At 43.2% G+C, this 72089-nt stretch overlaps 1 protein-coding gene across 1 annotated transcript; it reads left to right on the forward strand.

The window, feature by feature from the left end:
- Positions 1 to 1620: 1620 nt before the first annotated feature.
- On the forward strand, positions 1621 to 58098 carry T265_11784 (hypothetical protein; the record flags this gene model as incomplete). The annotated part of the gene is made up of 6 exons (XM_009178544.1): positions 1621 to 2925; positions 24820 to 25302; positions 36436 to 36890; positions 40393 to 40797; positions 43149 to 43368; positions 57325 to 58098. 6 exons carry the CDS (start codon positions 1701 to 1703, stop codon positions 57702 to 57704), a joined length of 3168 nt encoding a protein of 1055 aa, XP_009176808.1.
- Positions 58099 to 72089: the final 13991 nt, after the last annotated feature.

Consider the following 72089-nt stretch of genomic DNA (forward strand, 5'->3'; position numbering starts at 1 on the left):
AAACGAATTTGTCTACTACCTCAATCGGTTCATCCGCAAGCATGAGACTAGGGTTCGAGCCCATCCAGTCTTGCAGTAGCACTTTACACTTTGCAGGTGTGAAGCGCATACCAAACCGGGAGGCAGAATTATTTAGATAATTTAGTATTGTTTGCAATCCCACGGGGTCAGATCCCAGAAGAGCTATGTCGTCTGCGTACTCGATATCTGTGAGCGGAGGCCCAAGGAGCACTTTGACTTCATAGGCATTAGAGGCTGGTAGTGAGTCTTCCATGATCGTATCAATGACGAAGTTAAAGAGGAAAGGTGAAAGAGGACAGCCCTGTCGGACACCACATGATGTGGTGAACTCAGGAGAAAGCTTCCCGTAGACCTTCACACGGCCGCGGCAGTTGGCGTACAGCGCCTTAATGAGGTTCATGAATTTATGGGGGACACCTTTGCTCCACAGACACTGCCATAGTGCTTGGCGGTAGGTAGGTAACACCAACGAGCAACCAAGAGCCTTGGACAGGAAAGAGTAACCTGATTTAACGCCGCTCTGATTGATGTTGACTCATCTTTGTACCCCCGAATTCCGGTTTCGTTTGAATTCACGAATGTTTTTGCCACGCCCCTGTCTTCTCACCTGTGCCGCCCGACCTGTGTGAATGTGTGCCGCGTGGATTCAGTAATACAAATCTTTATATATGCACATTTCAGAACCTACGTATGCCGTCGCTTCATCCTCTCGAACGTTGAATACCGCTGGCTTCCTGACGCCCTACGCTACAATCGTTTTTCATCCCGTGTCGACCGACAACCCCAGCGCCCTAGTAACTGCCTGGCTCCTAACATAAGTCTGCTTGTGTCATTAGACACGTCCATTTTTATTATATCCATCAGATACTGAAAATTCCGCCGCAATAACTCCTTCAAAGAACTGGAAAAAGCCGATGACCTCACTTCGCGCTATGCACTTTTGGCCACCAAAAGTGTCGAACACCAGCCAATCCAGTTCTGCCGCAGTGCATATCGAGTGAGCATGCACCATTGTAAACGTGCCCAACGCCCATTTCAGCACGCTTGGAAGGCCTCATAACTATCGTCAGAAACTCTGAGGACGGAGAGTAAGCTGGAAGCTAGAGAATCGGTGAAAATTTTAGATGAAAGCCACCGAAGGTGAAAACCCTTAAGAGAGATCACAAAATCACAAATCACTGAGAAAATGAAGAGCAGCGGTGCATCCTTTTTTCACTTGTGCCTTTCAGGTGAACCGCAGATGCTGAACGATAAGAACAAAATCGACCAGGGAAACTTGGGAAAAAGCCTCAATCCTGTGTGTCAATCTGTGAATCGGTGAATCCGTGAATAGCTATAAAGGCACTTCACTCTTCGATAAATGTCATATCCATGCCGTAAAACTCTCACTTAGATTCTGACGATCGTGTCCAATATCGATCTACAGAAGGATCAACTCCTGTTACAGAATCCCTACTGGGTCTGACATGAAATCACCCGGTTTCCACCAAAACGTGAACTTGAACTTGGGCCTTGTTTAACTATTTGAAAGGTGCACCCACTCACGGAAATAGGTAACGCCGCCCAATTGTTTTTGTGCTGTTTGCACAATTTCAGCATCGGAAAATGGTTTCGTGAATACGAATTGATTTCCTAGTTTTTTCGACACCTTTCTTACAGGAAATAATTGCTGTTTGAAAATGGAACGGACTTATGATTCGCGAAAAACGCAAAACGGAGATTCAGGTGGCCCAACTCCATCAGACAACACCAAACAACTCCTGTGTTTGTGTAACGACAACAATCATTGTGTACGCAACCCTCTCCCGTCGGATATAGTTCGAACAGGTGGATTGAAGAAAGGGATTGACGTGGACAGACATTTGGGTCATTGCGTTACATCGGTTGAAGGCGGCTGTTACACTGTCAAGGATATTGACTTAAATGCTTTGCGTGATTTCAACTTTAACAGTAAAGATCTTGCTATTAGTGGTTCATCATCATCTTTACTATCAGAAGAAGAAGTAAATCAACCAGCGGAAACTCTGCTGCACCCACAAGAAGATGGATTGCTTGTGACTAAACCACCAGAATTCAACGTGGAACGTTTTATACACGTGCGTTATGGATGTTTGTCGTCACATTCAAAACTTACCCTTTCTTGTAAGGGGCATTTAGTCAGACATCTTGTGCCAAAAGCAATATCTTGTTGTAATAACTCCAACTTTTGCAACGCCGAACTCGCTCCAGAATTCATGCATCATTCTTCAAACTTTGAAGCTTACAAGGCCGCCTTGGTGAATCATAAACTGTTCGATTCCAACCCGAATGTTGTTCGTCGTCCGAGAATTAACACGGAGTTGAACATTGGTCCAAATCTACTAAGTGGTGGAAAGTTGCTCTATGATTCACCAACATCAAAAAGTGCGGTTAACTCTGAGAATAAATTTTCAGACAAGACACATGCAATTAATTTGGTCCTTATAGTTGCATTTAGCATTGTTGTAGCTTTCCTCACCCTTACAATGTTGGGTGTTTATTACTGCTATAAGCATCGTCTCCAAAAGCGAAAGCTAAGAGTTTTGGAATCCGTATTGTGGTACCCTTCACCCCATAGTCATTATGTGGCTGCAAAGTGCAGTCAGTCATCCTCCATGAATACTGGTTTCGTCGGACACAACAAATATACACGAACGACTAAGAATTTTGGTAAAGTACACAAAGCAGTTGACCACAGCGGACCTGGAGGTTGTAGTTTACACACGGCCACGACGAGTTTGACGAGGACGGTCGTCGGTTCTGACGAACTTCAAGGTCCACAGTCCTCAAAAACAAACCGCTTCTGTGCTACACAGTACACTGTGAGCAAGCAAATATACTTGGAAAAGTTTATTGGCCGTGGCAGGTTTTCAGACGTTTGGTTGGGTGAGTTTTCAGTTGTTATAAAATGACTGGTTTCTGACGTTCAGCAGTCGAAGTGACGCATAGTAAATTCCAACACTTTTTATGTTTCACGCAGTTTTACTAGCCTACTGCGGTCTAACGTAAACCACTACAGATTATTTTACCACCTTTTTGCATAGATTTGACCTTTGTTCATTGTTCTTGACCTGCGTATACCTGTGCGATGCATATTTAACAAATTATCTGTAGCAAAATCATCCACTGGTTCATTAAAAATTAGCTCCAGGTTTAGTTAGTCCACCTTTATGTATGGTGCTCTTAACCCCTTGATTCTTCTTCATAACGAATTGGGAATTAGATGTTCCTCCGTGGATCAAATAATGACATTCAGCTTTTAGACCAGACTGAATAAAAGCCTTAATTTCTTTTACCTTTTTGGTGTCCAGTCTTCATGCTAACAAAGGCGCAAGAGTCAAAGTATTGTCGGGCTGACCAAACTTAGAATAATTTGCACTGGAGTGTTCAGCTTGAAGCACAAATATTCTCTTCATTGAGTGTGTATCTCAAGCACAAAACTAGATGGAAGCATGATGACTTTAAAGGAGTTACAAGTAGATCACGTATTCTTTTAGATCGCAATGGAAGCAGGAGCTAGAATAAAAATGGATTTTTATACTAAATAGCACATTAGTTCCAATACATCTAACTACTTTAGAATCTTGTACGTTTTGTAGCATTCCACACTCCAAGTTTCTAATTTCAAAAGCAAATAAAAAACACTTAATTATAATGTGTCTTTAAAATGTAAATAGTCACTTGATTTGAGTATTATTATCGCACTACACGTAGTCTGCAGCCCATAGGTGGAGAAATACTCCTGGTGTGCTAATGAGTCACTCTCACAAGTTCTATTTTGTGGGGAACGAGCGTACAGGTAAACCGTATCAAAAGGTTTACACCGTGGCAAAGGCATAACAATCTTCCAAGAGGTCACTCTTTAAAAGTTGCATTCTTAAACGCTCAGATGGTCAACTGCGACAAGAAGTTAGGTTTTACAGCACCACTACTGTTTCACCTACAGTCCACCTACAGTGCTGTATCTGCGCACTAATTTATCAGCTCCCGCCTTCAGTGCGCAGCTGCCTACCCCAACTCTCCGAATCATTGGTGAACGAAACTGTGGCAGCACTGTACGACAATTACGCGGTTATTACAGCTGACAATGATGACGACGATGACTACCGTTTTATACAACCAAAGCTTACAGATATTGGTGCAAATGTCTGGAAAAAGTGTATATATGGTAAGGTGACCAGCAAAAAATAATCTGAGCTTCTTTTCGACTTTGGTTGTCAGTCAGGTGCTTTATTAATCAGCTCGAACTTTTCAATTAGTATCCATCATTACGCACATCTTACTTTGTAATCGCACTGTCACATTTCAGTTACCAGTCACTCAGTAGAGATAGCGAAGGGTTTTCTAGTGGAGGTTGAGTTACATCTCGCTATCACAGGGTAAAGCTTTTCTGCACGGAGTATTAGACTCTGGATGAAAACAGCTGGAATGCACAAATAACAGGATTCGTTGGTTCTTGGGGCCAGAAACGTCTATGGGTGCGAGACATGGCCTCTGGAGACATGATGTGAGGGGTCTTCAGGTAGTTGATCACTGATTCTTCAGAAGCGTGGCAAGTTTTGGATGGCGTCAGCGTTTTAGTAGCGAAGTGATTAAGAAACAGGTATCACGTTGTGCTTCAGGTACTTCAATCGGGGAAAACATTCGACTACGGTGGCTCGGTCATGTGCTACCCATGCTGAAACACCGTCTACCGAGACGAGTGTTGTTCTCCGTGCCTCCTCCAGAATAGCGCAAACCGCGAAATGGACAGCGCATGATTTGGCAGACAGGCGTGAAAGAGACCACGAAGATATCGGGTATTTTTCGTGTTGTACGCTTTCCAGGATGGGGTCCCCGTAACCCCACCCGTGCTTGACTGGAGGCGTTGCAAGAAATGCCGCTAGTCGATGTCAGTGGCGTTCGTGCTGTCAGTTTCTTACCAGCTGATTGAGCCCCACTCCTTTTCTCTTCTTTTCACTCTAGGGCTTTTAATGTATATATAATATAATGTATATATATATATATATATAAACTAGACCAACACCTATGGTTGTATGGCAGTGAAGCATCTGTGCCAACAATGATGTTACTGTCTTTGATGATGATGAAATGTCCAATATAACTTAACGTTTGTCTTTGTGCTTGCACTTGTAAACCCATCTAACAAACTGTTTCATCCATTAAGAACTCTTGTCTATAGTATGATTAACGGCCCAGACATGGTCTTGTGGTATTTTATAGCTTTAGCCGTTACTCATCTGTAGAAGATTAACCAACTTTAGAAAGCTCTCAAACTTTCTCAAAGTTTATCTTGCCGTATTCTCTCAGCGTAAAGCAGGTCAACTCTTTGCCTTCCGTAGGCCAGGGCCTATAACATCATTCCCCGAAGTCTTTCAGTCTACGGAAGTTCTCTGAAATTTACATCCTATTTCACTTAACAGAACAATACTACCACGGAACAGTAACTAAGCGACTTAATTTTCCTTTTACCTATCGCTACAGGAGAATATCCTACTCAGAGAGCCAAATGTGTATTAGAATTTTATTTAGAGTTTCTGGAGTGAGGACGGTTATCCTTACGCTAATTCATACAAACGTTAAAGTTTGGGTATGCACATTCTTCGCTAAATTTTAAAATTACATGTATATATGGTGTGCCAATTTACTGTGAACTTAGATAATGAACGCTTGTTTTATGTTTTGTCTGCATTACTGCAGTGATGTCTGAGAAACGTCCGGTTTTGCGGTATCAACCACATTATTAACTACACAAGTTTAGACAACAACTGAAATGTGGTTGAAAATTAATTTTCCTGGAGTAGCACCGAGTTATGAGATTCCCAGAATAAACTTTTCTTGGAAAAAGACTGAGAACAAGATCTTGCTTTATAAGGCAAATCAGGACAGGTTTGGCATACTTGTTTGAGAAACCAAAAGTCTCCGTACGCGCTCATGAACGTGGATTCCAGCTGAGTCATCTTGTTCAGCTAGTGCTTCTACTATATTACAAACCTTGCCACTTGCTTTCGTCTAGTTTTCACAGTAAAACCGCAAGGTTTTCAATTTTTATTATAAAAGCTTCACTTGTACCCGGCACACCAAAGCTTGCTGATGCATTTGGCTTATATATTTTGATTACAGCAAACCTTTGGCGAAAAATTGAAACTTTAACCCTGTTTTTCTACCTGGCGGATGATAAATTATAACACTTTCACACCTTCTAAAGTGTTGTGGTAGCGCCAGGTGAACAAATTGCCCATAAAATTGGCGTTTCTTAACTTCAGGGATGTGGTTAATTCTGTACGGTGCTTCTAGCGGCACCTGTTCAGCAAGAAAGGTCCCAAATTTTTTGAACAAATTCCTATCTTAATATTTGCATACTTTCAGATGTGTATACGGAAGTCTCCTTGAAGGCTTTTCTGTAAAGAGTAGCTCTAGGTAGGAACATCTTCCTCCTCTGCTTCTGTTCAGTTTTGTCGTTGATGAAATATTAAGACCGATGCTGGAGGATCTTGAAGACCCCAGTGCTTACATTTTTGCTGGTGAGAACCTTGTTTGTCTGCTTTACTCAGACGACATCTTGATCTCCAAAGGAGAGATATAAGTGCTGTTGAACAAACTTGCCACATCATCTTTCGGCGTTTTTGAAGTCACCCTTTAGGACGTTGAGTCCATAGACGTGTCCTTTGGGGAAAAGTTTCCTTACCTAGGCACTTGTATTAGTACTGACGTAATTGTGCCTCTTGAGATGGGTTCACAAAGCCCGAAAGCACGAATCACGTTTAATAATGGGCATCCAAATGGTGCCGTGTACCAGGCCAGAGTACAATTTTTGTTGCGTGTTTGTGACCAAAAGACATGGCCGCTGTGCGAAGATGATCTGGGGTATCTTTAAGTTGTTGATGAACAATATCTCAGTTGTTACAATGGTTTTGGATGCTGTTGACGAATCCATAATAATGTAATCAGCTCTATGGCAGGCACATCACTCGCCTGAAAAAATTCAGACCAGAAACTACGGTAATTTATCTATATTTCGCGCATGCTAAATCACAGTATACCAAGACAAGGGTTCTTAGTATCTCATTTAGAATGGCGAAAACCACGGGATGAATAGCGTGATGGAGTAACGGTGACGTTTGCTTTACGTGACCAGCGACGCTCAGAGAGGTGACGACCACCTGACATCAATTGACTTTTTTACTGTTAGCTTGTTCAGGATTGTCCGATTGAGCATTTAAAGCTGCAGGCTGCCTGCGGTAATCTAGCATCTGACCCCTCCTCATGCAGGCTCTTATCCCTCTTATTTGTGAGCTTTTGATGCAAGTGAACAGTTTTTATGGCCGTGCTGCATTGAGATGACAGTGAAAACATTGATAACGCTGTCTCTTTGGATGACTATGCACAAATGAGAATACGCGCGCTAAAGGTATGCGACCAAAGCAACTTGTACTGGCACTTAGGTAGACAAAACAATCACGTGACTTCATCCATACAGTGCAAAGGCCGCTTCATCTTGCTTTTTAAATTCGGTTGATTTTCACCTGCAATTCCAAGGGAAAGACATCGTATACCTGATGAACGGTGCTCTAGATTGGCCGCTTCTGGCCGAATCTGTGAGCAATTTCCATAGGCCGGTGTTACTGTAAACTCCGTTGCCTAATGAAGGCACGGTGTGTATGGTATATCGAATTGTTTTAGTTCAGTGAACGTCGTAGGTGTGGTTGATCTTCCACGTTGTACAATGAGAAATGCCCCTGACGAGAAGTAATAAAACTCCGGACTTTTAATGAGTTTTGTTGATCTCTAAGTAGCTCTTAATCGGATCATGTACAGTAACAGTTAATGCAAACAATGCATGGTGGTTGTGACCCGTATTTGTGGGCACTCTCTGGCTCAGTATACAGTGGCTGATTGGTCAACACACCCCATATTATGACAGAAATTACTGTGTATTGGCATAAAGATGCCGGATAACGCACAATCTGTAGAGCATTTTGAAATCTATGCCAGTCAAACGGATTTCCTTTAGTTCACGCTTATTATCGTCGTAACTTGTCAAAGGGTTTGGGCTGAAAATGACTGTTATGCCAGAAAAGGTAATATGCAACGAATAAATGAGTCCCTAACCTCGCCGTTAAAGAATCCCATTCAGGATGCTACTTTCCCTCCTTTTCCCCGCCCCAAATTCATATTTATATGATGGTTTCCAGATCATGCATTGCAACATGCTAAGATCTAGGCTATTCATGGTAATCGAGGAGGGGAGGTTGGAGTGATGTCTAGTGCAGCTGACCTTGACCTTTTTCCAGTTTTTGATGGTCGGTCTCATTATAGACGGAAATTTTTGTCTGCTGAACGTTTCCTGGGACAACACTAACCATATGAAACTTGTTACTAACCTCTATGACATTTCTGTGGANTGATGGTCGGTCTCATTATAGACGGAAATTTTTGTCTGCTGAACGTTTCCTGGGACAACACTAACCATATGAAACTTGTTACTAACCTCTATGACATTTTCTGTGGAACTTGAGTCGCACGCTCTTCCGAGTTAGTCAGTGATTATAGGAAACTAAGAATAACAGTGGTTGGTATTTGTCTGAAACCCCAAGAAAAGCAGTGTATATATTTTCTAGGTTATCCCGCTATTGATGTGTAGAAAAAGATTAAACGAGGCGCGATATTCAGCGCAATTTTTTCCATAACAATATTTTAGTGGAAAAGTTGGCCTTAGAAAGAAGTCACTCCACAGGAATCAGTATACATTTTGGCTATTGAGCCGTTTTCTTGGAGCGCGGAAAAAATCGAATGCACTCGTTACTTGTTGGTCAATACAGATGTCATTTCTGTGAATCTGGTATCGATAAATAACAAAGCAGGTGTTCGATGTGTATTTTTCAGCTGGTTGCGGCTTACCGCACTGCTCCTGTGAAAACCAAAAGGACGTACGCACAACTATCCCATTATTTCATAGAAGGAAAACAATATAGACACCTTTATTTATCAGCTGACAGCGGCAGCACGCTTCATAAGCGACCGAAATGATAGATTTTTAGATGAGAATTCCATGCACCGTAATTCAAGAAGGTTTGCTTATCAGTGCAATCGATTTCAATTTTGGGCAAACCATAACTTCCAAATTTTGCCGAAACTTAACCACATCGTATTTGTTGACCCTGTTTTGTCACCCCAGCCACTGGTCCCGCATGTAACAGTGAGAACGATATCAAATGAGAAAGACGGCCCAGTGACCGTTGATGAAAATCACCAAAGTTATGGATGCTATGGAGCTTCCAGCATTCTTTCATCTTTATGCGCGTCAGTGTATCTATGCACAATATTCCGAGCAGCGAGGTTTCATATTTTTTTAACACCTTCGGTAGGTTTGTGTGCAACCTGACAGCATTTAAGACGAGCCTGTGTGCTTTCGGTAGACTAATAAATCATTTACCGAAACATGACCATCAATGAGTTATGATCATCGATAAGCTCGTAAACAGCTTATGGGTTCTCACAGTTGTCGAAATTGAATAAACCACGCCCTGCTGACACCGTGGTAAGAAACCATTTGCTACATGGTAACCTTTTCAAGTCGAACCACCACATGTTACGACTAACCAGCTGCTGCTACCCAGTTATCACGAGCAGGGGTCTTTACAAAAGACTTCTAGTATTCAGATATTTCAATGTACGACTACTAACGATGTCTAAAAAATGTCATATGGTGCAACAAGTTTTTTCAGACGACTTCAGTGACTGTAATGACCCTTTCATTCACACCTTCACTGGCCGGGCAAACGATAGTCACCCAAGCTGACTGGACAGTTATGGCTCAAATTGAAAATGGTGAGCCAGGATGCCTAACAGTCATGATTTTCGTCAGACAACATACTCAGTCCTCTTTAGTGAAGTTGGGAAACCGTATATGACCCGACCTATCACTTCCCACCTACGTAATTAAGATGATCTAAGTCAGATACCTGGGTGGCACTTATACGTGCGATCAGACGTTATTTCAGACGCGGTGTTAGCAGCTGTGCCTGATTTTGGTTCGCTAATCGAAGTCAAACCCCCAAAATGCTAGTCTTTTGGTATAGTGGCAGGCATACGAAGTGTATCACAAGTGAGGTGCAAGCTCTGTTTTTACCAGCCATGATGGTGTATGTCGATTCTCAAATCCGATCACGTAAGTTCAGTTTTTGAATATATGGCGTAATATCAAGCTAATTCACGATCTTCAAGTATCGTTTAGCTGTAGCATCTTTTCAGTGCCTAACTACCATGCCAACAGAACGAAGCCAGGTCGCCCAAGCATAGACAGGGGTCTTCAATTACATTCAAGCTTAGTCCACCAGCGTCATACTTTGCGAAACTCTAAAGAAGAAAGAAAGACAGCATCATTCTAACACAAGAGAAACTTACTTTCCTTGAGTAGTTACTGACTTACCTTCACTATAGTAATCTGAAGACTCCAGTGATGCACGAATCATGTAGCCATTTTAGCAAACTAACAACTGAAGCTGCCCTACAGAACTGAGCTGCATATGCTTACGTTGGGCTTATCCTGGTTTATTCAGCCAGCTGTTTCCGTGCCAAAAACGTTGCAATGTGACGCTGCATCCATTTCCTAATTTAAAGTTTGCGATGGAAGCTAATCTTCTGAGTACGTGTTTGTGAAAAGGCTAATAAAGTCTGATAGACCATAGATCAATGAAGCGGCATCTTAGTGGTTTACAAACTACGATTACTCAGTAAGACACTAAAACTGCTCCGTCAATTGGCGCAGTTATTGCTTACAATGATGATGGCTTACAATACGTCTGCAATAAACCACTTATCTCAGAAGAAGAATCGCGAGCAACCTGTGCAGCCTGATCCCTACGCTTTCGTTTGATAAATTCCAAAGCACTCAACTCTTATCGTCCTCAACGTTGTTAACTATTCGTATTTTTACCACATACCCTATGCAGGCGCCTCCAAACACATGGATAAAAATTGAACCCCACTGTTTGTAAATGAATAATTCAAGGAGAATTCGTCGCTCTTAGACATTGTTCACCAAAATATACATAGTCAAACCAGCTACCAATTTACTTAGACTCTTTTGAAAGCGCTAGTACGTGAGTTTTTGCCTTTGTGGAACACAGGTTAGGTTTCCAGCTAATTTACTGACAGTGCCTGAATGGTTCTATGCATTAGAGTCAGAAGCTTAAACGTAAATGACGACGCACTGCATTGATGTTCAAAGTTCCCCAGCTGTTTGTAGAACAACCTACAGACAGAAAACGCATGAGGGTTGCTTTTACTGGGCTGAATTACACATGGTGAACATCACTCTTTCCATATTCCAACTGCTTATACAAGTGTGTTGTCCACTGAGTAAGCAAAATAACAAGTGATTAGGTACTTGAGTTTCCAAAAAATAAAGTAGTCTTACTTAGTATCTCCTGAAACGCCATCGGTTGGTTTGTCAGCATCGTGTTAATTAATAAAATAATAACAAGTTCCCGCTTTTTGGAGAGAAGACCCATAAGCATAGATCACGGAATTCAGCTAAGTATACAATCCTATGCACAGCCGACATCCGTACAAGAAAGCGATGAAGACAGTACTGTGTATAAGTCACTGTTGAACAGTTAAACTCACCTATTTATCACCAGAATTAGCTTCTTTCGTCAAATATAAAGCAGAATAAAACAGTGACAAGCTTACTGGTGTTTCATGCGGACAAAAATGGTTTAGTTTCCAAAAAGTAGTCCTCTCAAATGCGAAGGAAAAATTTCGGTAACCCAGTGAATCTAGATTTCAATGGTCTTGGCTGGATTCTTACCTGGAGCCCTGTAAATGGTTGTCATCCCATGTTCTGAAATGTAGTTTTTCACCAATAACGACAGCCAATTTTATTATCCTTTTCTTCTGCCCTCTTTTGGGTGCTTACACAAACTATTAGGCCGAACTGTTAACTGTTGGACTCGCGACAGCTTATGCATTTAGGTAGTGACCTTGTTGCAAGGTTATGTCTAACAATTCAGTGGATGTGAGTTTTAAGGTACAAGTTTGGAAAGTTTGCTCAGTTTTACGGCGCAAATGACAGATTATTTAAAAAAAGCGAAAAAAGCAAAAAAGCGATGAAGACGACTTCTCCGTATTGATTACTTACTCCATCGCTTTGCAGGCCCATAGCGATGGACAAGGGTGCTGTATTGATATATGATTGCTTCTGGGTAGAACATCTTTAGCCATGACCGTACACACTTTAGTCAGTCTCCAAGGAATGAGATTTCATTTTTTGAAACGAAAACAGGTAAGGGAATGCTTTAAAGTATTCGCTACTCCTAGGAAACCAGTTTTTGTTTGTGACGTTGACCGCCCACTTAGATGTTTTGCATGCATTTAAAAGTGAGAATATATCTCCTCGTTTTCCCGAATTTTTGCCACTATTCAAACAAGGATTGACATGTTTAACGTCATACATAAATTACCAGATCGTTCACTTTCGCTACTATTCTGGTAGTTAACTTACAAGTATCAGGTTTACAGTGTTTTTGGAATTCAAACTACAGATCTTAAAATGGGGCTTTACCTAACATTTACACTTTGTCCAGTTATCCTCGAAAAAACTAGTTATTACGCTCATATGAAATAGTTGTATACTGAAGTATTCATATTTCCCAGCGTCGTCTAATAGTCGCTCAATAGGAAGACCTTTTCTTGTTAGCTGAACACAAAGCCTTGAAGTAAATTCACTAAAATATGTCGAATTCACGGGTCGAAAAGACCACTGTATCTTTCGGGGCAGCACAGGAAGAACAGCAAGCAGGCAAACTAACCAAACCAACACAGACATGCGTTTGCCATCAGTTCACCCACGCACGCACTTGGTGTGCATACAGCCTCGGATCGATAATTTGCAGCGGAATGGCTAGTCACGATGTTTGAAGAATTGGTCACTGCCCACCCCAAAATGCCTTCTGAATTCCTAATGGGGTATCTCTGCAGTTCGCATTTATTGACAAGATGGCCAACCGGTGAATACCTGTGATGGAGTGACGAAGGTCATACAATACTTTCAAAGGAGCCGTGTATCCGAATATTCTTCCTAATTACCGTTACTAGCTTGCTTTTGTTACGATTATGCATGCCTGATTCAGTTGGCAGTTGAAGAATGTAGTACGTTTCGTTCGAATTTACACTCCCTCTGGTGCTCACTGTCTGTTGTGAACATCCTCGGGTTACAGGGAGGCTTTCCCGTCAGTATTGTCCGTGAAAATCGGTTAGGGATTTCCTTATTACATCCAAGATAAAAATGCGCGGGGCGATGGTGATATTATGAACGTCAGTGTTGACCTGTGTTTCTTTCATAGCAGTTGATGGCTTGGAAAGCGGTGTGACAGAATTTGCAGGATTCTTCCCATCGCGAACGTTCAGCACTCCGGACCCCTCACAAATAGTGAAAGCGTTTTAAGAAGTGGTGACCAGTAAATCGCCACCAGTTTTCTCTGAATTCGACACACATCAGTCGCAGGAAATTGAGTTTTCAAATGAATTTTGTTAGAAGGATATATCTTCAGCTTTCTCCTAAATCTTTCTATAACCTTGCGTTACACGGAATTTCTTTCTGAAAGAAGCTGAGTCGTTTACACATTCGAATAACTCTTTGATTTAGGAAGTAGCATGCTTTCTATCTAGCTGCAGGCGGGAGCCACGAATAGGTTACTCACAGTCTCGTGTCGTGCGACATCGGGCAAATTTATGAAGTGTCGCTCAATAGTGGGGGACGTAGTAACGAATGGATAAATTGGAATAAAAATGGCGAACAAAGGACCTTCTGATAGGATTGAGTGTGGTCGTATTACCTCATGAGATTCCATTTCGTTGTCTACTGTCATTAGATTAAACATGAAGAAACTCTGAAAAAAATCAAATCAAGTGGGTAGAAGGAAGGTCTAAAAACAGAAATTTCCATTTTCATAGAGGAAACTACTCCCGAAGTTGCTCAAAACACTTCGAAAACTCACGATCGATTTGGCCCTCCTTGAAGCCCATAAGATAGGCGCATTTCCCGGGTTTCCGTCAACCCAATGTTCCAGTTGAAACCAATTTGGACAGATTTTTTGCAAATAAACTTATTTATATATCAGTTTGGTTTTTACCTCGACTAAACTGAATCCCTCTTTTATGATATTCTTCAACTGAATGCGCTGCACGAAGGCCGCCTTATGTGTCAGTTGGTACGATAATCAAGATATCCCAATATATTTTTATGAAAACAATCGCTCCTCGACAGTTCAGCAACCTTGTGAGCAGTTTCCTTTAACGAAAATGTACTGAGATATCTCGAATACCGTACAAACAGAAACATACGGTGGCCTTTGTGCAGCACATTCATTTGAGGAATATCATAAACGATAGATTCAGTTCTCCCGTGAAAACCAAATTGATATGCTCATGATCATTATCAGCTGTAAAACCGCGTACTTGTTGTACAGTGGTTCTAGCTGTCGTTTTTGGTCAACGATGGTTTGGAGAGGTGGGGTAAGTAACTGTGCATTGGAGACGGGAGCTGGTAAATTAGTGCGTGAATACAGCACTGTTGGTGGACTGTTAATTGGGGGATTGGGAAGAGAGCTATGCATTGAAGGCAGTAGCTTGGACGCTTGAGCGCCACTGAGGGCGCGACTGTGCTGTGCCTGACAATGTCTCTAACCATTGATGTGGCCCGTCTCGTGGTCCCCATCTAGCGAGGCGGCAATGACCAGTGCAACTGAGTTTGCTGGTAATGGGTTTCATACGTCGCTACCAAGTCATTGTTTGACTTCTGTTTCGTCTCCATCATTTGTGCGGTTATGCGGAAAGAACCCTTTGATGAAGTCAGTCGACTGGTATACACAGGACGTGGCCAAGCCAGCGCAACCCATGCAGTTTGATCAGTCATCTACTTTGAGTGAGGTATTTCTTCCGAGAACCATTCGACGTACCTCAGCATCGCTGATCCGGTGTTCTCACCTGAATCGGGCGATGCTCCAAAGACATCGATGGCCAAACGCTGAAAGTCTTTCGACGTCCTCGGCGCGCATCAGCCAGGTTTCCTTATCGGTATGGTAATATGGAGCGGACCACATCATTGTAAACTCAACTATTGACGGGTAAGCTGATGCCTGCCTACGTTACAGATGATGCCAAATCCTGAGAGCTGCTCTGGCCTTCCCAATCCGGATGGAGATATTATATTTCGCTATACCACTAAGGCTGATACAGCTGCCGAGGTAGAAGTCGCTATGGTTTATCGGATAGTGATGTAGAACTCTCATCCCAAGACTAGTTACAAACACTTTAACATAATATTGCATTTTTTGACAGCATGTCGAAGTACCTTGACGATGAATTCCTTCAAAGCAATTCCAGGAAAGCCTTCGGCAACGTCAAACTGCCTCTCTTTCTGGGGTGAACAAACTAGTGAATAAAACTCCTGGTGAATAGAAGTTCGGCTTTTGCTACCAAATTAATTTTTGTCTGCTACCTGAGTGTTTCAAGATTACCCGTCCCTCAACTCAAACCTAGTAATCTGAATCTTTCAGCTGCAGCACCCTTTTGGTGCCTAACTGCCATGACATCCGAAGGAAGCACGAGAGCTCGGATACTGCCAGGTTGCCAAAGCCTAGGCAGTGGAAGTCAAGATGTAGAGTTCGGGTTCGAGACATGGATCTTCTGCTTAGCAAATTTGCGCTACAAGCACTGACTCTTTTCACCGAATAGCTTTTCAGGTATTTTGTGCACACGTTTTAATTGTACCTAATCTTACTGTCACTCAAAGCACTTCCAAACAAGTTGTGTTGTGGAGAACTTAGGTATGTGTATGCATATTTGCAGTCAAAGCGTGGTTTCGAAGAGTTTTTCTATAGCTCTTCGTATTTTAAATAAATCTAATTGAGGCAACCTCCTAAAGAGGGATTTTTAGTTTTAAACAACCAAAACGTTCTATAATTTTTGTTTACATCATGACGAGGTTGAAATTCTAGTCGTTTTTTTCTATTTTATAAGATGGAATTTTGATGAATCTAGTATAATTTTAAGCAATTGCCAAAGCAAACACTACAACTACCCTTAGTTGTTTTCATGGTCCTATCTGTATTTGCTTTCAAAAAGATAATGTTTGTGTGAACTTACAAAAAATAGGGAAACTATTTCATCTGCTTTCACCTGCGTTCACACAAGTTTTATAAATTCGGCTACGATTCGGCTGTTTTCTCTCGAGATTCTTACATCTTTTGCTTGGGCTGCCAGATTGTGTTCAGTAAATTTTCTGGACTTTATATAGTAACAATAATCATGTGTCCACATGCTAGTAAGCTAATCCATAGCACAGAACATAACCACGGTGTTTTTGGTAAGTCATGGAAAACGATTTGTGAACGTTAGCAGCGATGTTCTGGAATGAAGTAATAAGGAATGATGGAAACACTTACCTGATTATTAGGAATAGAAGTCTGAGGAAGAAGGTAACTCACCCCACAGTACAAATGCTTTTAAAATTATGAAGTCCTTTTTCAGGACTCGTTTTCTTTTTTGAGGAACCTTTGGACAGAGGGTCAACGTACTCCCGGATGTTTTTAGTGATGATCTTCTTGACAGCTCTATGTGGAATGACGCTGACCGTCGTGTGTGTCCTAAAGTGCATCGTTCCATTGGAATGAAATTCAAGAAATGAAATTCGAAACTGAATTAGAACTTTTGGCTCTTTTTGATAGTAATTTTTACTGTAAACGTTTAAAAGCTTAAAAATGGGATGGTCTAAACCCGTCTCGGTGTGATTTCACAACCTAGAAACATCCTGTCTGATTGTGAATTTTTCGGTGAGTAGATTGATTACAGCGTGTGTCTTCGAAGTGCCGAGGCTACACCTCCTCTTTAAATGCCCAGCAAACATGGTACTAATCAATATTCACTTGACTTTTTGCGACTAGCTTCACATGAAATTGTGCGGCACCAACCGTCTTTGTTCACGTTCTGTCTGTGTGAATGCTTTTTCCGCAACATGCATCATTTTGTGAAAACATTGCTGATCGCGAAGCCCACTAAAGTTTCACGTGGCGCTGACTGGCAAACAAAAATGTGATTACACAAAAGTAATGCACATTACTGACAAGTTGCCGGCGAATGGGTGTCGGGAAAATCTTTGATTTGTATGAGGCTGGATGACTATTCCTAGGAATTGGTAGAAAGAAGATTTGCGTTTCACAGCAAAACCCGTGAGATCAGTAATGTTTTTTTGCCAGAGTACTTGTTATATCACGCTCCTACGTGTCTTCCACATTGCTTCAAATGCTAGGTGAGAGTGGCTACAAAACAACCGAAGAACGTTTCCAAACACTATGCTTTGCAGCTATATGCACGATGTGTTTGTAACGTAAATACTGCAGCTGGTATTCGAAGTGGTTTTCCTTTGTGAATGATTGGTGTGGACGACTGGACACCAGTGAATAGATAATGCATTGGATTATGAAAGAAATCCTCTGGCTGTCTGCTTCATTTTCAAATTTTACATGCGCAACGGGGCATATACATTTGTTTCCACCAGTCATTTTGGGTGTTACATCCGGCCAGTGAATTTCACTGAGAAGACCCACGATTGTAGTAAACATGAACTGAAATCACCATTTTTCAAGACAGGTTTGCTTATTCAGTTTTTTTCACAGGGGCCGAGGTTGAAGCAGCAGAATATATACGTTTGCTGTACTCCCAGTATTTGATATCCAAAGTCTTTAAACCACCGGAAATGGGGGTATTATGAGTATAACCAATATCTGTTATTAGGGGAGGACGATGACAAAAAGAGATGCACTAATCAGAGCACAAAGGAAACGCTTGCATTCATTGGCGGGATTCGATAGCCAATTCTGAAGCACAAATACAGTATGTTGTCTACTGAGACAGGCGGATGTAAATTCCAGCTGCAATCAATGCAGGTTGTAGTAAAGTCCGAGTACAATATTTCATGAGAGCAATATATATATATATATATAGCAATATACATAGCAATATATTTTGCGAGTGTCAACCTGGAGAAGTCTTGGAACGAGACTAACGTTTTAACTGGTCGTAGGCAATCAGACTCTGTTGCACTTCCACCTTTGTTTGAGAAAAATACTATATGGCTTGTCACACACTGTCTGCGGCATTCTGCTTTCATCTAAACAAAAAACGACCCCTCTGATTGCCAATGAATGCCCATTCACGTGAGACGGCCAACGGAAAATTTGATACGCACAATCCTTTGAAGGCAGCCACAGATGGGCATGACTGAGCAGTTTTGTCCTAAACGGGAATACCGCGTAAAATGAAGTTAACAAAAGAATACGCATTCCTAGTCATTTCAGCCCATCGGCTTACCTGAATTTCTTTGAACATCTTGTAACCTTAGACAAATTCAACATGAATAAATCAGATGACAATTGATGCTGGGTTGATTAATGATTGGAATGCTCGCACACCCTAGGCCATATCAAAGGGAGCGGATTAAGTACTCGACAAACAGTCCATGCATCCTACGGGTAGTGTAAATTAAAAGTGCTTCAGCCAATCAGAGGTATGTGAACTAAACCTTTATCTTAGTGACCTTTCAAAGAATACGCAATAGCAGTTTGGCAGACTGAAAAGGAATACTGATATATTATGTCTGACGATTACAAAGTGGGGTCTGATCACAATGAATAGCTTTTATGAACCCTATTTCAGACCTATCGTAAGTTGAAAAGGATAACTTTTTTCCTGTTAGGACGTTCTTTCATTCCTAATGACGAGTCATTGGAGATTTCAGTTCCACCTAAGGCTAGTCAGACTTCAAATTGAGCTATTCCGAGAGAATGTTCGTCCTCTGGCAAAAAAAGGAAAATAATTTCACATTTCTCAGAACACCTCAACTTTATATCTTGTCATCCTGGGACATCATAACATTCTAAGAATCACCTCAGATCTTCTTGAGGAATTTTTTTAGGCACTCCTTGAAATATTAGAAAAAGATCCTTGTTGCCTTCACGAGTACCCATTTGATCGTGTTTCACCTTTTCTTGACCTAGCCATATTTGGGATCACAATTAGTCTCTCTACATTTGTTCATACATAGTTGTGCACATCAGAAATTATCTTATCAGTTGATGTGGTAATCTCTTCCGGGGAAGAAGCCCAAAGAGTATATAACATTATTCATTTCATCGATCCAGACATCTCCCTTTGGAAGAACCGACTATTACGCACTGGATGTATACTTTTTTATCCTAGGCTACCAAAATGTCAGTCACTTGTGCGCTTTTTTGGATAACGTTTGTCCGGATGGCCCAAGCAAATTCAATAGTCATTCACTTACCTCGCATGAATGCGTCACCCAGCGGTGCATAAATTATTTCTTGACTGGACTTGATGCAGCCCAGACAAGCAGTAATCAATTAACAAGTGCAGAGCTGATAGGTTGTCCTCATTTTCTGTGAAATGGATGGTTTTAAACAAGCGCTTATCTTTTGTGTGACCACAAGAAGATGTACTAGGTTGCGAAAACAAGACACATCTAAGCAGTGAGAACGTGACGGAAATTGAGATGTCGTCGGTTGTTACATCTCACAGCATAGATTTTGTAATTTTGCTATCCTCCAAACTATTCCAAATCGCTACGTTGCTATATTCGTGGTAGACAGGAACCTTCTCATAAAAGAACACTGGTGTCCCGCAATAATGTGGTATGAGTGCTGGTCATTTTAGTCCTTTTCGTGAGGCGATGATTCTTTGGAGCTTGATCATCAACGAGTTGAACTCCCAATGTAATGTTTCTACTTTTTCACTAACCTATTTTGGAAATCTGATATGGCTGTTTGGTTCGGGGTATTTGCTTCTTCATAGGAGACTGCATTTGAGACCTCTGTGATACGTCTGTGGTTGAGATAAATTTTCTTCTTTAGATATATTCCCATTTCGCACTTTTCGTTAGAAACATAAACCCAGAGTCAAGAGGCTTTGTGAGAATGGTTCAAAATACACACCTAGAGAGGTGTCCTGTATTGGTGAAGACGCTGAACATTTTTCTGTCTGCCTGCACCTGAAGCCGGCCTCATATTTTTCACATTTTACTCTTTGGTGGATTTCGTCGAGGTCAGTAGGTCTTATTGCTGCAAGGAAATTCATCCCATCAACAAGCGATCATGATAACTCATGGTAAATCTCCCTAACACCTAATAACTGAGAGCCTGAAGAATGGTGAGAAGGCTGGTGGATTGCGAAGGCCCAGAGGATGGAGAAGGTCTTTGATGCAGGCAGCACCAGCGTCCTGTTTCAGATGACTCGATAAGCCGGTCGAAAGAAAACATTTATTAGCGAGGAAGGCGGAGCGACAAGTCGATTGCAAATTCGTCATCTTGAGCGACGGACTGAACACCCTTGAAACAATTCAGATAGCCTCCTTTGATGCAAACCTTCGGAAGAACCCAGCAAGCCTGAATGGAATGCCAGCACCTTTAACAAAGGAGATCCAGCGTGTGATGTCCTTCCTCCGACGGGGCAAGTCACCCTGCCCGGATGGTGTGCGACCCGCAATTTTCAAAAAAAAACGGTGAAGCGCTGGTGAACAGTCTCACGATCTTACCGCGGATGATTTGGGACGAAATCAAGACTTTAGTGAAGTGGAGTGCTTCAACAGTGATTACAGTCTTGATAAAAAGCCCGACACGTAATGCGGAAACAAACATGGCCTGGCAAGTACTCGACAAACAGTCCATGCATCCTACGGGTAGTATAAATCAAAAGTGCTTCAGCCAATCAGAGGTATGTGAACTAAGGGTCAAGGTGTCTTCTGGTATTATTTTGCCCAGGTTAAATATCGAAAGAGACAGGTTGGTGAGAATCACATTGAGTTAAGCCGTGTCCGAGGTTGCATGGCACCTCTTTACATTGAGACAAGCTCTCGATCTCAAGATCACTCTCTCAAAATTCTGCATTTGACCCTGTCGGTCGTCGGAAACCTTGGCGATATTTGATGACCAGAAGTGTTCCAAATTTATATCCCTTATGAGGGAACTGTAAACAAAAACCTGTTGGTGCGTGAGATCATACAGCAGGCTTTCGCCTGAGATCACTACGTCTTTAACTTTGTTATCGATATGCTGCTTGAAATTTCGCCGACTCTGTGTTAAAATTCGGGGACCGAACTGCTGCTGGAAGGTTCACTAACGGACATTGAGTATGTGGCTGATAGTGCGCTCCTTAGCACAGATCCTTCAAACGTGCAAATCATCTCATCTCATCAACATGATTCCTCCGCACGGCTCTGTATCGGTTTCCTACCTACATAGTGTGAAGTGCTACAAGAGTGGGTGGGATCAAACCCAAACCTTGGGCTTGTAGATGAGTCAGTCGACGTGTTAGATAAATTTGTTTACCTGGACGGTTATATAGGACCCGGTGGACTGGCTGAGGACGATATTATTCCTCGGGTCGGGAAGGCCAGGGGATCTTCTGCCAAACTTTGACACGAATGGTACAGAGGGTACTTCAGTTTGTCTGTCAACGGCGAATCACACATCGCAAAGTTATTATGAATAATACTGCTTTATAGATCAGAGACGTGACCTCTACGGGAAGAGGACGTACAAAAGCTATCAAAGTTTGACCAGCGGCGTCTCCGAAGCATTGGTCGGGTTTAATGGGAACATCGGACTAGGACGTCTGAGATACGCCAGACAGTTTTAGGAGGAAAAACTTTCCCTCGATGAACGATTTACTCACGATTCATAGGTTACTCTGTGCTCTGCATGCCAGAGGACTAGTTGCCTCGCATGCATAGAACAGTTAAAGCTCGAATTTGCAAAGATGCAAGTATATGAAACTCACAATTCAGGAAAAAGAAGGCTTCGGTGTTTTTGTGTTCTGACCGAAGCGATTGACTGTGTCGTGAGCTCGAGTTAAAGGCATGTGATTTCAAGCTGTCTTTTCATGAAGACAAGGGCTACATTTTTTGTTCACCCGCACAGCTAAGGTGTGCGTTCTCGTAGTAGGATACTGTAATGCAAATGTATGCACTGATGCGCTTTTGGATACACATTTGCCTAAAGAGATGCCAGCCAGAAATTCTCTGTTGGATTCTCTCTGCCAGTTGTATTCTCCGACGAGCCCAAAAAAAGACCCAAACCTGTCGTGGGCTGTCGAAGAGCTCTCAGCAACCTTATGAGTAGTGTATTACATCTAGAATAAAATATATCGATGGACGTAAGTTTGCAACATTGGCAAGAAAGCCATGTTTGTCGGTCAGTTTTAGCTATCTGGCGACTGAGTAATTAGATGCCCTCATCAAAGAAAATATTTCATTAGCACTAAAACGTTGCTACCATATGGCTAATATTTATTAATTTACATGTTTTACTTATGTTTGGGTAAAGCAACAAACAGTTTGCTACGTCGGTTTGACATTCATCCAGTTTTGCTGACCACGAACCACCTCCGTGACCGAGCTGCCATCGCTATCTGAAAAACAACGTCGCACTGATCACATGATTGTCTGGTTCAGTGACGTCAGAGGATGGCATTGTCTCAAGATAACGTGATATGGACAGTAGAGTGATGTACCAGAGAAAGGATTATGGCGACATACAGAGCTAGGCTTGTATGTGGCCTGGTTTTGATAGAGCGGAGAGGCGCGATTCCAGGTGACAAGTTGTCTTGAAATAGTTTATTCTATCCAGAGTGAACAATAAGCTCGTGTCTAGTCAACCGTACATATGGTAGAAGGATAAGCCTCTGATTCCGGCATCGGATTTCCTGGGTTTTCAGGTTACTTCTAGATGCAACGGCCGTGCAGGAAGAAATAAACTTTGTTAGTCGTTGCCGACTTTTTCATTCCTACCTTAAATGCGAATTCTATGATATCGGTCTCGAACTTTATAGCCAGCCCCCTAGAAAAATATGCTATGTGTAAGTGGCTACCAGAATCTGTCCTAGTATGAAAAATTTGCAGCGATTATAGGGTAGCCTTTTAAACTATTCTATGAAGCTTCACATATCCCTATTTACCGACCCATAACTCATAAGAGTACTGCTACTGATGTACACTGTGGGTGTAGGGTCTTGAATTGAATACAGGGTTAAACATCTGCGGTATAAAGAGTGCAGAAATGAGTCAAACCATTCTTGGTTTGCCTTAGTTTTCGTGTAAATCAAAACAAAACCATTAAATAACTTTTTAAAGCCACCGCACATAAAATATACTGAATGCATTAGATAATGCTCCGCGCCGATTCCTGAAGTCGCTCACGACTGTAAATGTTAATGAGAGTAGGCTTTGAAAAATGCCCGCGGGCCGAAACAATTCAAACGGCTTGCTCTTCTGATTCACCATAAATGCGTAACCGCTGTTTCGTTTTGGGCTTGATTTTAACTCATCTGGCTCTCTTTTTGCGTCTGATTTGGACAGCAATTCTCCGGGGATACTTGAACTGTTTGAATATTAAAAATACTAGCTTGCGGGCAGGTGGATATCTTATATTGAATTATGACATCCAGACCAGACTGTACAGTGATTTATTAGCTCAAGTACGTTCCAATGCACTCTTTCCTAGTCATCAGAGTTGACGGCGGGGTGGTTATACCTTCCATTTAACTGTCGTGCTCATACTCCACATACAGGTCAACACATTACTCAATATTACCTACACCCATGGAAAGCCTCGAGCTGCTGATTCAGCCCTGAATCTGAAGAGCCTAAGTTTGTGACAAAAAGATTGCCTACATGCATTTCGGGATCAATGAAAATGGATAGCGTTTTGGGTGTGCTACAGAAGAGAATGGCGTTTAGGATGCAGGGGTTGATGGAGGCTTCAGAAACAAAACGGTAGCAACCAACTAAGGCAATCCTGATCACGTGGTCGAAGACCTGTCTTGTCTCGGCCAATTCGCTACGGTGCATCAGGTTGTGTCTCGGTCATTGTATGATTTGAACGTAATTCTGATGCGCTTTGATGTCTAAACGAAATCTCCCTGGTATTTCACCAACATCATCATTGTCAGCGTACTTGTCGTACAGTGGTTGTAGCTGCCACAGTTTCGTCCACCGATGATTAGGGGATATTTACATCCCATCATCTTTTCCGCTCAGTTATCGCACAGAATTTCAAGATAATAGTGTTTTTAAAAGTCAAGTAACTAAGGACCATTATTAAAATTCGGACAGCCCACAGAAACCAGGTAAAGTCAACAAGTTTACAAAGGCTAACATTCATGTCTAAAAAGGCACAGGTGCTTAAACATCGTCTTTGACGTTCTTGTATTAATGTCAAAAGCCATATTTCAATCACTGCCAGTGATATGATCGTGCTGGTTTTTGAGTCGCCATGATCTGCCTTGTAAGCCTTAACAAGAATTAGGCTGTTGCTAATTTTTCAGCGTCCAGTGGAAACACATATCCAGATAAAACAGTGCATATCGGGACCTTTCTCGAAAAAAATTCTGATCTCAATGACTTTTATTGATAGCCTTACAACACTTAGCGACCCAACTGATATCATGCATGAAGCTGACCACATAAATGTTTTGTCCGTCATTTTTCGTACTTTCTTCGATTGTATGTCTTTAGGGAATTTTCAGGAGATGAAGTTCGTCGCTAACATGAAGTTTTGTTCATGTTACATGAACACGTTTTATGTGTTGGTGTCAAACTTATGTAGTTTTGTTCGACAAAACAGGGTCCTCGCGTAATATTGCATAGCTTATTTGTATAGTGACTGTAACTAAGACGGCTTGTATTTGCATTTATTGTTCCAGGTACTTGGCGTGGCGAGCCAATTTTGGCGAAAGTGTTCCATTCCAGCGATCGCTTAGCACAAAGTGTTTGGCGTCGAACCACAAATGCGTACCGCTCCATGCTGTTGAGGCATCAGAGCGTTCAAGGATTGATTGCGGCAGACTGGGTTTGCTACCCACAGGACTCCCATAAGGCTGCTTTGGAGGCCGCAGCTGTGCAATCGATTTTCAAAACCCCCACTTTATGCGCCATGCTTATAGGAGAACTACACCACTGGGGCACACTAAAGGATTTGATGAACCAGAATCATTGGATTTCCTATTCCACCGATCACAGTAGTGAAGAAAATGATGCGTCTGAAAGTGTGCAACGAGTGTACCGACTCGTTCGAAGGGACGGAAGTCGATCTGGGCCACTTTTGACCGCAACTGATGAATTGATGCTCACAATTGTTATGCGTCTGGCAATGAGCATAACCCAAGGATTGTGCTTCTTGCACTCGGGTGAGTCTGTCAGTGGTCGCCAGAACGGCATCATCGGCGCTGGCCCCTCTTTTTCCTTTTTTTCCGTTGTGTGTGGTTTTGGCGTATCTAAATCCCGAAACAACTTACGGATTTTACACATTCTAGGTGAATGTCTGCACAAGACGAAGAGTCAATCCATTCTGTGGCTTGTGAGCACTAGAATTCCTCTGCTGACTGCATGCCAGGGACAAAGTCTATTACACCAAAGAACCTTACCTATCGATGTCGACCTCTGCCTCATGTTGATTAGATCGATCATCAATTTCTGTGCACTGCACAACAGGTATTAGACCTTGTTGGGCACTATGGATGTTAAGAGAAACCTCACCATTGCTGTGGGAACAGGTCTTTTTGAGCATGAAATCTTACTACCTTCCGTTTGTGTACGGATTTCGCTGGTGCTATTTCTTGTGACTATGGAACTTTTTGACGTCCGCGAGAAATCGACGAATGGATCAAGCAAACGAAGAATCGCTTGGTCAGTGATCAACAGCTTTTTCCGTTTCCCACGATAGGGGTCCTAACGTGCTTGGAAGTGGATATGTTCCCCATACCACTGATTGTGCGAGTGAACCGTCCGTACTCGAACTATTCATGTTTACAAGACGTGCCTGGTTGGTTAAGACACATCCAAAGCATAGCACGCACCGGATAAATAATTGCCATCTGGCATACGACTTAGCCCGATCTGTGAATGGCGGGATATTGATAAAGAATAACAAAAGAACCATAGATTCGGATTCGGATTCGCTTTTCCGGTTTCCTCAAACATTGGTAGTTCTGACTGTCATGTCTGGGGATAGGCTGCTCCTTGAACTGGCTGACTTCTCAATAGCCGCTGAACTATCACGAAGTGGGGAACGCTTAGGGACAAAGGCCTGCAAGTATTCCCTGGCAATATTTTGCGGACTGTTTTACCAATCAGAGTAATGGTGTAGCGGTGTGTAGTTTACGTAAATCCATCTACCTATGGACGCACCAACTCGATTGTTAAGGAGTGATTCGTAGCAAAATTTTCAAGGTCCATGAACATACCAGTCTTCATTTAAATGAAGTAAGCTACAATCATTCCCACCAAACCCTTGCATAGTCTATATTTCATGTTACTCAAATTCTGCAGGTAGAGTAGCACACATAAATGCATCTACACAAAGAAGTTTAACTTCCATGGGTTGCAAAGTAGATGAAAAGTCGAAAGAAATACTCAGAAAAACCACACGACTACACTGAACTTTGAATCCATGACTGGTTTTGGCCGTCTGGAGACGGGTGGCATCCATTTTGGAATTACACTGGCAAGTGCCTAAAAGTCAAATAGATCAAACGCTTTCCAAACGTCGTGCCCCTCTATTGCTTTATATATATTTTTTCTCACGTAACGTTGACTATTGCTATTTACTTGAGACTACACTGCACGTCCAAGCAGGGATTTGCGCGTAGACTTGATGGATTTCGACTGATTCAATAAACAGCCCCTACGAAAAGTTTACTTTTGTGTTGAGGTATATGTGAAGGCACTTGTGTCAGACACTGTGGGGAGGACAACTTCTAAATACACAGAATTTAGTGATCCGGAACATTTTCAGTGGGCTAAACACTCTAGCTCTATACACTCTATCTATACCCGAACCACGATGCAAATGTCACTTATGGAAGCACTTCTAATGAGCCAAATCATCCATGTCCGTTTGATGTGTCCGGCCTGGTGGACACACTCCTTTCCATTAGAAAGACAACACAATTTAGGCATCTACAAGCACAGTCCTTCAGAAAAATGCATAACCAATACCATAGGCGATGCACGCTCAGTTGCAAATTATTGCGGTATTAATAGGGGGGCTCGACTGAATCCCGGCAGAACCTCCTGTTTATGGAGAACACCATAACGAGAGATTCCGGTGAGTCTCCCGGCCAATGAGCGCATTTCACCTGTTGCACGCTATTAGATTTACAAGCGGAACATAAGGTTAATGGGAAGTTGGACTCTGCGCCCACCTTTGAATACTAAGAAGAACGAAGTGGGCTGTCAGAGGATTTTCAGAAACCTTATGAGTTGAGTTTTCTGTCAAGAAAACGACCAATACCATGGTGTAGCCTACTTTGATATGAGTAGATATACCCAAAACACTAGTATGTCGGAACTAATGCATTTCTACTTATTTTCTTTACATCAAAACATCATAAATTCGACAATCCAATGGGACCTGCTGCATATTTTCATAAATTTCACTTTCGGTTGCGGAAATTTGACAGCAGAATAGACGGTATTCATCATCCCGGCTCGAGTTTGATTTAGTACTGAAATCTTTTGGCTTATCTTGAAGACAAGTTTGAGGAAACTGGCAAACTTCATGATCAACAATAACACACTGGTAAACTATCAGTATAGTCCCCAAGGGGCGAGAAATCGTAGCCCTACCGCAAAATACATGTGGGTTTTCTATCCACGTGGGGAATACACCTCAGATATACTACTTTAATGCTGAGAATTCGCAGAAAAACAAATTGACTTTTCAAAAGCTTTGCATAAGTCCCTGTCCACTGATATGCAGTTCTTCAGAATATTACTACCGAAGCATGTTCTGAGCGGGTCTTTGGAAGATATTACGAAAAAACATCTTTGTCCGACGGTCGATAATTATGACTGTCTAGATGTGCGTTACAGGGTCGTGGGCATTGATAGCAGTGGAAACAAGACTTGATTCCAGCGAGGCCATTCGGGCTTAGATAAGTGATATAGGATGAAATCATTAAGAGGGCACCAAAATAAGGAAGTTGGCTCATGTTCATTATCGCATGTACTGAAATCAATTGTGTCACACATCATCAACAGAGAAGCTACGCCATCATCCATTGTTCAGAGAAAGGCTTTCGCAAACGGATCCAAATCAAGAAAGCGTCACATTCCTACACAATTCTACCGTCACCAAAGGTTTCTGGTTTTGGTCGCAGGCTACAAAAGTGGTGAATAAGTAATGACTGGTGCAGGTACCACATGTAATATTTAGTAATTGGATAATCAAATGTGAGTACCTGGTCAGGTATTACTACCTCCCTCGGGTGTGAACAAAAAGACCAGATATTTCATCAGGGCGGCGATTCAAACTTTTGAACTCGCCAAGTGACTGCTTCTATTCCGTCAAAAGAAGCTATTGAACCGTCTAACTCACTGACCAACGGTGGAGATCATATCCAGACTTAGAAAGCATCGGTCACACAGAGTGTACAAGTTTAAAAGGCCTGTAATTTTGAAACTAAACCGATGGTTTCTGTAGAATGGGCATAAGAAATCGCTGGCTAAAATGTCCTGTGTCCTCAAATCTAAGGCAACTTAAAGTGTTCTTTATGGGTTTCAAACTGACCTGACCGATGGATCATTGGACGCTACTCCGACAAGACTGAGCTGGTTCTACAATTTTGTTGCACCCGTGTATTTTTCATTGGTCCAACGTCATTCTCTTCTTATTTAGTGATGCACTTGAGAGCCTTCTGATAAAAAACCGCACCATTCTGTCATTGTTAGTGGATGTATGAGAAAGCATGGTCCTGTACACTTGATGTGGGTCTGATATAAGCATGGTTAACGGAGTGTTTTCCCTATACCATGTTTTCTACTGAACCCAATGAACACCTTTTGACAAACCTACATCGTGGTCCACAAATCCGGGATCGCTTTCATCAGAGGCTGTTTCACCTAGATACTTCCATTTAGGACGACACATTTCCTTTTTATATACATTTCGCGGCCGGCAACAGGGAAGAGCTTGAGTAAAAGATCTATAGGAAGTCTGAAACGGTCAACCACAGTACAGTCACCGGGTCCGCGAGAGACGTGCATTGATGGTTATGTCCGTGAAATATGTCTTCGACTCGGGTAACGATGTAGAATTCCACTGGCAGTGTTTTTGCTTGTCGTACCAATACAGCGCTAGTATTTTGCTACCGCTCCAGGTTGTGTTGTTTGCACTTCACAAAACCTTGGAAACACCAGGTTTCCCCGCTTGTATCACAAGTACTGGTCCTGAACATTCTATTGAAACCGTCAAGGCAAACCATGACAGAGCCTGTTAATGGGTTCAGCTCGGGTAAGCAGAGTCGCAACATGTGGTAGTGTCGATGTGCAGTGTCGATGGTTCGATGGGCGGTTCAGAACCGAAACAGAAGTAGCCAGCTAGTTCAGCACCGGTCGGACGGAAAGGTCCTGGATGATTCTGACTATTTGGCTACGGCCTATCGGCTTACACATACCTGGTTGAAGTTCCAAGCCGAAAAATCGTTTCTCTATGCATAGCTGAGCCGGTTAGTTTTAGAAAGTCTGGATCACTCTTACAACCTGTACGCAAACTTTAATAATATCAATGTTGTTGCAGGTCAACTAATAAAAAACAGATTTTAGGGAAATTTCGCGAGTTTAAGACTGTTGCCTCTCGGATCTGAAAAGGCACTTGTGCCTAAAATTCAAACTTCTTTAAAAAATGCACTTGGACTTTACAGTGATAACATGGCCAATGAATCGGTTCACATATCGCACTGTACCACCATGACTGAACCAGACATTCATCTGACCAGTGGGATGTTTCTTTAAACGGCTCTCACAGCCGTCACCACGGCTACCTTGACAGACCCAAGTATGTATGACAGGAGAAGGCACGACCCGTCGTTTTCAGAGGTCTGCCTGTATAGATCTTAAGATAATAGATGACATGACCAGATGAATCTCGAAACGCCCACTCCACAGGGCCTTGTTGCATTACGACTCGCGGCTAATTCACTGCAGACTGGCGATGTCACCTCGTTTGGTGACAAAATGTTTGAAACCAAATTACTCAGTACAGCAACGATCCCAACGAACCCTAACTATCAGAATTCCCTTCACTAGCAAATCCCTATTGTGATATGATTATTTTTAATTGTCAAAACGTCTGAACAAAATGCAATGTCAACAGTAACAGTGAGGCGAAAGAGTGGATAGGGTCTAGTAGTCATGGAAGCAAGATTATCAGCGAATATCACTAGCACCATTGGGTTAAACTGAACAGTGCTTAACAAATATGAATGAATACGTTCCTCCAAGTAGGTTGCAACCACTTAGTTTGTGCATTATGCGCACTTAGACCGCGGATTGCATTCCAAAAAGGTTTTCATTTTATCAAAGGGATCCGGTGAACACAGCTGGTCAACAGGAATAGACAACGAACTAAATAGAACTGTCATAGATTGGTGCTTGCTTTCAGTGTCAAAATGGTGACGTAGATCGAGGTTCCAAAACATGAGGTTGTCTACTAGACGTAGGGTCCTTGTTGGGAAATACAAAAAGTATTTTCCTGAGGAAATAATTCAACTCTTCAGATGGGTGACACTAATAGCTCCTTGTCCACACACTCACAACCTACACTAACTGACAGACAAGTTTCCTACTCTAAACGGTTAATGTGCACTTCCAGTTATGTAAGGAGGTTCAGTTCTTCCCTTCCTTAACTTCGTCCATTCGCTTCGCATGAGTTCTCTCAACCCCCAACGCCCATCAGTCCACCTCATTATTCATCCTCCCCAGTCTACGCGACAGCCTCATACCAAGGCGAACCTTGTGCTCAGCCACGCCCTAACTTTCTGGCGCATCTCTTTCCACTGATTGGCAGACCGACTGTTTGGTAGATCGCTTATTCCGATCTGTCATTCCCCATTCACTTGAGGGTTGGTTGAGTGCATCCGGTCTGTTTATGTCCACGGCGGGTGAAATTCACGATTCGCCTGCCCACATTTGGAAAGTCGAATGTCTCTCGATCTCTCCGATTCCGTGGGGCACACTTTCCGAGTGACTTGCGTTCACCCACAGACCACTTCTCTCCCTCACCTCACCGGACCACCTAGATGGGAAGTGCCAGACAATTTCCGATTCAATCAAACACTGAAATCACTTCATACATTGACTAGTCAGCGTCCGAGCGAATGGCCAACCAAAACAATTAGTTGATTACCGTCTAAATCTATTTCCGTTGCCATCCGAACAACTTTCACGCTGTATTCTTTAATGGGTTGTCAGCGCCTGTCGATGTGCAGTGTGAGAATAATGTACACGTGCATCCCTAGCTGTGGGTGGTCACAGTTCGCTGGAACACTAGCAGAAGCCCGGGACCTTGATCAGCGATTACCCGATAGTTTTACTCTGGCTTGTAACCGGCACGTTTTTGTGGGTGGTCTTGGGACGCGAAGTCAGGTGGAACATCTGTGTCTGGCCTTTCGTGTGCTTTGGACTGTGCGCAACACAATAGAGAGAATTTATTTTGTGTGCTTGTCCACAATCTATTGGTACTCCAGATTATGGCTGCTGGTGCTGTGTTCGAAAAGAGCTGGAGTTTGTGGTAATAATTACCCATCAGACGTTCTGCTGACATTCGTCATCTTGGAGCAGACGGAGAGGATGGGGGAGCAGTACTGACCAAAATGTCAGTTCTAGTTGTAATGTCCAGACGTGCCGGTCTATTCGCAGTGGCTACTAGCCACAGAAACGGCTTTAAAGTTTGATTTAGAGCGGATTTATCATTACTTTAAGCTGATTTGTCCACTAGGCGTTTCCAGACTAGTCAGTTGGGGCCATCTCCTCAGCAGAGTGGAGAGTAGAGAGAGATTTACTTGAGTCTCTTGTGAAAACCAAATGGATTTGCAAATGAGTATATTTCTCGAAAACAGTCCAATTTGGGTTCAAGTAGAACATAAGATTGACGGAAACTCGGGGACTGCGCCTACCTGATGAGCCCCAAGAACTGGGAAACCGATCGTGGACTGTCCAAGAGTTTTCAGCAACCTTCTGAGTAGTTTCCTTTATGAAAACTTCATGACTCATTTTCAGCTCCATAATTCTTGGGCAAATGGTGCTAACGGTTGTTGAGTTGCCAAAACTCTTGTCCGAATGGACGATGTGCGTCAGATGATTTGGGCGTTACCACTATTGTACATTGACACAAGCCCTTAAAGTGGGTTGCGTTTAGTAGTAATAGGCCTTCTCGTATTTACTCGCGCACCCTGTGTGAATTTCGACTCCATGGAACTGCATCTTTCGGTCGTTGGTTTGTTCGCTTGGCTGAGCAGTATGCTTGTAAACAACCCGCTTCAGTGCACTGTTAGCTGAGTGGAGCTTAGCGCTGCATGTGCGTTAATATACGTGCTGTCAGCTGGATCCGATCTCCGATCAGTACTAATTGTTCGGTTATAGAGTTTTATTGATCTGGCACCTTGTTTCCTGATTGGTCGGCGACCATGTGACCTTCGAACTTGACCTCCCCTGCTGTCTTTTACTGGTCATGGTTCGAGTGGCCCTTGTCCTTGACCTCTCTGGATTCTACTTTGTGACGTTCCCTGGTGTAACTCGAAGAAGCTTCCGGTCTATTCGCAGTGGCTACTAGCCACAGAAACGGCTTTAAAGTTTGATTTAGAGCGGATTTATCATTACTTTAAGCTGATTTGTCCACTAGGCGTTTCCAGACTAGTCAGTTGGGGCCATCTCCTCAGCAGAGTGGAGAGTAGAGAGAGATTTACTTGAGTCTCTTGTGAAAACCAAATGGATTTGCAAATGAGTATATTTCTCGAAAACAGTCCAATTTGGGTTCAAGTAGAACATAAGATTGACGGAAACTCGGGGACTGCGCCTACCTGATGAGCCCCAAGAACTGGGAAACCGATCGTGGACTGTCCAAGAGTTTTCAGCAACCTTCTGAGTAGTTTCCTTTATGAAAACTTCATGACTCATTTTCAGCTCCATAATTCTTAGGCAAATGGTGCTAACGGTTGTTGAGTTGCCAAAACTCTTGTCCGAATGGACGATGTGCGTCAGATGATTTGGGCGTTACCACTATTGTACATTGACACAAGCCCTTAAAGTGGGTTGCGTTTAGTAGTAATAGGCCTTCTCGTATTTACTCGCGCACCCTGTGTGAATTTCGACTCCATGGAACTGCATCTTTCGGTCGTTGGTTTGTTCGCTTGGCTGAGCAGTATGCTTGTAAACAACCCGCTTCAGTGCACTGTTAGCTGAGTGGAGCTTAGCGCTGCATGTGCGTTAATATACGTGCTGTCAGCTGGATCCGATCTCCGATCAGTACTAATTGTTCGGTTATAGAGTTTTATTGATCTGGCACCTTGTTTCCTGATTGGTCGGCGACCATGTGACCTTCGAACTTGACCTCCCCTGCTGTCTTTTACTGGTCATGGTTCGAGTGGCCCTTGTCCTTGACCTCTCTGGATTCTACTTTGTGACGTTCCCTGGTGTAACTCGAAGAAGCTTCAGGCTTCTTGGTTTGTTAATCCACTGATAGGCTCTCTTTGAGTTTTCAGGTTGATCATTTGCACGCAGTGATGCATAACTCGACACGCATGTTGGTTGATTGCATCCGTCGTGGTGAACCATGCTTCCAAAAGTTTACTTTCTCGTCTTGTGCCTTTGCATGCCCAGACTTTTGCGTTTTCCAATTTGAACCTATGACCAGTAGAACCGCCCGTTCGTGATCGGACATCAGCTGAAGCTTGCAGCACGAATACTAACACACACGTACCGCTACACAGCACAAATACGGACGCACCGTTAGGCTCCACTCCGCTACCTAGCAGTGCACTGATGATGTCTTCTTGATTGATGAGGAAACGTTTGCAATCGACCTGCCCAACTCAATAAATCCACCAACGACTATCTAACCCATCTGAGCTTCCAAACAATCTCCCCAGTGGTTAACGTTTTGTTTCTACCTAGCCCCCTATAGTGAGCTAGTCATTGGGAGTGTTGGTTATTCCGTTCAGCTTTAGGTTATCATAAAATTTCTTGGAGGTATTGCAAAACGCAAAAAGCTAGTTGCGAGAGAGCCCACTGGCCTGATCTGTCAGACAGGCTTGTTAAGCATGTGATGCTGCCTCTATGCCATGGACGCTTCAGCAAAAGGCTGAGTTTTCCAGCTGAGAATGATCCGAGCCTTCAAAGATGTCTTAAATGTGAGGATGGGACAGTAGGTATAAGTTGTTTTTAGTTACTAAGCTTGTAGGTGTGTCAATCTGTAGCACAAAACTAATCGGGAAACCTATTCCACGTTTTATAGACAACAGACGCTGATTTCGTGCCGACTGGCATTCGATGAGATATGGTTGAAGTTTCCATGCTTTACCGGTGCACAAGATCAAGGAGCCTTTAGTTACAGAAGTGGAAAAGTAGAAGTTAACCGACTTGATTGGCCCTAGATTCATTTGAGGAAATGTGTGACAGTGGACTGTTCCTGTAGAGGAATATATGCAGTAACTCATTGGAACCTCCCATGTAAATGGGAAAGGTGCATCGCAAACGACTTCTTCAGATACTGGCCCACTCAACCCTGCACTGACGATGTCACCTTGATTGGTGATGAAACGTTTGCAATCCAACTGCCAAGCTCGGCGAACAGACCAACAACCAAACAGCGCACCCAAGCTACCTACATTCCACAACATTGTCAACTGGAATTAATATTAGCTCTACTGAGGCCAAATACTAATGTACGCTATAGATGGACATCTTATTTCCACCCTTGACGTTATTTCGTGGATTGAATTCAAGTTTTTAAACGGGCACATTTCAAACTACTGTGCTTTGCAGCAAATCCACAGCTATGCCTCCCGAATATCCGAAAGGCTTATTTAACGTCCGTAATAGAAAACACCTGAAGACATCATATTCACACAAAAGAAATATTGTAAACTTGAAATCAGAATGTAGTTGGGCGGAATTTATCAGATAAAATCAAGCATCCCTCCATACGTGCTTTTTCTTCGGTTTTCAAATGTCTTGACGACACCTGAAAATTGATCATTGTTGAGCTTGCGCTCGTAATTCAGAAAGCAATGGTGGTTCCTTCTGAAATACCGATTTTACTGTAGAAGGGAGAATGCGACTAACACGCCTAAACTGCCAAATATCAATTAAATGACCGAAAAAATGCTCAGACTGAAAAACTTGTGAATTCTTTCTACATTGGCCGACGCATTTTCCCTCCTCATTACGTTTGTCCACTTTTCCGCCCCACAAACTTTGACCGGTTTGATTAGCTGTTGTGACGTCCATTATCGCAGTCACCTGTTTTAGTTGCCCTGAGAGTATCAGCTGACATCCACGTCGGGATACTTTTGGTAACACCTGGTGATGGGGCACGAATAGTTCGTTCCACAAGTTTTTCCAAAACCATATATGCAATGAGAGTGACACCAGGGAACCAGCCTGTGTTTTTGTCGGTGTGTTTGCTCGGTTTAGCTGGTTGCTTTCGACCGGTCCCAATGGGTAACATGCACACCAACAGAATGCTACATCGGTTTGCGCTTTTGTGGACAGGCGCATTGGAATCCGTGACGGTTACGAACCGGTTCAAGCGAACCGGTTGCTGACGGCTTGAATGTTACAGTCGGATGGCGCGTATATCGACAGTGATTCCGCTTTTGATCGATTGACTTTAGCCGTTCGTTCTTCCATAGAGCATGGAAGCGTTTTCTCCCTCATTCCTATTTACAACAAACAAACAAACAACAACTGACATTTATAGTCAACGTCTTTGCCGATTTCATTATAGACAAGCAAAAGCATGTCCGTTTGACAATGCTTTTTTATCGGTGGACCGTTAAAACCAACTTATCAACTGAGTTTGTCGCATGTTTCCGGAGGTTTGTGTAGTGAACGGCGAATGAACGTTTCCAAGGGGAGAATTTAAGGAATAGATTACTCAGATTGTATGTATTTTATCAAATGATTCACGGACCGTTTGAGGCGCTACTTTACACTTTTTGTAAGGAACGAGGTCAGTGGTTGAAGATCTATCTAATGGGGACTTATTGGCAGCTAAAGTATTAACCTGAAACTGTTCCAATCAATCAACACAAATAAACCGATGATATAGAGGAGAATGTCGGTAGATCAGGTAGCGTAGATGGTCGTTGGATGGTCAACTACTAACCCATCGCACAACTACGCACTGATGGTGTCACCTCGATTGGTGATGAAACCTTTGCAACAAAATTGCCCAACTCAGTGAACAAGCCGACGACCAAACCGATGATATCCTTGCTCAAGTTATTTATAGTCTGCATTTTCTGATCTCCGTTTCACAGAATTTGCTGGCACCCGCGGTAAACCAGGATTGGCACACCGAGATCTCAAACCATCCAATATCTTTGTCAAGTCAGACTGGACATGTTGTATAGGTGACATCGGCTTTTCTATTCGCGCCGCACCCAATCCATTACCCCTACCATTGGAGGAACTGAATAACATGTACTTGCAATATGTTTCACGACCTCGACTACAGCTGGTTGTAGGAAACCAATCTACGATCCCCAGCATCATCCCTTTCGTGTCCGAGGAAAGCAACGTAGGAGTAGTGATCGAAGAACCCATTCGTGAACCTGTTCCGTCCGGAATACCACTTCAACAGCAACCTAACTCTGCTGAAGCTGAGGCACTTCAAAGACGCAGCGCAAATCTGACGTTGGACAAAGTCGAACTGTTGGACTGGTGGCCCGTCGGAGGTATCCACATAAGCACCCCTCGTTATATGGCACCCGAGGTGAGTAGAACCACACTCATTCCTGTTTGCTTTTTGTGATATGAAATGCCCCCCCCCCCCGTTGTTAGGTTTTGGCCGATAAAAGGTGATGTAGCCCAACTCGCCTCCCCGGTTATCAAACTAGGGCCTTAGAAGCATACAGAAAGCCTTGGGAGTTTTACGTTCAGCAATGCATTAAACTTTGCAGCGGAGAAATTCAGTTTTCCGTTACATATGCGTTGATCCCATGTAAAAAATGTTTCTGTTCAAATCAGTTACTCTGATCTTTGTCCCTTCCATACACATGACACAGTTCTGCTCAGGTGGCGCTCGAGAACTTTGATCCAATCTTTACCTGCTTAATGAGGGGCGGACGGTTGAGTTGATTCATGGGTTTCTGGGTGGAGCACAAACACACCAACAACCCTGCTAGCCCGTTTATTAGTTTTTCCAACAACTAGTGCCTTTGCTCCAGTTTCCCTGTCAACGACAAGTGACAAGTTATTCAGTCATTCCCCTCCCTTCCACACATTTGTTCAACCACCCGTCCGCAAACTAACACAACCAAAGTTACCTTTGGTGCATATACAGACAAAAACCGGTTCCAAAAGCACTGGTTTTATAAACTGGTACAATGCGTGCGTTGTTCGCTATTCATTCGTTGTGCGTTATTCGTTGCTCAGGCGCTTTTGACACTGGCGCCAATTGTGTTGTTCTGCCTGGTGCCTGCCTGTTTTGCTATTGTTGTTCTGGTTCATCTGTCTCAGAGATCAGTTCGAAATTTCCTCTGGTTGTTCGGATTGTTTGTTCACCCCTATCCAACCATATCCTCAAACCTTGTCTTGATCATATTGGACCAAAACTGCACGAGTGAGTCATTGTGCGCTGACTCTGATTTTGTACCGAATAGAATACAAAAATCCCTGGAGTTCGGCAATGGACAAACATTCGAAACTTCACGTAATCGATAATGCAGTAATTCTGGTGGTCTACTTGAAGCTGACCAGCTACTTGGGTCGAACTGTTAGCACAAAGGTATAGCTTGACCCAAACAGAGGCGGAACTTTTGGACATGACAAGGTTGCCTGTGGGCAGTGATTTCTGTGTTCATCTTCGAATCTCCGGTCCTTGTTTATATTTTGAATGAGAGCGTAGTTTCGAATTTTGTGGTTTACATTCCATTCTTCACATCTTTATTTGAAGAAATTAAAACCGGTGATTCTCCAAAGTACCGTCGTAATTTATCTGATTGCCTAGTTATGGAAAGAGAAAAATGAGAACGGAAAGGCAAGAGATTTAGTGCCAGCATATTGCGAACGCAGGCAATATCTACAGGGACTGTGCACCAATGACATCAGTTAGCAGCCAGATCTTGTTTCGTTTCTAGCGAAGCAGCACCACGCAGACGGTGCTTGGGCCTCTCGTAATCGCTTTCGTAACCCTATGCTTGGTCAAATTTGACCACTCTTCTGTTGCACCACTCTGAATTGGGTACGGGATACAGCACTCTTTTCAGAAGGTGATGCTTCGGTATACGCAGCACTTGACCAAACCACCGCGCCTTTTGATGCGGGACACATTTCTTCGCAGCGTTGCGAATACCTTCTGTGGATTCGTTGGAATCAGCCTAAGCGAGCTAAATTTCTTGGAGAATGGTCGTCAAAAACACGAAGACGTTCCAGTTCTGTTTACTGTGGACAGATTGTCGAAATGTCGACCTAAATTGACTGGGTCGAAGTCCACCCGAGGATGGTCTCTTTAAGCAACCGAGCGTGTCTAAACTTGACAAAAATGGAACATGGGTTGGATCTGTTTGAACTGCTGCGCTTTGGAATAAGTCGACGGTAAATAGAACGAGACTGGCTCGTTGTCCCAGTGTAAGTCTTAAAAAATAGGCGGTCCTTCTTTTGTGCTCAGCGTTTGAAAATCCGTCATTCTCGCACACGTTTCTTCACCTCGTATACAGACAGTTTGACGTTAAGCATTGGGTGAATGTGTGATGCCCACACCTGCAAAGCAACTTGGCATGTCCAGACATGTCTGTTCATTGGACTCGCTCTCGACACCTCATTTAATTTAATCAGAGTCGGTACATTGGAGGGTGCAAGGCGCTCTCAAACGAGGACAGAGCTTCATTGACGGTGGTTGCATCCGTCTCTACTGCGATGCTTCCCTGCCAACCACTGCATCTTTATCGACAGTCGGTTTCAAGGTCATTCTAAAGGATCTGCACATCTGCCACTCGGGATTCGGAATGAGAGTCCCACAAGTCGGAGCCTGAGGTTGATACAACAACAAGCTGATAGACTGCCAATGAATAAATAAAATGTGAATGACAGAATCCAGTAGATGTTTCAGCTCAGTTTTAAGGTTGTTGATCACATATATGCGAGCCGAAAACTTAGGTGTTAGGTACTCTTATAGCAAAACAGGTTTAAAAAGCAATGGAAATAATACCAAACTCAGCATCGCCAGCTGACTGACAACTCGCACGTTTTCTTAAGACCCTTCGACAGCCAGTTTCGCCCTTCTTTGGGCTCATCGGACAGGCGCAGTATCTGAGTTTCCGTCATCAATATTTTCTTCCTGAACCCAAATGATACAAAATTCGTGAAGTATATGCATTTGCACACCAGTTTTGTTTTAACAGGAGACTTAACTAGGAGACTGCGCCTAGGTGACGAGCCCCAAGAACGGTAAATCGGTCCTTGGCTGTCGAAAGTTTCCAGCAAATTTGTAAGTGGTTTCCCTCATCATCATCCGTCATTTCTAATATCGTACCGAGACAAGAGGTGGACTTCGTGCACCACGTTCAGTTGGAGTATATCATAAAAACGACAGATTCAGAAGGAGTTCATTTGTGTCTCTCGCGAAGACCAAAGTGGCGCACGAATGAGTGCGTTTCGCCTAATTAAACGAACTTTCCGGAGGGTGGTAACGATATCCCCTTGACCTTGCTTGTTAAGGTTTTGCTGCTCTGCAGTCTAACTAAAGTAATCTAATCTATTGCCACTGGTTTATCACTCATGTCGACTAAACCAAATAAAATTGTTCTCCAGTGCAGTTAAAATCCGAACTTGGAGCGAATCCACTGGGTTTCGGATAGGGAAGAATATGCCAGTGGTGCACTTTCATCTTACTTCCTAATGGAATGCACCAATATATCTAATTCTTCGGGTTCCGTCTGCAAAGGCTTACCGACAGAGAAAATTCGATAACTTCGTGTGATGGAGATCGGATGAAAGCCCAATGGACTCTTGAGAAAACTCTTCAGACACACATGGCTATTTCACAGACTCTTGCTGTTGAACATATATGTGGAATCTCATCAAAGAAACGCGCAACTCTTCCTTGATTACAAGTGTCACTTCAGGGCAAATGTGCCACTGCTCTCACCAAAATGTGTCACCGACCAGTGCTTGGAGGGACTTATCGAAATTGATACTTTCTTTTTTATTGTTAAGCACCAAGGACTGAATCTGCTAACAGTGACCGCATGTTTTCACTTTTCGTACATTTTTAGATACTCAGCAACAGCATTAGTCCATTCTGCTTCGAAGCATATCAAAGAGCCGATGTTTACAGCCTGAGTTTGATTTTGTGGGAATTAATTACCTGGGCCATTCCGCAAAGTCACTGCCCAAATCCAAGCACATTCCAGACTGAAAGTATTGACACTGGTCCTTTGGAAAAAAGCCCGGCAGCGTCACAAAACTATTTTGGGTTGAGTTCCTCACAGAGTGGAGTCGTTCTGTGTGAAGATCTGCAGCAGTTAGCCTATCAGAGAGAATGGAGGCTACACCGTGACCATATGGATTTTGCCGCCAACACTTTGGAGGACGTCATTGGCACTCCTACATCACACTCACAATCAGAGTTGCCGAATGCGTCTTCGGAAAGCATCTTGGACGTGACTGTTTCTACCAAGGTAAGTATTTGCCGAACGAACCTACTCACCTTGACAGTTTTGTTACTCATCAGTTATTGGCTCTGAACTTGCAGATTTACGTTGATGGTGGTCGCTGGCTTGTTCGCTGAGCTGGGCAGTTTGATTGCAAACGTTTCCTTACTAATCGAGGTGACATCATCAGTGCGTTATTGGGGAGCGTAGTAGTGCGTAGCGGTGGGTTAGTGGTTGTGTCCAGCTCAGCCAACGACCACCACCTACGCTATCTGAGCTACCGACATTTTCCTCTATAGATTTACGTTGGCCTACGTGGACTAGATGTCACGTGCTTGTAAAGAAGTTGCAACACTTATGTTGTAAAAACCGCTGAGTGAATTAACTCTCAAGATAAAGTGGCGTTTGAACTGCCTCTTATCTATGAGGTTAGCTAATAATCCAATTCCACACCGATTCATGAGGCCAGGGAGTGGAAGGGTACTGTTGCATTCGGTGCTAGTTACCGTTCGCTCAATCTTCTCCTCACTATCATCCTTCTACTTTCGCTATCCTCTGCTGATTAGTTCCATAATTTGATGTAATATATGGAGGAATCATGTCAACCTACAGGTTGGGAGATAGTAGTCGCCGCTGAAAGATTGTACTTCTTTAAAAAACCTACGATTACCCCAATTCGGATGTGACAAGCACTTCTAAGACTACAAAAAACATCTTTGAGCTGACTATTTTGTTAGGATATTGATCAAAGCTTTCACAGACTTGGCTGTCTTCCGAGGGTGCGGAAACATGCACAAAGCAACAAAGTATGTACTCCTCGTATACCTTTAATAATGAGTTTCCAGCTCTCATGCGATGAGTCATTCGTACGCCTAGTGTCATAGAACTAAGCGGAAACCTGTTCCAGCCAGCAGGGAAACAGAATTCTTATCCAGACTACCATCTATGGTGACAAGGGACGCATTTAATGTTTCGCTTGTTGTCATTTGTTTGGCTGTCAGAACATCCATCTGGCAGCAGTGGTGAGCAATGTGATGCCAATCGATTAGGCGTTTTGATACGGGAAAAGAACGACCACATACGTTGTTTGTGTGCGCGATATCGTTCATTGTAGTCGAATGCGGTCCCGTCGACAACGTGTCAAAGACAGCATTGGTGCATAAAGCTGCTCTTGATTGGACTTGACAGAGATAGCTACACAAAGAGCTTCTTTTGGCTGTTTGTTTTCACTCTGTGCCGACGAATGTACGAATACCCACGGCACGAACGAACAACTTTTAAATGGACTAGGGGCAATTCAACAAGAAGCGGAATGGTGTATAAACCTCGAAAGTTTCTTCCTTATAATCAGCTGGAGGTCTATCTTTAAGACCATGCTAAACCCACTTGGTGCAAAACTGAAATGTACCTAAACTTGAGAACGGTGTCTCATGGGAAAATATGGCCAGACGAAATTGATGAGAGGACGTTATGCATAGCAGTTTTCCGAGATGACTATGTGGTAGGGAGGTTGAACTAACTGGAGAATTCTCACGGTTTGGAGTAACGTCCGGTGCTGCGACACTTAGTACCGTTTAACCACGCGCTAGCCACTAGTTTTGAATCTGAACAATACGTATAGATCATAAACACTGACCTGATGCATACATCCCAGTTATTATGCTTCCACGCCACCAGTTCGGAGCCTTGCCACCTTACGGATTTGTTGGATAGCATGCACCCCCATACGCGTGAAAACAATGATGATGCCTTAGTTGAGGCATCTTCCTAAATTTGCGATCCCACTAGTTTGTCAGTGTCTTCAGGTTTTTCCCAGTAAAAAAGTGCATGTTGGTCCAATTTTCGTCCCATACGTCCGACTTAACTTAAATCATAATTTTCCATCGAATAACGTACACCTGGATCCACTCAGAGAACGCGTTTGATGTTCTGTTTACAACTGGATTTTTAGACTAGATGAATGTTTCCTTAGTGCGCCTTGAGAAGTGCAGTGGCTATATACGCGGATCAATCAAGGCCGAATAACAGTAGTTATAAGAATGCATACTACTATTGCCTATTTGGAAATTGAGAAAGGCACAATTCCATGCACTGATTGTGCCAGAGCTTATAGGGAAACAGCGTTTTGGTCTGGGCAGCGGATCGGATTATTTGCACATCCGACAAATGAGCGACAAAATGCGCATTCCCCAGCCGTTGATGGGTAGCTTTGAATTGGGAGTTTTAGGAAGGGAACACGCGCAGAATTGTACAGCAGAATTTTTTGTTATCCGGGCCTATCGTCCTGGTGACGACAGAGTGTTCTCATTAACTAGCTCTCGAAAATCTTTATATTTTTTGTAAACATAATGTATGTTTCTTCGTTTCAATGGATATAGTCAGCAAATGAACCGGATTTACAGTCAATGTTTTACCTGGTCTGCGAGCAAAACCTGAGACCGCGACTTCCTTCTATTATGGAAAATGAACTGCACAATGTCTACTTCAATGTGGAAACGCATGCGAAAGGCCAGGAGGACCCCGTAACCAGAACACATTCGGCATTGATTCACTCCCTGGCACACTTATCGTCTCCTACTCCCATACCAAATGGTCACAGTAAGTTCAGCTGAGCATTAGGCCTTGTCTGCAAATTCATTTTTATCAAACTGGTTTGGGGATAGGGTTATTCAGTGATTTTTTGATGCAAGACCGGTCTCAATTAAACAAACGTTTCGTTTAGCTGTGTATCGGACCATTTAATACGCTGAAATACCCTATAAAGCTATATCAATATGTGCTGAGAAGCTGATGAGTACTACACAACTGTTTAACTTTTGTTGATCATCGCCATCCACGCACGACTGATGGTTGAAAACTGAGTGGGGAATGCACAAATACTATCAAAGCATATGAATAGATTAGTTCGGTTCAGAAACGTGCGTCGGATTGTAGCAGTCTTAGGTGCTACACCGTGTTTCAACAAGAACAAGGAGAATGATGGAATGAGATCCAGGCGTTGGATTCACTGGCCAAATCTGTGCAATGAAAGCAAATGGATTTATTTGCTGGGTATGTCAGGAAATGAGACGATAGATTTGGCACAAGACCGCCACTCGCAGTGTGTGATGGCCAGCTACACATGCATTCCAACTTTTATCAGTCTAAAACCCGTTATCAACTTCTGACTGTATAGATAGATGTGTTTAGGATGAAAAAGCTTAGCCCGTGAGTGCCTACTTACTGAGGCTTTTCAGACCGCACCCCAATAGTTTGTACGCTTTTGACAGCTGTATTACCTGTTGAGTGAAAAAAACAACAGGAATAAAACTGCTGATATCGTTGAATGCCAAATAGGCTGGGACCCAAAAATAATAGATAGACTTCAGGTTTTATGTATGAGCTTTAGGCGCCATGCCAGTTTTGCATACTTCACTAGGTCTTCTCAGTTCAGTCACAACCATGTTTTCAATGTTTTTCTGTACGAACCACTAGATCATCGCTTCCATTCAACTCTGTTCCACTCAAAGCCTAATGCAAGTCCATTAGAGGCACTATTGGTAGGATCTTATCGCGGTGCACAGGAGTGGCGACAGGCTGAATAATGAACGTACTCACATAACCTCACTCCCTCCCTGTCAATGGGACACACGATAGCATGCACGGGGTCTATTCAACTACTTACCACCAACAAACACCTGATGGCGTCTTTTCAGCACCATCCGTCTACAACCGATGACCTAGCTGGCAGTTGTTTTTGTGCGTTGTCCGTGTTATTGATACGCTGGCATTGTTGACCGAGTGGACAATGTACAAAGTACGCATTTGTTCTCCACTGCTGTTGTGCATTGTTCTCCGTCTTGGCGTTCGTCTCAAAAATGGATACTGCGTTTGTGGACGCGTTGTGGGGTCATTGGTATTTGTGTCTACTTTGTGGACGGAGCCAGTGGTCATAGCCTGTACTGTGTCGAATGCCAACCACCTTCTAGAAGGAGCGCCTCATGCTTAAAGCATAAAATATGTTGGACAGACGAAGCACATCTTGTGGTTACGGAAAGCTCAAACGCTGTAAAAAAAGGATATCCTAATGAAGTAGGCGTATCACTGCCTGGGACTGGAAAATTGTTTACTTTGGCTTTTAAATAGTCTAATAGCCTGAACACAACTGATTTCCACCTAACATGTCCTGTTTACAACCAACTGGAAAACGTTTGGAACCGATTGAGTTGTCACCGTTTCAGAAAGGTTTGGTAAACAATCCACCTGTTGCCCTGTTTAATTTCAAAAGTTCAGCCATCGGTTCTGCTTAGATATTAAACTATTTTTTAGAGTTTCTTTTGAATCCCAATGATGGGAAGGGTTTTACTAGTAGCCATGTTTAACATACACGTTTTTCTGGTACCATCATGGACATTGTACACTTCTCTCGTTTTGCTAACCAGATCTCTTCGCATATCCACATGCATTACTAGTTCATGACTCCATAACAGTGTCATGGCTCTCTGATCAAATTCTTGCTTACAGGTCACCCTTTAACTAATCAGATTTAGCCTTTCTCTAAATGGATCTACCAGACTCTGATACTCTTTATGAGGCAATAAATGGTCGTTCTGAAAAATTACTCAAAGTTTGAAATCCTCTTTGGAAATAGATTCATGCCTATTCGAACAAACGATTGACTAGTGTTGGTTGATGCGGAAAAGACTTCATGTGGATGTGTCAATTAGATGTATGGTGACGTTAGATAGTACCAGAATGTTCCCACCGACGAGAGAGTCACGTGCGGTTATGTGCAAGGCGGGGTGCTTATAATTGATCTAAAAAGCATCCTGCATCGTATCAAATGAGGTCGATGTTAATCCGCAGCACGTTTCTCTCTGAGCTAAGCAGTTTGTGTACTGTAGCCGGTATGTACCCATTCAACATTCAGCTGATCAGTAACCTCGGGGATCTTGGTGGAATGCCACTTAAGTGACCTTCACCTTTTTATACTCATGATTATGGGCATCAGAAGTGATCTCGAAAGCCAGACCCAGATAAAATGAATGACGTACATGAATGGAATGCTTAACGGAGGTTCTACCAAATGGAAAATTTTTACGTGTACTGAAAATCAATTTCCTGGTGGGATAAACATCTATAGATAACTGGACATTGTTAACTCAAGATGTTCGCAGCACGTAATCTACTCGTCAATTCCACCTACTCCTAACTCAGCATAAAGAACTGAATATATCACTTTTGCCCATCTTCACATCGGTCTCTTCCGAACAGTCCTTCATGTGTCCCCAGAACTATCCACAAATATTAGTCAATCCGGCAGGCTTCGAACGTCCATGACGCCAGCTGACTGGATTGCCTCAACAGGGGTCGATACATCAGAGACACTTGCTGAGTCGTTGTTTAAATCGTTGGAGGAACCAACCACAAAGTCCCGAGTACCAACACCGTTCAGATAAGGTGAACAAAAGTCGAGTCGAATATCCCTCCGTTTTGTTTTGAGTTAAACGGAGAAATGGTGCCAGTAAAGGGGCAGGACAATCTTACAATCCCCAGAGCTACCCATATCTGCAAGCAAGATTGTGCAACAGGATGCAATGTATATGTCTGAGATGTTCGGGAAAGTTGACCAACTTTTACCTTTCAAGGGCTGGCGCCATAACTAGAAAAGTTAAGTTGCTTAGATCGGTTCTTTCCGGACTCATTGAGGAATTCAAAGTACATCTCTTCCGAAGCCCAGTTTGACATGGCAAACATGGTGGAGTGCTAGAGGACATGTCTGCGAATCGGTGTAAACCGAACCTGAAAGTTTTGTCCAATACACATACCCTACCATTCAGTTCGTTCACTGCGGAATTCACTTGGTTTCGACCTTGAAAAATCTAACTGGCATCCACGAATCTGGGATTCGTAAGAGGAGACGCAAACCAAGAGAGGAGTCTCCTCAAACCTTAACACACATTCTTGAACTCCCAGTTGTTTTACTTGGTCACTTAATTGGTTATATGTCAAGGTCCTTGTCTCTCAATGAGGTTTATTCCTCAGCCTATCGTGAACAAATAAATATATTGCTAGTGAACCTTAACAAGGTTAATTCTAGGATCCTAAGCCCTCCCATCCATTCTGTTTGGAAAACTCGTTTCGGTGTGAAAGTAGCAAAGCAGAAATTGGGGATTGTGAATTAGTTGTAACAGACTGACTAGCCATTTAGCCAAGGTGTGACAAGGAGGATGAGGCATATCGAGGATGGATCGCGAACTGGTTTCACCACTCAGGGTGTCGGCGTCAGGCCTTCTTACCAAGAGCCACAATCAGATTGCTATTTTCGGTAAAATTTGGTCAAGTAAACACGTGTCAACCGTGAAATGATGCTTCCACCATTGAAGAAGAAGCTGAAGAGATGGACGAGCATTACAAAGCAATGCTTTGTTGTTTCTTTCGCTTAGTGGTCTTGAGCACGCATCTGGTGAACAACTACGTGGCATGACAAGCAGCTTCTACTAGAATTTTTGCGAACTGGATTTCCCTAAGCACCACTCTGTGGAACTAGTATGTCGGTACTGATGCAGGACTTGTTCTTTCTTCAGCCTTCAGATTTTGGAAAGCCTCTTAGGTTGACCAGACTATCACAGTAGCGAATCGGCTGATTCGATGAAGAGTCGTGAACCATTTTAACTTCAACCAATGCACACATCAGACGATGCATTATTGATTCCAAGGCACCTGTTTTTAGCAAAACGGTCACATGCTTCGTGTGTGTGTGTGTGAATTTATTCATGTGTGCTTGTTTGTGCTCACACGGCCCCGTGTGACTCCTGTTCATTGTTCAAACGCCTTTATCTTCGCGGCAAGCATCTCGTGAACTTCAGACCAGCAATTCATTCTAAGAGAACTGTCACGGATAGGACACTCCCAAACACTTGTTCCAACCGAAGATCATGTAGGAAAGACATTGGCGCTGTGACTCAAGAAATGATGTCTTCAGCCTCAGGGGCTAGTTTTAGATCGTATACTCAGGAAAAAAAATCACCCATGAATTTCAAGACAGCAAATGTCAGCTAGCTTCACCACACTTTCAATCCAGGACGACTGAGTAGGTCATACAATGACAGCAAGTAGACGCGTCTTGACAGAGGCGTTTCGCCAGACCCATGTATGCTGCTCCTCTCCAGATTTGCCATGTATTTACTTGACTTATTGTTGACCCTATCCTTTAGGTGGGTTAGGTTCGTGTGAGATTACCTATAGAACTGCTTTTGATTGGGTTTAACACGGCGAGGATTTTGGAGTGACAATTTTCTGGGTTCTACTAATCAGTGTGTTAGATCTGTCAATCTCACTGACGGGTTAGCGGTGCCGTACACCCTTTCGACAAGATGTTTCAGTTTGAATGCGTGTGCTAGAAGGTTTTATGAGAAAAATCCTAAAAAAGACGGTAAATTCCTTAGGTTCACATATACAGACTTGTTCAGATTATGCATGTGTAACTTACTTGTGGAGGTGAGTGTGCGTAAGACAAATGTTTTGACTTGACCCCATTCAGAGTCGAATCATACTGATTGTTTTTTTACATAATAAAACAACTTTAAAGTTACTGATTACTAACGAGACAGGATGCGAATAGTTCTGAAAAGTAACTCCTTACGGTTGGGACCCATCGAGTGCGTCTGACAGTATCACTCATGTGTCGGTTTGCTGTTACATTATGTGTCCACTAAAAGCACTTACTCCAATGGTGAACGAGAAAAATAAGTGCGAGAGTTTTTACTCGGATTCAGAGCATGCAGATGATTTGGTCAAGCTGAGCCATTCCACGAGGTGTTGCGTCAGGCGATTTTTATTAATGTGTGTACAATGTTCAAAACGTAAATCGAAAGCCAATTTCAAGATTGTTGAGCGAGGATACGAACCCGGCTCCTTCAAATGGAAGTCCGATCGCCACAATCAGGAGATTTATTACACTGCCGCTATGGCGGTCTGGCAAACCGATCACACCTTTCAGATTGGAGCACCTACGGCTGTTCAGATGTGGTTATTTAGATGTTCCCAGCATGCACAGGTTCCCCTTCTTGCTGGATCAATGAAATCCAAGGACAAGAGTGTAACTGACGCCCATGGGTTTTGGCTTGATATGGGTATAGTTACTGTAGAACAAAATGAGCCTACTGAGACAAGCGACGTGAAACCAAACGATATTCCGGAAGAGCACTGCTCACCTTATCCACCTACAGTTCATTTCTGTGTAAACTCTAGTGCCACTCTATTCTGTTAAGCAAAAGTAAAGCTTTTCTTGAATTCCACTAAGAGGTCTCCAGTTTACTTTCGCCTCAATGGGCATGTATATTCCTTGGTATTGAAGCAGTAATTTGAGTAGTTTGAATGCAGTATGGGTGCTGCGAACCTGGCAACGATTAATCTTGTCCACTCTGATTGATGCAAGGTAGATTTTTGCAGGTGAGACGGTGTTAGTTCTAAGGGGACGTGAACAGGCTAATGTCATTATTTTTGGCACCGGGTTGGGTGTTGGTTGCGAAATCTACTCCTTACACACCACGAGGAGGCTGGTTTATGAGTTGAATCGGTGGTCTCTTGCGTCCAAGCTTTCCGGGTTAAAATCACGATGACAAACTGAATGACGTTGGATAACGTGGGGCCATGGTAGTTAGTCTGAGCATGAACCTGTTGGATTCAGATTACCCTTGAATCTAAAATTGCGTCTACCCATCCACTTCCCAACTGCACAGTGCTACTCCGTTATCTCACAGGGAACACTCGGGTTTTTGCGCTAACCTGGCGAGCTCCGTCACAAGCAAGCCACTCACCTAGGCAAAGCCGAGGGCTTATCTGGAACGAAACTGTAGTACAAAGGTAGGATCTGCCCCCCAGTGACGTAGGCTTGTTAGATTTCGTGCCTTCTGACCATTAGAACGGATAAACAGCCATCTAACTAGAGGACAAACGAACAGTGATTTTTGGTGCAGATGTGACTGCACCTCAGCAACTGAGTAACTAGCATAGTTCAAAACCCAAAGCCGACACACCAAAACAGTCTGTCCAGTCGGACCTTATGTCACCTAGCCGCTGTGCCCAATCATGAGATCTCATATATTTTATGAGACGGCCTGTTGAGAAAATCCAATCAGCTATGCTTCACTGATACCGTGTGGAAAGTAAGGCAGTTTTCAACGGTCAAAAAAAAGAACAGTCTGGGAGGCCAAGACGACCCCAACGGAAAGCTGTGCTGCACTGTTTTTCAGTTAAAATCTCTCTCTGGTAAAGCCTACTGAAATGCAGCTCTTTCCTCCCACATGGGACACTCGGACTTCCAAACCACTCCTTGGGATACGGCTGGGACTGACGGCTTATATACTGTCACCGGTGATGCGTGCAAGTTTTTTTTTGAAAGACACTGTAGTTGGAAACAGATTCTACCATTTCCAGAGGCCTGGAAGCCCAGTCTATGTCATTCTATCAGTTCTCTCGGTATGGAAGCGAATTGGGTTCCCCCATTTTGTTTAGGATTTCAGTTCAGTTGCTGAGTCTTGGTTACTCCCTTCGGTCCTGCGTACAACCGACGCTGTTTATCTCGCACGACGATTCACGCTAATTCGCAGAGATGATAACTACGCCATTTTGAATATTGATATTAGACCTTCTTCCTCTCCCTCGAAGCAATTTACTTGCACCATACACTGGTTGCGTACACCAGCTATCAGATTCCATTCCATACACTATACGCACAGCATGCAACCGCAAAACAAACGTCGGTTTTTCAACCACCTAACCACTACCTGTTTGTAAACTGGGCTATCACAATTGTCACGACTTGTCATATTAGCACCCTGCCTCACTCTATCCTGCATTTCCCAACGATGACTATGTTTTATTCTGCCAGAATAAAATAACATTCTAGTGTAGTTGCAAGTTCGATCTAATATACGTTTGACGTACGAATGTAAAACAAACGTGCGTTCTTCAACCAAAATTCCAGATAATTAAGCACACCGCAGGGGTGCTACGTAATTAGGAGTAGGAGCCTAAATTGAGCAAGCAGCGTGTTCTGATAGAGTTGGACAACTTTTTAAAAAGCAGTTTGTAAATTTCACATCATTCTTAAATATGTCAGAGGTTTATCGGTGGAATAATCCTGAGGGTGTGTAATATAAAAGGCCTCGATGTTTGTGATGCGTGCGGCAGTAAATTAGGCCCACTTTCCGGCTAATTCTAACTAACCAATTCCGTCAACCGTAACCCGACTCTACAGCCAACATAGCCATTCGGTCACAATCCAATAAGCTTCATGGGTCTGTTCTCCATAAGCTTCATGGATTCCCCAATTTCTAAGTCTGGAGGGAGCGTCGCCAGCGTGCTACGGGCCTTACCTTATCCTGGGGTTAGCCATTCATGGCCTTGTTATAGGGTGAACCTGCATAAGCCGTAAAATGAAATGCCATTGGATTGACCAGGCCGTAATCAATACAGTAGATTGACCGATAACGTCACGAATAGGAGGGAATAGTCGATGCACACGCACCTAACTGATAGTGCTCTTATGAGAACGTTAGAAATATTAACAAAGAGGTTACTGCTCGCTCCCTTTTCGAGTTCTCCCTTGAAATTCCTGATGCACCTTTTGCTACCAGCAATAAAGGCAAACGAAGAGATTGACTGATTTATTATATTAGGTGTCTCACTCATAACCTTGCGGAAACCTGCAAGTTCAGATAAAACCTTGTTTCAAGCACTGAATAAACCATCCTGCGGTCCGGAAGTGTTTTTACAAGCATGTGGATTGTCGTATTGGAAACTCCTCATGAAAATAAGGTAACCCGAATTAAAACTCCGAAAGTTTTATAAAAAGTATTGGTACCTCTGAAAGATCTAACGAATATCAAACCTCAGTATTCAGAGGGATTACTTGGTGTATGGTTATGAGACGTTTTGAAAACATGGCAATAGAATAGTTGGAAAAATATACCTTTCATTCCGTCGGAGATTTTATTCGACAAACTGGATCCCTATAAAAATGGTAATAAATTTAAAGGACTGCGAATATGTGGGACGTCGTTTGAACACGTTTTCCTTTAAATTTGAACGAAGTTTCCTTCTCCAAATTCATTTACTCGGAGGCCCAGCTTCCGTCTACAACAGATAGTCACATCCCATCTGCCTCCGTTTGGATGACATCAGTTCAGCCTGGTAGTCGATTCCGTTTAACGGGTCACCTATCTGTATATCATCTCTACATTTCAGGGTCCCGTGAAGGTCATATTAACGCAGGAGGGTAGCTGCATGCGGCAAACATGTGACTTGAGTGGTCCATTTCCCGAGTGGCGCTCAGGCAGCCGAATCGGCCAAACGCTGTGTATCGCGTCGGGTTTTACTCATATGGTTTTTCCGAACATGATCAAAACTGATATAATAGGAGGGGAAGTAGATTCACTCCAGAAGCGCATGCTGGTAATTCAACCAAGTAGAGCTAGCCTTTTCGAGAAGTTTCATTTTCTGGCTCATCCACACAGAACTTTTATGCTTCTCTGTGTTAATGAAGTCGACGGAACACTCTGGACTCAGAATTTTCTTTTAAGCTCCCAATTGGAAGGAGTGAAGTCATACCAGCAGCGTATCAGATAGATTTTCGTCAACCTTATGAATTTGATCACATGTATGCCTAAGTGCTCGAATAAAGCGACCCAGTCCGACTAAGGCTGGCGAATTCGGACGACTCGGACTTCTGGAGAATGTGAAGTAAAATGCCTAACCTGCATCATTGCCGTCATCGTGTGTCGGGAAGAAACTTCATCGTCAGATTGATGACCAGGTCGTCAGCGCACCTATTCATCTGACGAATAAATAAACATGGCCAGTTTTCCAGGCATGCTGATCGACCGTGTACTTAATGCAGCTGACACCATCTTGGTGCTACCAGTGCGGATGTATTGAAGGTTAGTTGGGGATATCATGCCCCAGAGTAGGTTGTGACGCTCTCCGCCAAACAGGGAAAAACAATGTCTTTATGGCACCTTGTGAACCTCTTATAAGGGCGAGATGGCTCAATGGTTGTAGTGCGTCCGTAGTTCGAACGTGACCTGTGCATCTCGACTTATCCTGTCTAGGCTTGGGCTGACAGTATAACAGCCTTCGTGGTTCCTTCGGGTAGCATGCCAGCTAAACACCAAAAAAGTGTTAAAACGGAAGGATTTTTTAAAAAAATTTGTTTCCTACACCGTTTTGAAAGTACTGGTTTTCGACTGACAAACACTTGCTTTCCAATGCACCTTTTTTATTTCTTTCTATCACTACTATTTCACCCTGTCCCATACTTTGAAGGTTGGAAGGTTACCACAGTACTGCCCAAAGCTTGTCTAAGGTTACATAGCAGCCTAACCGGTTTCATTCGTTGAACTAAATTCAGCTAGAGCTTTGTGATTTTCTATTCTTTTTGAGAAACGCTTAAATTTTTTTCGGAAGATAAGTGGGACGTATCCAATGGCTGCCTGCGCCTCTTTATTTCCGCCATTTCGACTGTACTGTCTTGAACGCTTGCATTTTATATATGGGTCTGGGTATCTCAGCTTTAGCATGATCTAGATAACCCGAACCCACTTGTTAGAACACGATGCATTATCGCATCTTATTGCTCCACAAATACACCACCCTTTCAATAAAAATCGTCGATGAACGCTACCCAGAAGCAACACTGTGCTCGCCTGTGAACACCCCCAATTCTGCTACGAAGTGTCCGATAGCTAACGCTTTCAGTGAGCTAACGCTGTTGGGCCAAAAGACCCACGAAGCTACAAACATGGACGGTAGCACGACCACTATGGTGTAAACTGTGGGTCAGTGACTGTACTCTGTATCGCGTGCTTGCTGCGTGCGTACTTTGGAATACTGAGGGAAACTCAGTGGTCTAACCCATTGGCAGCTGTTTAGACAGCTAAGCACGGTCAATGTGTCTGTACTAGTAAAAAAACGATGTATGCAGCCACAGCTTTAGCTGACATTAAACATCTAGGAGACTCTTGTCACATTCTCCTTTACGCAGCATTTACGGGTTAATCTGAAAGTTGGTCATACATGGAGGCACGGTCACGACACCAATAAGTCTACGCATCAGTTCAGTTCGATTACCGATGGTGCTCGGCCCTCGCAGAGCAGGTACGCTATCGACTTTTTTGGCGAAATATCGGTGCAATATATCTGTAGGAACCAGATGACAACGTCTCGGGGTGTATTCAGAATAATGAGCAACCTTCTAACAGCTCGTGATTTGTATGGAGCAAAGTTGAGTGCTCAGTTATGATGATTCGCACCAGTCACCGCATTTGCAGCAGAATAGTTAAGAAACTTGACAAGTTTTTCGCGCTTGGTTTTCCATCCTATTCACCGACGTGGAAACAAAAATAACTCAAGTAGTTTCAAGCCTTTTATCTTTAAACTTGGGACTAACTTAGTTTCTTGATCAGGTATTTTGTCGTCAAAACCAAAAAGAATTTTGGAATCGCCTGACCGGTACACACGGCAACATCAAATAGCCGTATGTCTGTAAGGGTCATTCTTCCCGGAAGGCTGGCTTTCCTAGCTGTCAGATCAACTGACAAATGATATGACATGTAAATTTTCAGTTAACGTAGAAATAGCCGTTTTATTTATCTAATCGTTTTTGTGTTTCAGGAGGCTTCGCTTAGTCCGCAGCCACAAAATTAGTTGGTGAGTTGGCTATCTAGGCTTGGGTAACCGGACAGTATCTCAGCCTTCGTGCTTTCCCCAAGTGATACGGAACTTATGTACTGGACGGGTGCTAGCGAGTGTGCTAGGAAGTGTAATGCCTATCCTTCCAAGGTTGAGTGCGCAGGTGCTCCATGATAAAGTAGGTAAGGTGCTTGTCACTGATGACCGCAGTTATCTGAAAGTAACTTTTAGAGCTTCATTTAAATCCTTCAGGGCACTTGAACTCGTCATTTTTCGATGGTGCACATGCCACCGATGGATCTGACATACTTAGAACTGTAATGCTCAATAGTTCTTCTGCACAGGTACTCTAGACCAAGCACTCCTAATGACCAGACTGCGTTCCCTCGTAAGCGCGTTGGGCATACATAATAACGTGACAAGTGTGAAGACACAATACTGCATTTGGTTATGTGCCTGAGCTAGTATCAATGAGAGATCAATAGATCAATTCCCGACAAAGATCACTTTTGCCGTAATTCCACAGCCGGAGGAGACGAATCGAATAAAGGCTGTTTGGTTTCAGCGAGATTTGGCCTTATCTCGCCTTATCTGACCACGCCTTCAGTGTATGTAAATATCTGACCAAACCATTCGGAAGTTGGTGTCCCAGTCGAGGAGGGCTCTTTGAGCGGCAGCCAAGATAATCTAACTCGAATCTAGGGACCAGTTCTGTGAAACTACTACTGATTACTATGAACGTGTATGTTTTGAGGCGGGCAAAGTGAAAGGGACCGTTGTAAGTAGTTGTATGTATTGCCGATGCACACAATATTCCGAATCAGAGCAAGCTGATCTGACGTGTGCAGTGTGTTAACCTTTATTTGTAGGAGTAAGCTGTTGACTATACCTAGCGTTTCGAAATACACAGGCCGTCTAACTTTGGATTGCACATGGAAATCCGTCGAACGTTTCAGAGGGAATTTGTTTCGTTGTCTACTTCCGTGGACCCGCTCATTCATGAACAGCTGCAACATTGTTGCATCAAACAACAGCAACCACATTGAATTCCCCATATGATCTTTGCAACCCAGCTTACTGTGCTCCTCTTCTCCATTGCGATTTACTGCATTTCACTCATTCGCGTACCCGAATCGATCCGGTGTGAAGCGAAATGTGGCAAGTTGCGCGAACCTAGGAGGATCAAATACACTGGCCATACAGCTTCCACAAACGACTACTTGCTTCCGAAATATGGGAGCGCAACACTGCGAGTGTTTGGTTGTTGGTTAAGACACCCAGGCTTTTTCCTCTCAATTCTGCAAGAGAACCAATCAAATTCTTTAAATATTCAGCCATTTCGCGGAGGATTTGAGAATGTTTTGCGCTTAGCAACGCAGATAGATGAATTTTACTATATATAGCACCTGTAATAGTACCATCCTGACTGGGGGAGTTCAGCTGACCACGTCAAGTCGCATAGTGATCTGGATTGGAACGGTTGATTGAAGCTTGTGGTGAACATGTTTTGTTGAAGCTCGGCCCCACCTGATTTGAAAGTGTAGGTATCAAGGTCACAAATGGCCCTCCGTGAAGCAGTCAGTTAAAAAAAGCATTAATCAGTAGACACTCCAACACAATCGCGTGGCATGAAATTGCCTTGTTGTTTCGGCATCTTGTACCTGGTGGTGAGCCTGACCACTTGGTGCTTTGGACAGTGACGATGGTCCCATGATGAAGAATGCGAGTGCCACCAAAAGCAAGCTTCCATCTTAAAGCCGATTGCGCCCTACTTATCTGTTCACCATACAAGAGACAGATAATTACGGAACGAAATAGACGGTTTTGCTTTGCTGATTCACTCTCCATCATCCTTATCTTATCCGAAATGCCGACAGCCGACATCGCTTCGTATCCGCCTTCCAGCTCCTTTTGTGCATGTGGCCGCATTCTTTTTGTGTGCGCTTGCAGTTCCGCCCTTGTTACCCTCCGGTTTTTCGGAAGCCGGCCTGCTCCCATCGCTTTCAAACCGCCCCATATCCATAAAAGTTTCATTTGTTGATATTTGGTTTTAATCGTCTGAACAGCTGTCCGTTTCCTCGTCTAGTGTTACTAGGCTCCGCTGGCAGTGCTAGTTTTACACGTGGGAACTGCTGTCTCTATTTGCGCTGTCACTGATAACTGTTTTACCAGTAGCTCACGGTCAGTCAGCAACTGTACCTTACAATGAGACAGGGTGTACCTTGACATGTCTCGTCTTACCCCACCCGCTTCAAAACGTGGATTAGTCCAAGTTACACGGTCCAGCATGCTCTGACTGTCATTCACTCCTTGGACAGCATATGGCACGGTATACGCCTGGCAAATTTTGACTGACGGTTAAACGAAAGGCGTACATCTAATGGCGTGTGTGTATTTAGTGATTCCTGATAGCGCCTGTCGATTACGATTGGGCACACGAGCAGCATGGGCGTTGCGGACCTTCATTCCGCACCCTTCGTTGAGTACATACTTGAAAACAGTGTAGAGACTCCTCTTACAAGTGAGTCTACTTACGACCTATTTGCTTTTCTCAACTGCCGGCAAGGATGTTAACTGATTCTAACCTATGCAATTTACTTATTTTCGCTTCATATAGCAAATCTAGTTTCATGAACTGAGATGTGGTAGACGGTAGCATTTGAAAAAGCTTTCTGGTCCCTCTTTTGTTTTGGTGACCCTTTGGTTACCTCTTTGTAGCATCGTGCTAATCATTCCCTCTGGTCATTAACTAGCTTGCAGCTCCTACCACAAACCGTATTTCTACACATCGTTTTGCGACCCTCTCAAAATTTATTTGAAAATTTATTCGCGCCATATTTCATTCGATCCTCATCTGCTTGTCACCAATTGCTGTTTCAGCGGATGTTCCTGTGAAACCCGCGTTTGGTGAGTCTTCTTCTTCTGGCGCTTCCTCGCTCAAAGGCTCACGTATGTACCCAGACCAGATGGTTCAGAGTGATACAAAACCTTCACGTGTGGAATTGACAGAACTGAACAGAATGGTCTTACGTCATTTTGCCGCCCTACTTCCAGAGTGCTGGGCAGCAAATCCAGACAGTCGTCTGACCGCACTCAGAATTCGAAAGAATTTGCAACGAATATCCGACCAGCTCGAAGTACGCCGTCCCGGAAATCGAAACCATTCGACAACAGCACCAACTCCAAATGTCACAGTTGCCAGAGGTCAATATCGCTGCCATGTACAAAGCGGTTCCTCGACGATCACCAATGCACACTAGCCATTTCACCCATGAAACAATGAACAGTGACCCATTTGTGATAACTTCTCTGTAAAGTTCTGATTGTAGGTAACGAAGTTTTTTGTACTATTGACCCACTGTATCAGATTTCCATTGGTTTTCACTAATTATTTCGGCACGCACTTGCTTAGTTTGTATGAACACCGAATTCTGTCATTCTGCTCAAAATCGCATTTATCCCCAACCGAATCCCACCCTGTTCGATGCGTTTACTACGGTCCACCAACCTCCCGTGCTGTGTCAATTTGTCGCACATTTTTCCACCCGAACTGTGGAAATTTCTATCGTCGGCTTGTTTATTTCCCTCATTTGTATCATAGCAAGTTTCCAGACATAAGGAACCTCCTGAATTTTCTACCCTTTTACATACACGATAAGAACCATTGATTCTATTCGTTCTGAACCGTCTAGAACGTAAATGTGGGCTATTTAGGAAGATATCAATGACGTCATTATTGTTTCATTAGAAAAGCAAAACAACCGTCCTAACTGCCAGTTCCAGGATTTCGGAGAGTCTACAATTTAACTAGCCAGTAAGGGGGTTGCAATTATGATGAGCCAATGGATCGAGATGAACCGAATGACTTTCGGTTGATTCATCTTCAGTTGACTGTTTGGAGGCAAATCAAACGCGTAAACAGCTGATAGCCTGTCTGGAGTTGCAGGTTTCACTTTCTGTCATTTCGATAAGATGGAGTCGCATGCTTGTAAACCGCCTGACCTAATTACAAAAAATGCACCTAGGCTGTTCGTATTCCTACATGGATTTGATTATTTAGCCGGTAAGTTGCGTCACCCGAACATTTCACTGAAGTATTTGCCGTGCAATAACAACTGTATATCAAAATCTACAGGCAATGAGACATCCATCTTATTCATCGTTGCTCTTTCCTACTCAGTTTATCATTCGTACTGTCGGTGTGCTACGAACACCCAGTTTTTTTCATTTGAGACCATTACGTAGCAAGATGCTTGCAGTAAAGTATATTTGTCCACTTTACGAAGATGAAGAAGGGATTCGCTAACCGCCACCACTGAAACTGGTCAATGGGACTTGGGTATCTAGCTGCCGCCTTCCAAAGATCCGTTGCTTTCAAGTTTGCTCATAGTGCACTCGATGCCTGCTGGTCAACTAAAGTAAAACAAATAGGACAGTTGCAGTATGATGCACCGCTTTACAGAGAGTTCGTCACGATATGAGTTAAGGTGTTACAATGCAGGTAGGTGATACACGACCAGAAGAGAATCACAGTAATCCGTTCAAATCCCCAAGGGTGATTTTGCGCGGGCATCATTGATGAAGAGCCTTTGCACAGTTTGATGTAGGTAGCGTCGGCACCATCACCATATTTGTTCAGCCGTTTCTACGAAGTCTATGCAGACATTATCAGTATAATTACATACAGATGGTCTCTCAGAGCTCTATTTGCCCAGCCGTGTAACAGATGGGGCTGACCCGGGGCAGTCAGTTCAAGACTTCCCAGCGAAAGATGAAAGTCCTTGCCAATCAAGTTAGTCGCGTTGGTAACTCTCGTCGTTCCGGATGCGTAACCAGCACATATACTAACCAGAGGCTAGTGATACTGATAGATATGGCAATATCAAGATATCAGTGGTGATCTTGCATCAACGCTGTTGATTTCGCTGCTTCGCTCTCTCACTCATTGCCATCTGGAATAAAAAAATGTAACCTCAGTGAACCGACTGAACCATCTGTTCCGACGTTGGTCTTTCATTCCATTATTCTTTTTATCCTCACTGAACAGAAATTCAGGTGCAGGAATGTTGGTGTAGACTTTATAGCTGAAACACTGTGACCCACTGGTGTCCCTCTAGTTCGGTGACTGTGTGATGTAAGTCTCTGAAGACCATAGTGAAGCTTGACTTAAGGTTTGAGCAAATGCAATTAACCAAATGATCGTCCAAAAGCCCTCAATGTCCTGTTGGTTTGTACTGCCTGGTTGCTCTTCTAAAAACGAACTTCTGTGGACACTCGGTGGCTAAAATCTAAGGGAACCATTCAGACAAAAGCTATTTTGTGAACGGTTTGCCCCGATGATGTTCATACCTCATATCCAAGTTTAATCTAAGTTAAACCTTTGGTTTGGTTTCCAGGAAGTATTGTTGTGCATGGTCCACTCAGCTGATGCTGAAACAACTCCTTTCAATGAGGGAACATGAAGCATACAGAATTCTTCCACTGAATGAGTAATCCATTGATATTCTACTTTAATTTAATTGAGGAGGTCTGTAGCCACAACAAACTGCCGTGTCGGGCGAGCATTCTTCTCTAAAGGGGTTGCTTCAAAATGGAGGCTCTGTACTTATTTATTTCGAAGGCTTACCTAAGTACATATTTATCCAGTGGTATTTACATCCTGATTAGTTGGTTGTTGTCTGTAGGCATAACTGGGTCTGGTTGCATGAGCATTCGCAAACTAGAGATTCCATTTACTGTTTGTATGAATACGCTGAATGAACGCCCTGTCTATTCACCACAAGCGATTCTCCAAAATTAGTGTCCAACAAATCCTGAAACAACCGACGGCGAACGTTTATTATCTGAGACAACCAGTTTTCCGGAAGCTAGGAAAAGCAGCATCGGTTCTAGGTGCCACAAAATGACTAATTTCGGAGGTCCTCCACAAGTAACATGCAACCCCCCATGTTTCCGTGTTTCTCGGTTCACTTGTGTTAACCCTGGTCAATCATCATTCGCATCTTCCGTTTTAGTCTGTGTTTATGACAGCAGTGACACAGCTCAACAGGGCACACACTGAAAATGGAGACAGAAGTAGTCAAGAGTACAATTACCGTTTGTTTACTTCCCCCCTCCATCCCCATTCTTTTGTTTAAAGAATTCATAGAGCTTTCTTTTGTCCGTCAGTGTAGATAAAGACAAATAAACCTACCGCAGAGTTTTTTGGGTCTTCATATTGTCACTGTGGCAAAAGAGACCAAAGTCCTGGCATTCGGTTTGATTTTGGGTAAGAAGGACACCCGCGACAACAAATTAGCGTTGGGTAGAACAAGCACGTCCGGCTACATTGACAAACAACAAAGTGAGAATCCATGAAAGCACATCGTAAGGGGGGAGTGACTTTTTACTACCCAGTTTTTTTCCGTAGTGCAGAGTACACTCAAGCTGCATTTCATCCGAGATGATGATAAAATAAAGGTGCACATGTGGAGACGGTCTCTAATGCAGTGGCATTACTTCCGAATAAAAGTTTGTTCTTCGGAATATTGCTGTTTCAACAGCTGATGAAGATTACACAGCGCTTTTATAGATCCAGTCAGTCTAGTCTGTGAGCATAATATCATGTCGGACGGCTATCTCCCTCAACAGATCGTTCGGCAGAGCATGAATCCGATATCCGGGATGTCGGCGTATCCAGCCTATTCTCAGGCGTATCTTTTCATTTTATTTGCTGCGTATACTTGGACCTCTGGTCCAACTTCAGTCATATCAGTTAAATGGGATCCCAATGTGTTGCTATTAGTAACCCGCATCTTCATGACTCCCGCCTGAGTTTGTTCCGAATAGATTGCCTAATCTCGGTCCTCTTGGTTCACGAACAGTTTGTCAAAATTAAAGCAGTTCATGAGACAAGTAATTTCACCTCACTGCTGGGGTTACCATTTGTCACTGACTGTTTCCTCACCGTATAACTATCGGTTTCGACCTCACTAGGTTTTCGGTTACGATAGAATAGGTTCTAGTGCAACGAATTGAATTGGTTTTACTCCATTTTACACGACAGTAGACGACAATCTTGAGGGTAATCTTGGCAAAGATAGTTTTGACGTAACACTGTCCTCCCTAGCCACGTTCCGCAAATACCTTCTGACTTGATGCTTTGCAGATGAAATTAGGGTAATATGTTGGAACGTCAGGAAATTGAAAAGTGCCGTCAATCCCCGGTAGGTTGTTACGTGTATATGACTTTTGTTAGACTGTCACGTTCCGTGCAGCCAATAGTTGTCGGTCGATGTTATTCCCTTGTGTTCAGCGACTTGCACACTATAACACAACTAATCTCCTATACGAATTGCGCACAGGTGTCCGATGGCCTAGTAGTTATCCGAAGCCAGTGGGTGACATTCTAGATCAAAGGCTCTCGTGCTTTTGGGTGGCATATTTTCTTAGAGAGTAATCTGTAAAGTTTCCTAGTAACCCGATCTTTGACTTGTTGGACCGATTCTTTAGGAACATCTACTAACCGAGCAGAAAGCATCACTCGGAAGTGTGTTCGCTTATCGATCATTCATACTGTGATCGTGCGAACATTCAATGAGAAGCCTTTGATTTATTACTCACAGACGCAACACCTGACGCCATATGTATTGTATGGTTAAGCCGAATGCAGACTTGCCTTCATCCTTCTGTATGTTTACCAGACAAACTAATCGACGTGTTTATTGCATTGTTGTCAATGTACTGGTGTTCCGATCGAGAAGACGATCGATTTTTGCCACATTTATCGATCGACAGCTGTGGCACCACTACGTCATTTTTACACCGCATCTACACAAGCAAAGGATCTAGATATGTGAGATCTTAAGTCCCGAACAAACGTTTGATAACGTAACTACTGAGTAGTAACTTTCGACCGTATCATGCTGCGCACTACATGTGACCGGGTCTCTACTTGCAATTACTGCTATAGTTTGACTCTAAAAGGCTCACCTCGTCTGGCAAAACACGTCATTAATGGGAAGAGCGAACCAACTTTGGAAAATCGTCTTTCGAACAAAATACACCTGTGCAAGTGATTGGAATATCAGTATCATAGCTTTTGCATGAGCCAAATTTCGATTAAATTGACTATTCATTCTATGGCTCACATAACTCTTGTCGGTAAATGACCCAGCCTGCGGCAGAGTGACTCCTAGTACATTTTGATTAAAAAGCGATTCAGCTACACACTAAAGTACGTCAACTATCGGTTTAGTTTCGATGGGAGGCTCACCTGAAACCCAGCTGAATCTCCGATCAAAACCGAATTGCTGCATTTCGTTAATTTCGTGCAATTTGGGCTCAAGTAGAACATAAGACTGACGGAATTTCGAGGCTGGCACCTACCTGATGAGCCTCAAGAAGGACGAAACAGGTCGTGGGGTGTCGAAGAATTTCCAACCGCTTCATGATTTGTGTATTGCGTCCATACACTGACTACTCATTTTATGATCGCTTCAAGGAATTGGATGGCGGATTTTGATCGTTTTTTCCGGTTTTACTTCTGGTTGGAGCTAAAAGAATGCAAGTTCCTCCTGCTTCTATCCTGTCCACATCTCAGTTAGTTGTGCCCGTAAATAAGACTGATCAAATTATATCGGCATTCAGAGAAAATATCATTCTTTTCTGACAAACTATGCTCATGAAAGAATTCCGCCAGTTTCTTATCCCGTTGCCTGATGGGAAAATTTACTGCTGATGAATAACGAAGACATTAGAACAAGACCTCTTGATTGTGGTGCACCTGAAGAGGATACATATGCAATAAAGTGTCCACCGTTTATCTATGACTTTAGAGCCGAATACAGCCTATGATGCTGATGCTTTCACCATTTCCTTAATTCATTTTTCGTTTCAACACAACGGTTAGTACACGAACGAAGCACCGGAATTGTTTGAGCACGTGTATTGGGATTAACGGAGGCCAAAACTCTTTGGAGACCTAACGTTGGAGATATTAAAAACAATGAGACTTGGTATTCTGATAAATGTGTATTGAATTAAAAGAGTTGTACATAATTTGCCTATGTTTGACTGACTGATGAGAATAAATAAAATGTCTTCTGTCGTTAAAGCTTAGGCTTACATATTAAATAGTGTTACATAGCTCATTAGATGATGGGCTCGCATCTGAATGCGATTCCAGTAAACTATATTGTGACCAAAGCCACCGATGGAGGGGCCGTAGGACAAAACAGATTAACAGCGCATCATTTAGTCTCACACAAAAAAGTATGGTTGTATACTCGTCCCCCAAACAAGAAACTTTCCACCGGCTATCCAAAATTGTACATACTGTAGAAATTAGTTCACCAAAATTGTTGCAAAGGACAAACTGATCCTACCATATAAAAACATATTTTGTGGCAACCTACTTCTGCTGAAGCAAGAGCTCCAGGTTTATGTATCACGATTCTGTCCATTGGGTGTACTGATGAGTAGGACATCGTGGTTGGCACGGTACCAGCCACATTACTTCTAGGTCTTTTGAGTTACGTTCAATACAGTGTGCTATATATATATATATATATATATATATATATATATCATTCAGCTGTGGCACCCTTTCGGTGCCTAACTGCCATGCCACCCGAAGGTTGCACGAGGCCTGGGATACTGCCAGGTTGTCCAAGCCTAGACAGGGGAAGTAGAGAGGCAGAGGCCGGGTTCGAACCACGGACCTTTCGGTCGTAAATTCGCGCTCTAGCCGCTTGGGCAGAGTAGACCTTACTCATGCCAGTTGCACAAACCAGGTGATTTGACTGGGCGCTTTCTTTCAGCCTTTAAGTCTGGTAACCTTGAGTCAGTTTGTGATGTGCCTGTCAATTTCACTGTTATCTGGGTTAAGGAATCGGCTCTGGTATCTATTGAGAATAGACAGTAAATGACAGATTTTTCATTGTAACCATTATGACAAGCCATAAATCTCCCCTGTTGTTACCAAGATACAAGACATTCAGGCACTACAGCCACGGAACTTTGCAAACAATTTGTTTCCGGTGTGCCACAGAATGACTTTTAATCGTAGTGGTTAATTACCCTCCCTGAGTAGAGAATCCAAACACCCTGGTCATTCATTCGTCAAGACCCTTCTCCATCACCCCTAACGGTTGGGGCGGACGGAACTTGACCAAGTCCGCATGAACACATGCATGATGAATGACGAGCCAATAATTTTTCGGCTAAATAGTTTTCAGGGAGTGGTATCTCATTGTGATCTGGGGATACGTGTACTCCGTGGGTTGTCAATCAAGAATTGATGACCTCTCGTTATCCTTGCCACTGGCGCCACTGTGATCAGTCACAGGCCTCTGACCGGAAGCAGATGTCGATGTGAACGCTTGCCCAGACAGTAATGCGAATCGGGTGATTGAATACGAGAGTAGGGTGACCGAATAAAATTCACTGAGCCAGTTGATGGAGTGCCCTGAGCTTCCAATATCCTTCCTTACGGAACACAAACGACAGTCTGGTGATGAGTGATTAATCACCATTTTTTAGCACACAGCAGTGGGTGTGACCGCTATTCACTCACCTCTGAATAAGGGAGGTCTTGGTGACCATACGGATGCGGATAACTATGGTGCTAATTCAAGAGGGAAACCTGATGGTGTACGATATCGGTAAACATATGCCTACCTGAGCACCGTTAGGTTATCACTCATCAATCAAACGTTTATTCAATTGTAAACATTGGGAGACTACACTGTTACGCTAAAACTTGAAACGGCTGACAGATGATCCCGAACAGCCAGGACCAGAAAAATACTTAAAACTAGTGCTAAGTGTGCCAAAATCTCAGGCGTTCTGAAGGTGGAAACCAGGCTTCTGAGGGTTTGTGTGCAGATCGTATTTCCTCAGGTTTACAGAGGCCAAAAAGTAGCACTGAATTCGTTCAGCGCAAAGCGATTCTGTTAGCTCAGCTGTGTGCAGACGCCCAGTGGTTCAACCACTGTCAACCACTCTGTCAGCCAGCTAATTCTTACAAAGTGATCTTTCATGTGAGCTCGAAATGACTCGATTCGTCTGAGAGGACTGACAGTAGTGGTCAAGTTCTCCAACTGGTGAAAAAATTCTTTCTGAAGACTGTTCATTCGGGTTGAGAAGCACGTTGTACTTGGGCATCGAAGAAAGCTTTGATGAGTGCGCTTCATCGCATGCTGAAATCCACAGTCCGATTGACAGTGTTGCAACATAATTTCGTATCCCCACCAAAACTCCAATGAGAAAACTGGATGCGCCCTGATAGGAATATAAATGGTGAGAAACCTGATTCTGCTGAATAAACCGAAGCATCGGATTGGTCACTACGTGCCGGATTTGCATCGGTTCGCCAGTTTGGTCATTCTACTCATCGAATCAGCCATGGGACATATTTCCACTGAAATTATTGTGCAGGTTAAACCAGAAGATAATTCGTTTGCAACCGTTCTGCGGACCAACTCGAACGGGATTCGTTCAGTTTCCAGCCAGTACTAAAAGCCTGTTTTGAAAAATTTCGGAAATTTGAACTGTTTTGGTGATAAACCAAGCGTGAACGCCTATGACAACTTATAAATATGGGTTCGTTTTGCCTTACGTGACTGACAGGGTCTTCGCTCCTGAAACTCCAACGACCCATGTTTTTTCTCCGCATAAGTTTATCCTCTGCAATTTTCTTCACCAGTGTCAATAGTCTGCAAAACTCCGTGAAACTTGGCGCCTTGCGGTGTGAAACACTTGAAAACTCTTCAATTAAGACAGTCAACTAGGGAAGAAAATAAATATTGTGGGTGTTCCCATGTTTGACGTGACCGACTGTCTAGGATTGGGCAACCTGGCAGTATCCCAGCACTCGTGCCTCCTTCGTGTGTCATGGCAGCTAGGCACCGAAAGGTTGTTGCAGCTGAACGATTGACGTAACCGAACCCTCTTCAAGTTAATTGTGATCAAACGAATTTGGTTGATTTCGCCGGCGACCTGTCCAATAGGCGGTCACTTTACTGCCGTTACTATGGAAATCACAGTGATTTTTTAAATGGGTTCGTCCGACGTCCAACTGTTTTGTAATTGGTATACTAATAGAAACTGTGAGTGTTCTGGGTGTAAAAATTACGACAGTTCTGCCGAGTCCGTTGCCCCCTGATAATTTAAATTCAGCCTGTTGTTCTTACATTTGGTTTTTGTGTAATCGCATGGTTGATCGGATGTGCACTACGAAGTCAACCAAATCATATTGCATGTGTCATATTATTTCGAGATTGCCTGGCGTTGTCCAGAAAAGTCGGGACCCGAAAAGTACTCGAAAACTACTTTGTGTTTGTTGTACTGGCCGAGTGGAACATTCAGTCAATTGACAGAAGCTTGAGATCAAAACCTTGAACTGACGCCACCGCCACTGTAACGGGACAGATTTCATGAGTCACCACCGTCGGTTATTTCCCCGAGCAAGCAATTCGGTCAACAAATTACCGGCAGCAGTCGTTTGCGCTTGATATTTAAGACTTGTTCCCGAACAAAACTACATTCACCTTAACTTTCGTTTGTCACTCTCATTCACCCCCTTAGTCTTCACCGTGTTTGGTGTTCGGTTAAGAAAAAAACATCGGTTTTAACTCACCCTTTTCACAATTGAAGTTAGCGGTACTGTGTCAAACAGCATACAGCACTGGATTAGCCTTTTGTTTCAGGATCTAAGTGCTTTGGCAGATAAATCACCTTTTTCTTGTTGTATGCGTGTAGAAGAAAAATGTTTTTCCGTTGTCTTCACCATGATATGGTTCATGCCAAACACGCCTTTTGTCAGGAAGAACTTCACCACTCGTTGGTGTTGATCACCTTTTTCTTGTTGTATGCGTGTAGAAGAAAAATGTTTTTCCGTTGTCTTCACCATGATATGGTTCATGCCAAACACGCCTTTTGTCAGGAAGAACTTCACCACTCTGTTGGTGTTGTTGTGTGTGTGTGTGTGTGTGTTGTGGGCCTCCACCACAGGCCCAGACAACTATGTGTGAACCCGTGAGGCTCATGGGTTTGTGTGAGAGAGTGTGTGCGTGTTCACACACCTCGAAATAAGTTTAAAATAACCCAACTTTGCACTCGTCAGTCAATCTATCACGCAGTCATGCTAACGGTTCGTTACTTGCTTGCTCGGTACGGTCATACCATTTACACTTTTGTTGCCCATCCACACCATTCGTCGTCATCGTCATCATCATCTGGTAACGTAACAGAGACTACCACTACTTTTTACCATGCTCCTGACGCCGTGTCCATAAGAATTAATTGTGTTCAACAATGAGTTCGTTCAGCTTAGCTTCAAAATCAAAAGCACGCCGCGAACTGTGTTCTCCATGCCTCGCTAACCAACCTCGCGTTTGCACGTTTGAGTGATATATGCATTCATGCGTGCGTGCGTGCGTGCGTGCATGTGTGCTTGCTTGCATACCGGACCGTGCATTACTAGTTGCGATGTTCACCAGAGAAGGTTGCCGGTTGTGTGCTTGCCACGAAGGCTGTTGTTGCCACTCTCGATTTATTTCCACAGCCGGGGACAACGATGGCATGCTTGCTACACATTTTGAGCGATAGTCCGCCTTGTTGTGCGTGACATATGGATGGGGAGAGAACAGGGTACTGGTCCGATATCAGTCTCGCAGTGTCAATAGGCTTATGAATTTCCAAACTATTTTTGAAGGAGAGGTAAATTTTCCCCGTTCACGGTGACCACATTAGGTTATTTTCGACAGTCACACGGAAGTTGAATTTCTGTGCAGGTTCTCGCCCAGCCGAAACAGCCGTCAAAGCGATTTCTTTGTGCAACTGTACATGCTTTAAGCTCCAACTGTCGCATGCGTTTGAGGGTTAAATTCATGCGTTAGAATGTGCAGATTAAACGCCAAAAATATGTTGCGAACGGCTTTTATCCATGTGGTTGTTGGGTGCCCGGTACTACTCACTTATTGGCCCTGTAACTAAGGTACATTTGGGATGTAACCTGTTCACCGAGAGCCTGTTGCAAACGGTATGTTGAAGAAACGTAAAACCATAATAATGCAAGTAATACAACCAATCACGCCATCGGACATTAAAGATGAGTTGACTTATCCTTTGTTGAGGAGTACAAACTGAGTACGAACACTGTGGAGCCCCAAATAACGCCTGATCTATTAAAAACATGTTAAAACTTCCGTTCTGGTTGATCAAATAAGACCTGATGACCCGCAGCGCTTCAAAGCAAAACTACTCGGGGTGACGAATGAGCCGATTGGTCGAAGCGTCTGCAGAGTAGGAACAAAGAATTTTGTGTTCAGCGGTTATCAGAATGACGATCATTTAATAGCATCTACACCAAACTTGTCAACTGTTGCACCTTGGGGGGTCTAACTGAAAGATTTCAGAGAAAATTACTACTAGCATGTTTTAGTAGGCTAAACCAACGGAACTTGGCGATCGAAATGAATATCTGTGACCTTCAACGTTGCACCCGCTTAACCTGCATCTTACAAGAAACCTTTCATAATCACTCGTTTACTGACTGCCATGTAACTAGGGCTTCATTATCCACGTGGATATTCTCCAATAAACATTACGCTGATAGGTTTTTTGCTACTCCCAGGCATGTCATAATCGCCGGATCTTTGTACCACAAACCGACTGCCGTCCTGGTTCCCAATACGCAGCTTTTGCTTGCTTAAGACATACGATTTTGGGAGTTCTGTGCTTTTGATTCACAGGATCACGCTTTGCTCCCCTGAAAGCTTTAATGAGCTGACATGTACGGATCTGTTCCATAACTTTACACGACTGTTTCACAAATCTTAAGCAGTATACACGGACCTGAGGAAACAGATCAACTTTGGCTCCCGAGTAAGACTGATCGAGACAGTCGCATTCAGCCGAAAGTTGTGTGAAGCGCACGATGCTGGGTTATATGATTGGTTGACGGATCACACGAACTACATGGGGTAGTTGAAATAAATGAGACTTAACGATCAAACACAGAAAGCCAGAAGTAGACCTCTCAGTCGAAGCGTTGGGCACCGGTGCGGAAACAATGTTCACAAAGGTAGGGTAACAGTATATTGTGGGCGGTCTTATCAGCAGCCGTGAATCTGAACAAATATATCTACGATACGAACGGCACGAGAGAAGAATTTCTTACTTGCCTCTCACCTTTTATGTCCGTTCTACATAAATAACGAGGCTTATAACGTGAACATCCCAGGTACTGTTGTTGTGGGCGGAGGTTTCAAATGACACCGCCAAATTAGAATCCGTTGATTCATACACTTTGCTGTAACCCAACTCTTGGGGCACTTTAATTAGCACTTTATGTCTAGATGTAAGGCAATACTGATAAAATTACTGAAAACTTCTTGATAGCCCACGACCGGTTCCACCCTTCTTGGGGCTCATCAGGTAGACGCAATCTCCGAGTTTTCATCAACCCTATGTTCTACTTGAAACCAACTTGCACAAAATTAACGAAATACCCTCATTTGCAAACCAATTTGGTTTCGTAAGAGACTCACCTGAATCTCTCGAGTGTGATGTCTTTAGGCAACTGAATGTGCTGCACCAGGCCGTCTGATGTTCTAGCTGGTACAATATTGGGGATTCCACGACACATATATGGACGTAAAACGCTACCCATAAGGTTGCTGAAAACTGTTCGACAGTCCACGTCACAAAACGAGGGATTCAGCTGTATTCCAGGTTAGTTTCCCGCAAAATTACATTGGTTTGCAAGTAAGTGTATTTCGCCAAGATTTTTTGTCCTTCAGTCTTGAGAATGATTTCGACCTGATGGCCTAGATGTATTTCGCTTGGCCATAGACTGCGATGAAGTTCCACCCAGAGAATCACAAGGAAGGAAGAGTGTGAAACATTTTATCTTTCCCTTAAAGGGAACAAAACTAGAAGCGATGAATATCGTGTTAGAGCTGCTCTATGTTCTCTAGGCTCCTATAAAATCTGCGTACTAATTTACTCTGAAATTTTTGATAAGAATCGCTTTAACTGACACCTGGGTTTAGCATGTAACGGTTGGCAGGTTTGGGATGAACTTTGTCACCATCATCGAAACACAGCGCTCTTTGTTTCCACTCTGCGGACGTTTCACCCAGTTCGCCCTACTGTCACTTCTGCTAACCTGGCAGTGACATACTGGCAGGCCATCAGGTATTTTTTCCATCAACTGGAACAGAATCTTCGGGGTAATTTGAATTATTAAAGTGTAATTTGGGACTTCATGGCGTTTGCCTCAAGCATCCAGGAAAACTGTCATTCACGGTTCATTCGCTCTTTACGCTTGATGTCACATTCCATGAGTGAATTATGGGCCATTTTATGATTGTTAGTACAGACCGTATAACATATACCGGTTGCTGTAATCAGCTATCATCTTAGAGGCTGCTAACAGGCCAACTCTGCACGAACACCTGGGGTTACTTTTTAGCTGCATTTCTAAACGCTGCAGTATAATGCGGTCCATGGTTTCTGAGAAAAAAAAATCAAACGTCGGGCGACCATCTGGTGATCCAAAATTTGTTTTATGGCCAACATACAACGGTTGACATGAAACCAAAGTACTTGTCCCATTTCTTCTGTGATACAAACGGTTTGAACCCTCGCTTATGCGCAACATGTGAGAGGGTAGTCAAACGAAAGTCCGACGTTTTTTTTAACAGTTTCCCTGTTTCACAGACGTCGCAGGAATGTTTACGTCGTAAATGGTGTACCGCAAAAGCATCAGTATCTGCGAATCACAAGTGAAAAACTGTTCTCCGGCAGAGACAGTTGGATAAAACTAGTCTAAATAGCGGGAAAATGGGATGAGAATGTGCTCACCAGGAATTGTGCGAGAAGTGTGATTGCAGAAAGACAACCCACTTCAATCTTTCGGTTGTTGTCAGGCCCTAGGCCAAATTCAGCCTAAGGATTCTACGCAAATGGATTCTCCTCTTCTCCGCTGTTTGTGTCATTGCTCCTTCGCAGAGGTCAGGTCATGAGCAAATGACTGTATAAACCCGAAAAATTTTTCGTTATGGAACCGATAACATCTACTATGCATTGTGAAAGTTAGTTGAGGATTCAGGAAGATACATTTTAAAAATAGGGTGAATCGCCCTGATAAATAGTTTAGTGGTTCCCTCATTATGTTGAATGAAGGTATAGATTTTACCTGTGTTTCGGGCAGACATCGTTTCTTAAATGCCTAAATCTTCCTACCAAGTTCGTAAGAAAGTTGGATTCGATGTGTAGATTCTTACTGAAGGCTTCACGTTAGACAAATCTGAACTAAGATAAGCGAAACATCCGATAGATGTTTGCTAGTTGAGTTGCAACTATTCTCTTTTGCTATCAGTACAATCTAGGTCACCGATTGCCCACGCAGTCTAAAGAAAGACCGTTTGAAAAAATATTAGAAGGTCCGGATCTTTTCCAGATAAACCCCATCACTTTTTACCAGCTCCAGTTTAATGTACGTACACAACCTTGACCTATTTTAGATGAAAACAATTCCTTNTGTTCAGTGATGCGATACTCTGACATTTAGTACTTTAGCACAGATAAAAAACCGCCCGGGTTATAAACCTTTGGAAAGCTCACGGTCGTTCTCTTTTATGCACTCCGGTCTCGCC

This window comes from Opisthorchis viverrini, assembly GCF_000715545.1.
Source record: "Opisthorchis viverrini unplaced genomic scaffold opera_v5_579, whole genome shotgun sequence".
Taxonomy (NCBI): domain Eukaryota; kingdom Metazoa; phylum Platyhelminthes; class Trematoda; order Opisthorchiida; family Opisthorchiidae; genus Opisthorchis; species Opisthorchis viverrini.